Genomic DNA, 72,089 nt, shown 5'->3' on the forward strand with positions numbered 1-72,089 from the left:
CCCTATTCTGGAGGGAGCGTAGGTAGGAAAGAGGGAGTTTGAGAAAGAGGCTGTTGCAGTAGTCCAGCCTGCAGAGGACCAGATCTCTGGAGACATTGGCCCTCATTCCGAGCTAGGAGGTAAGTACCGGTACTTTCCGGCATTGCGGAAAGTACGACACCGGGCTGGCGTCAGACCGGCAATTGCGGCCCATTCCGAGCTCGCGGACACACGCTTTTCGTCATGCCAGAAAAGAACCGAGCGTCCTGCTGCAAAACGACCAGAAAAACCCCTACCGGTATGCTGCGACACGTAAATAACAACACCGTCTTGGAAGCTGTAGCGTCAGTACATAACGTAAATTACGGCCACCGCTAAAAAAAGGAACCGGAAATTACGTCATCGCACAGGAACGGGAAGGAGAGTGGCAGCCATCAATCCATTGACATACTCATCCGCCAGCACCCTTGTGAGCTAACTAAAGTCGGGAGCAGGACCAGACAACTCACAACATGCCCAAAGCACCAAAGAAGGCTGCGGATCGCATCCGCAAGAGGAGATTCTGCCCCGAGGAACTCCAGGCCATGGTTGACTTCCTGGCTGAGCATGCCGATGTCGTTTTCAGCAACGACATGCGGAGGGAGTCCATCCTCCGCAAGAACAACAACTGGGCCGAACTTGCACAGAGGGTGAGCGCCGTAGGCAACACCTCCTGCACCCCCAGGGACTGCCGCAAGCGGTGGGATGACCTGCGGGTGCGGGTACGGGGCCTCCTCTCCAGCAACCGCAGTCAGGCCATGCAGACGGGAGGCGGACCAAGTACCCCTGTCCAACTGGAGCCGTGGGCGGAGACCTGTGCGGCTCTCATTGGCACAGAATGTATCGAAGGCGTGGGGAACATGGAGTGCGGGGCAACGACTTCTGCCGAAGGAGGCGAGTGTCCACAGTGTACATTGGCAATGTCCATTGCATGATTCAAACTGACCCAAGGGCCATCGAAGGCACCCTCTCGTGTTGCCCTCCCCCCATCCAACTAATGCTGAGGCAAGTGCCACGCAATGAAGGTCCAAGTGCGAGTACATAACGCACATCAACCATAGTGCATTAACTTGCACAGTCCATCATGCACACTGTGCAGCCGGCTCGACATTGTACTAGCACATAACCAGGCCACGATGAGTCACTCCCAAACATGCGTACATGACATAACCATGCACATGTACCACTGCCATAGCTACCCCCAAAATGCCACAAACCTTAATTGACCGAAATGTGTATGCAGCCATGTATGCAAATAGGACATCGCACATTCACTCATGTTGTCCCTTTCTACTACTCCCACAGGCACTGACCATGACAGCGCAGAGCCCCAATCAAGCCGGCCAAGCACCTCCACGGGTAGTGGCAGGGTCAGGCGAATGCCAGCACCTAAAAGAACCACCCCCCCGGCTCCGGAAAGGCCACTGGATGCTGCCGAACCACAATCCATCCCAGCATCGGCGCCAACCACAATGCCAAACCCTAACTCGGCACAGTCGAGCATCTCTGGGGAGGCTGCTGCTACCGGCCCTGATGAGTGTGTGGACAGCCCGTTACCCATCTGTGGGGCGTCCGAGGAGAAGGGCCAAAACACAGTGCACACCCCGGAGCCCTGCATTGTACCCCTGGCCTCATGCAGTGACTGTGGGGATGCACCTACACCTGTCCACAGTCCTCAACTTGACCCGCAGGGGTATGAGGATGATCTCCCGAGTCCACCTGTACAGCCCTCTCCCGAGCATGCTGGGGCAAGTGGTTTTGCCGATGGTTTCCCATCATTTGGCACGCGTCGAGTGAATCAGTTGGCAGACCTCATTGCAGAATTCATGGAGGACAACCGCCAGGCCAGGGTTCAATGGCATTATGGAGTTAGAGAAATGCGGCAGTCCCTCACCAACTGCATCAACCAGTTGTGTGACACTCTGACAGACAGCACGACCCGTCTCTGTCATATCCTTGGCCGCATAGCGAATGCCCTTGAGGCAGGCCCTTCCAATACCCAGCCAGAGCAGGCAGACACGGCCGCATCCAGTGAGGCCATACAAGGCAGCCCAGAGAGACGCACTGGGCGTTCCATGCGTCGCAGGGATATGCCTCCCCCGGGTAAGGGGAGCAAGAAACAATAGACATTTCTGCCACATGTGGGCTTCACGTCCTACATGGGACCACTGCTGTGGAGTTGGGGTGTAGGGGGGTGGGGGATGTGGGTTTGTTGTGGAGTTGGGGTGTAGGGGGGGTGCTGGTTTGTTGTTGAGTTTGGGGGGAGGGTGGGCTGCTGATGATCTTTTCACTAAATCTTTTTTTTCACAATACACTATTGGTGTCGCAAAGTTCAACCGTTGTGGACATTCATCATTGAGCATGTGTTTATTGACGTCTGCCAGTGCATGGTGTACAAGTATACACACGTCCAGTGCCCTGTGTGCCCATGTCATGCCACCTTCTGCTGACTTGTGTCCTGGACATCTTGTCCACTGTTAGTTTGGCGCATTACATGTCCCTCAAGTGCACTGCCTCCATGATGCTTTCTTGCCACTTCCCCCTCCACCTTCACCGCATCGTCATGTGGTCGTAGCAGTACCATGTCAGGGGTGATAGACGCTAATCTAGGGATGCACTTTTTGTTCAGCTTCACATATAACATGGGCTTATTGGACACCAGATATCAGTGGATGGGTCACCCACCAGTCCTGCTTCGCCAACTCATATGTGCTTTACGCAAGCCAGGTGACTGCTTCATCTACACGCATGCACGGGTATGGCCATTGTTTGAGTGCTCCCTGAGCCTGTTCAGGGGGTTACTGACAGGGGTCATGTACCATGTTGTCAAGGGAGAGCTACCGACAGCTGCATGTCTAGCCAAATAAGGTGAGTGTTTGGACTGTCATGGTGGAGAACAGTACTTGGCTGTCATGGCAGGGTTTCATTGGTGGCCATATGCACATGTCCATGGATGCATTCCGCACGATCACGGACACAATATGTGTCCAATACAATGGAATGCTGTGGGGGGTTGCGTCTTCAAGATGGTCCGTGAACGATGGCATGGACATCTCGTGGTACATGTTTCGTTGTTGCATGCTGGGTCCTGCTTGCATGACGCAGTCAGACGACTCAACAGCCAGCCAGGCACGTCATCCTGCATGTTGGACCATGTGGCACGGTAGCGTGGTGAACTGCTGGCCCTTTGAGTCATGTGTAGTTCTTTGGTGTCGGGCCCACCCATTGTGCGGTTCTTGGTTGCGTTGCATTCCATCTGCACGTAGGGGGAGTGGTATTGTTTGCAGTTGCTATCCGCCGCCTGCATTCCATGTTGGTCCACATACGACCCGTGGGTGCTGTCAGGGGCACCATTGTCATTTGGCATGCCTCCATTTGCATGAGGTCCAGCTTTACTGTTGTGTATCTCCTGGGTGGTCCATGTTGGGGATTGGTAGGCCCTTGTGTGCTTGGGGAGGTGTAACAGCACTTGTTTATGTGGCCGTCTAATGGACGGTTGTGACATGCCATGCATGGGCACCACTGTGTGCTGGTAGGTGCCTGTGGCATGGGTGTGGGGCACAGGCAACACCGTCACTTGTGCCAGGTTAGCACTGTATATTTGTATGCTGCTCGCTTATCTCTTTGTGTCCCTGACGAAATATGGTGGTGACTGTGTCACAGTCAAGGTGGTCAGGGGTGTCTATCTGCTAAGGGTTTTCCTTGAGTGGCCGGACATGCTGCGTATGCATGGGGGCTGCTGGGGTGGTGACGGAGGCTGCACTGGTGCTGCATGCAGGGCCTGTCTCCCCCTCCTTCTACCCCTGTGTCTCCTCAGAGGAGGGGGTCTGGTGTTGTTGCAGATGTTTTTGTGGTTGTGGCCTTGGTGGTTCTATTGGTGTCATCTTGGTGTGGGAGGGGTGGTGGTTGTGTTGGTGTATTCCTTTTCTGCTGTGGCAGACTCCATAGCCTCCATCTGTGATGAATGTGTGCACCTGTGGCTCTGGGAACCACTGCTCAGGGTTTTTATGCCTGTATGTACTCCATGCCGGTAAGGTACTTTACGGCATTGGGGAGGCAGTTATTTACGTGTGCTCTTCACTTGCGATCAGCTCCCGTTTACACCATGCCGCTAATTTCGGCATGGTTGGGCGCGCACAAGACCGATAATTACGGCATTGTAGTTTACGGTGCCGTAATTAGCGGTCTGAGGGGGTCAGAAGGTGAGGAAAGAAAGAATGGCTGAGGATCACCTCACACAACCACATTGCTATTCAAAGATTAACCAAGAGTTTGTGAAAAGAACAATAATTGAATTCCAATAGCTAATTAACAAATGGCATCAAACACAGCTGCTCACAGATAAGGAATTCTTTGTATGAAAAACCTAAGATTCCCACAATATGTTTTCTCCTCAAGGCACACAAAGCATCGGAGAACTTGCCAGAGGTACGTCTTATTGTTAGTGGAAAAGGCTGGATCAAAGAGCATGTCGAAATTCATTAATATGTTGAGACCAGAAGTACTTGAATTAGATTCTTACGTTAAGGGCACCATGCAGGTGCTAGAAATGTTGAAAGGAATTGAATGGGACAAATGCTTTATTCTGGCTACAATGGATGTTAAAGCACTTTATACCTTCATTGACCACCAATTGGCATTACAAACTATAGACTATTTTTTTTTTAAAACAAATCAGCGTCTTTTTAGAAACAAAGCCAAATTATTCAAGAATTTGTGGCATTCACATTTTTCTTTTTAACACCCTATTTCAAACGGACCACTTTGGCAAACCTTTGTATGAGGGAGTTTGAGTACACACACATGCAAAGTTATCCGGATGTGACGTGGGTGAGGTAGATTGATGATATTTTGTTGATTTGGAAGGCGACTGAGGAAGAGCTTATGTCATTCAACCACTATTTGAATAGGATCAGATTTGGCATTGAATTGACCTTGGATTCAAACACATATCACATTACATTTTTAGACTTGCACATAGACCTTGAGAATGACAAGATATGTACCAGAACCTTCAGAAAAGATACAGAAGTAAATGCAGTTTTACATTCTACCAGCTGTTACAAAAAAGAGTTATTAGTAATCGTCCGAAAGGGGAATTCCCACAGGTTGATCGAAAATGTAGCAGAGAAACAAGTTTTGAGATTGAGAAGAATACCATCGAGAAGAGATTTTAAGGAAGAGGTTATTGGATAAAAAAACAGTTAAGGATGCAAAGAAAAGAACAGGTAGTATAGAAAAAAACAGCACGTCTTACTCCTAAAGTTAGATCACGAAAGGTGGACACTAATACTTGGACGATCACACAACTTTCTAGAACTAATAAAATCTAGAAGATCGTGCATTTGTGTTGGGTTCAAATACTGGAAGTTGAATTACAATAGCAAACTGTGGTTTGTTCAGGTTATGACTGTGATTGTCTGAGGGATTCATGGGAATGTGGGGCAGGGAGTTCCTTGACTAAACGGGAGTCCTTGTCCCCAAGAGGGAGTCTCTCCCTGTGAGGTCCTGCTTTCCACCACACCTCGGGGGAATATTGTTAGGCAGAAACCTGTGAAGTTCCCTTAGGGACCACTGCAAAAGGTTTAAGACCACAGGAGTAAGCAGTAAACCCAATTGGTAGCAGTCTGCACCACCCAGATTTACCTGGTAGCTGTGGCTGAACAATAAGACTTCTCTCAAGAAGAGTTAGGCAGTATATAGAGTATACACAATAGGGCTAACAATACAGTAGAACAAGCAAACACTGACCAGAGCTTTGGTATAAAAGTATATAATTATTTATTTAAAACCACACTTATAAAAATACACTGGCACTAACATATCAAGCAAGTTCAAACACAGTCACTATAAGTATATACACCTCCCTAGTTAATTATTCGACAAGTCTAGGTTAAGATACCACTTATTAGCAAAACAGAGGTGAGCGCGTAACCGTAGATGACACTTTAATAATTTCTTTAAAAAGGTAGAGAAAAGGCAGAATATGGAAATAACACAGTACCAACACTTTTAAGAAACCACAGCAAGTCAAGAAAGGCAGGGTCTACTGTAGAGCCAAAAGTTCATAGGCCAGGCCCGCTCTTGGAGAGAGCAAGGCGGAATGTGCCCAAGATCACACAGTGGAAATGCACTCAGTCTTTGCAGAAAAGTCAAAAAGAGGTTGGATCAGTTCAGAAAGGCAAAGTTAGCAGGTCTGAGGTCACCCCAGTTGGAAGGTCAAGGATTTACCGGACACCTTGGACAAGCCGTTGCAGGGGAGACCAGGCGGGACACAGTACCTGAAATGGTGAGAAAGCTCCAGCGGGGGCAGTTGTTCCTGGCAGCGGGTGCAAGTCATGCCTTCGACCAGAGGAAGAGATGATCTCGACGAGGAAGAAAGCTGGAGGTTGTTGCACTGCCAGGGAAGAAACCAGCCGCAGAGTTCCCGATTAAAAGGTACGACCCTTTTATTCGCGGTAGTGGTGAAGCGTGGCTATCCGGCCGCCGGGGTGCTTGGAACGGGCGCTTCAACCACGAGACGTTGAGGAAGGCGAAAAAGGCGAACTGGTTGGTCCCACCAGCTCAAAGGGAAGAAGACTCTCCTGGAAGAAGATCTCCTCTGTCGTCGGGGAAGTGGTGAGTTTGTACAGCAGGGCTCCACCGGTGGTGTCATTGTAGATGGCTCAGCTTCTCCCCTCTTCGGATTCTTTAGATCCTTTGGCGACTTCTGAAGTTCCAGTCCCCAAAGCCCTGCTTTTATGCAGAAAAACCCCCATTCAACAGCCTAGCTGTCACTCAAACATGCTAAGTAGTGAGCCGGGCGGCTCACCACTGGGCCAATCACACAAGAGTGCGACTTGAGTTGCCAAGGCAACTCAGTCCAGGGTGCCTAATCTCCCTCCCACACATCCTGTAGACCCCAGACAGAGTGGCACCATTTGGAGGGCTTATGTGCAGAAGCCCGCCAAAAAGTGGAACAAAGGGCTCGACTTGGGTTAAAGTGTCAGAGGCGAACACAAAAGCCATTTTAAAACCGAGTCCTGACAAAAAGACCCAACCGGGGAATAAATATTAAATAAATAACCCAGCGGTATCTTTAACATTGCACCAAAAAGTGGTGTGTTTAAAATCAATGGGAAAATCCCATAAGAAATATTCCGGAGGAATATTTCGCGTGGTATCCACTGCCACCAGCCAGAAACTCGACAAGGGGGGACTGGACAGTGCCCCCTTGGAAACAGACCCAGGGGCAATCGAATTATCCCTACCAGTACTTCCACAATATGATGGTTTCTACTGGTTCTGTTCAAAATTTGAGACTAGTAAAGCCAATGGTGACTTTACATGCCTTGGGAGACAGTAGTCGGTCCCAGGGTATGGAGTTTATGTTTGGAGGTCACTATGACACCCTTCTGTTACTGCACTGAGGGTGCTGTGTAACACACATACCAAAAACACATGAAGCCTTATGGAGTAAAAGACCCCAAAGCCCATAAAACACATTCACAGTCAAAGGACATACTCAAATCATGCCTAAGAGTGGGAGAAAAAGAGTCTCACTCTTAGCAGGAGAAAAAAATAAACCCCAAAAATCCAGCAAAGCTGTTGGGGGACTCACTAGGTTTGGGAAATTAGCCTTAACAGAGAATTCGCCCTAACAGCTATTGCATAGTGGACTCACCTCCCTAGCTTGACGGGGAAGTGCTCCCCTGTGGGGAGAAGTGACGGGATCCGGTGCATCACCACATAATGCAATGCTTTACCTAAGGAGGGAGGAGCCATAAAAATACTTTTCCACAAGAGGATGAAGAGCCAGCCCTATGCCCTGAATTTGCAAAAAAGACTTGGAGGGGGGGGGGGTTATAGTGGAGGGGATGGAATAAAAATGAGGGATTGGAGACATTTGTGGAGGTGAGATTCTGGGTCATTGTGGGCTGCCATGCTGAAGATCACCGAAATATCAGGCCCACGTATCTGGCTTGACCGTTATATCTGTGATGTATCAGTAGAGCAGCCCAATGCCAGTGTGTTCGGACACGCTCTCAGTGGTGATGGCACCTGCATCTCCCCAAAGCTGTTCCATTGTGCCTCACAATGGTGCCAGCCTTCTGAAGAGGGCCTAGGGAAATTCGTTCATCATGGAGCCCTGGGACATTTTCCATTGAGAAGGTAAGCAGCAAATGGCACCCCGGTCCCCAATCGTCAGTGTCAGCCAGCTCGCTCAGGCTTCCTGCAAAAGTGCTGGGGTGGAATATGGAAGTTGGGAGCCAAAGATAAGGGACAGGGAGATCTTGTGAGTCGATGTTGGTGAGGGCAATGGGCTTTGCATGACACCGGAACATAGTGGACACACACATATAAGTGGCTGGGACACAAACACAGAAGCGGCTGCCTCAGTTGACTGACGGCGAAGTTCCTGGGGGCTCTGCAAACGGGCCGCTCTTTTACAGCTTTTGGGCATTTTGAGGGACCTCTGGTAATGCCAGATTTGCCTCCTCCCGCGACCCAAGTTACAGTTGCCCCCGTCACTCTTCTCAGGGTTTCAGGTGCTCGTTCCAAGCGGCGCAGAAAAGCAAAGACTACCAGGTGCAGCGTAAGAAGGGTCCTGCCTCCTCAGCTGCTAAGGGATGGCAATCGAAGTCTCACGAATGACTGCCATGTGGGGAGTCAGGTTGGGGGCAGAGTGTTGCGACACGTCAACGAGTGGAATCTTATTACTACAGAGCGCTGGGTACTGGATATGGTACGTCTTGGCCACTCAGAGTTCCGACGCCTCAACTCCAAATTCCGCCTGTGCACGTGGTGCAGCCGTACCTGCCTGTCTTGCGGCAGGAGGTCGAACTCATGTTGGCGAAAGGGGCAATAGAACCAGTCCCAGTGTTGGAGCGGGGTCAGGGGTGTACTCCTGGTATTTTGGCATCCATATGCCCAATGGAAAAAGGAGCCCTATTCTAGATCCTCGGCCATTGAACAAGAATCTGCAACGCCTGAAGTTCAAGATGCTGATGCTGCAGGATGTGATCCAGGCACTGCAGCCGGGATAGTTCCAGGCATCGTTAGATTTGAAGGACGCTTACATCCACATCCCGATGCCGCCAAACCATTGCAAGTTCCTGCGCTTTCTGGTCGGGGACGACCACTACCAGTTCTGTGTCCTCCCTTATGGGCTGAAGTCTGCGCTCAGAACATTCACAAAATATCTGGCTCCGGTGGCTGCCTTTCACTGCAGCGAGGGGCATCATGTTTACCCATATCTGGACGACTGGCTGGTACGGGGGCTGTCGGCAGAAAGGGCGTGGGAGTCTCTCCAGGCGTCCATGACCCTGCTACAATGACTGGGCTTTGCTGTAAACTTCGCAAAATCCTTTCTGATGCCATCCAGGGAGTTGGTTTTTCTCTGTGCCCAGTTTCTCACACAGGTCAATCTGGTGAAGCCATTGGAGGAAAGAGTGGTGAAGCTGCAGTCCAGAGCGGCCGAATGGGGCTGAGTAAGAGTGGTCTCGGTCCACAGTTACATGTCCCTGCTGGGGTTCATGGCGTCCTGCATCCGGCTTATCCTGAACTGTCACTTGTTCATGCGACCAGTACAAGAATTTCTCGCAGACAGATGGTCGTAGAGTCAAGGGTTATGGTCGGACAAGATGGTCATCTCCAAGGGACTGGTGGAAGCCCTGTGATGGTGGGCATGCACAGACAATCTGGTACAGGGCATGCCCCTACTGGAGCCGGATTTTCAGTTCGCCATAGTGGCAGACACCTCCCACGTGAGTTGGGGGGCGCACCTCAACCAGTCGCAGGTCCAGGGCCTGTGGTCCTGGGAGGAGGCAGGATTGCACATCAACATACTGGAGTTGCGAGCGGTTCACTGGGCCCTGAGGTCCTGTCTCCCTGGCATGCAAGGCACGGTGGTTCGAGTGTTGATGGACAATACCAACACAATGTTCTATTTAAGGAAACAGGGGGGCACGCATTCTCGGCTCCTGCCCAGAGAGGCTCAGGAGGTGTGGCATTGGGCTATTTCTCGGGGAATTCACATTACGGTTTACCATCTGCCGGGGATCAAGAATGTGCAAGCAGACGCTCTCAGCCAAGACAGGGGGCAAGTGCACAAGTGGATGCTGAAGAAGGAGCAGGTGATGAAGATCTTCAGGAAGTGGGGGTTTCCCCCTCTCGACTTATTTGCCATGCCAAAGAACAAGCAGTGCCCATTGTTTGCCAGCAGAGTAGCTCATCCACGGTCAAAAGGGGACATGTTCTCGTTCCCCTGGACAGACCTCTTCGTGTATGCGTTTTCTCTGTTTCTGCTGCTTCGGCGGACGATACAGTTGGTGTTCAGATACCAGTGCAGACTATATCTGGCAAATACTTTTATTATAAAAGTAAGGATAAGGGAAAAGACCTATCTTGCCCTATTTCTCTAAGGAGTTGCCCCATTCTGGCCCAGACAGACGTGGTTCTCAGATCTCCTTCATCTAGCGGTGGAAGAGCCGGCTTTGTCTGGGGGCGCAAGAGGATCTACTGTCACAGGGCGAAGGGAGAGAGTGGCATCACAATCTGGCATCTCTGAGCCTGGCTGCCTGGCTCTTGACCACTCCGAGTTTGGTCATTTAGGTATTTCACAGGAGTGCCGTCGGATCCTGGAGATGGCAAGGGTGCCTTCCACTAATGTCTCTACAGTAGAAAATGGGCAACATTCTGTGCCTGGTGGGAACAGCAGTCAGTAATACGCTCATTGGAGGTTACTCCGGCCCAGGTTCTCCCATACCTGCTGCATCTGGTGCAGGGGGACCTGGCGTTGCCTTCAGTCAGGGTGCATTTAGCGGCCATTTCCATATTCACCAGATGGCATCATGCTACTCCTCTGTTTAGTGACAGACTGGTTAAGCATTTTCTGAAAGGACTTTTTTGGACATGTCCCTCGGAGAAAAGATTTGCTCTGGTATGGAGTCTCAATATGGTTCTCGCTGCTCTCATGAAACAGCCATTTGAGCCCATGTCGACGGCGTCCTTGAAGTTCCTCTCGTGCAAAGTTGTATTTCTAGTGGCAATCACATCTGCCAGGAGGATTTCAGAGCTTCAGGCGCTGGTCATTGACCCACCGTACCTGAGATTCATGAGGGACAAGGTTATCCAGTCTACTAAACCACACTTCATACCTAAAGTACCTTCGGAGTTTCACAAACACACTACAATTGCCTTGCTCTCGTTCTTCGCTAAGGCGACCACGCCGGCGGAAAACGTCCTGCATTCTCTGGACCTTAAGAGGGTGCTAAAGATTTATCTGGCCTGTACTCAAGATTTCAGGCAGTCGAAACAGCTGGTTGTGGCGTTTGGTCCCTCCGGCAAGGGACAATCCATTTCCAAGCAAGGTCTTTCCCATTTGGTCTCGTCCACACTATTGTTTTGTCACGAAAAGGCTGACAAGCCCTTGAGGGGCAATCCTAAGGCCCATTCTACAAGGTCCACGGCGTCGTCGGTGGCGCTCTGGGCTGGAATTCCACTCATTGACATTTGCCAGGCAGCTTCTTGGGCGGTGCCACATACCTTCACCAGACACTATTGTCTGTGTCAACAACATGTGGAAGATGTACAGGTGGGACAAGCGGTCCTTCACCGCCTGTTTCAATAAGGTAAGCCCCGCAGCTTCCAGGTTGTTTGTTTTACCCTATCACTTGCTGGTTCTGTTATCATGCATGTTTTTGGATGTTATTCGTTATGTTTGAGGTTATGGCCTGGGGGCATGGGGTCGGTTTGCCTGTCATGCACCTCCAAGTGTTCTTCGTACTGCTATATAATCTATTCACAGCATGTGAATCTATGAAAGATTCAATGCTGAAGAAGGGAGTAGTTTCTTACCTGTAACTACATTTCTCCAGCGTTGGTATCTTTCATGGATTCACATGCGCCCGCCGACCCCCCCCTGCAGGCAAACCATGATTCAGGTTTCCTCTACTTTGGAGGATAAATCTGAAGGGAAGCCGCGGGGGTGGGGCTATTTATACCGAACGTCCTATTGGTTAGCCTAAAGCACCCAAAAAGGACGTCGATAGGACACTAAGGTGTCGAAGTATTCCTTAGGAAAACGCTAGGTTTAAGTTACCGAGGTTTCCCACCCTGATGAAGGAAATATTTCCAGCATGTGAATCTATGAAAGATACCAACGCTGGAGAAATGGAGTTACAGGTAAGAAACTACTCCCTTTTCCAGCCTATTGCATAGAACTGTGTGGCTATCAACAAAGCCCCCTCTCCTTTTAGTGGGCTAATCCCACAGCTGGTAAGTTCTTGACTTTTTACTGCGCTGAACTTGCATTTTTACCACACATTCATCTTTATCCTCTTGTCACAAAAAGAAAAGAATACACTATTCTTGGTGAGATGAGAACGATGACGAGTCTTTGGACACTACAGGGAAGGTAACATGACCGATGGTGGCATCGTACACTGATGACTGGGGAAAATGGGTCCAAATGCTTGAGATATTCTCAAAAGCATCAGTGTTGATTGTCCCATCCTCGACACAGATAGAGACCGGTAGTCCAATGGGCCTGTGCAGATGGCCTGTGCATGCCAGCAGGGTACCTAAGAAGAGTGGCATCTGTTGACCTCAAGGCCCGACCCCATCCCGAAAATGGATCTTGTGACTTCAACACTGAAAACTGGGATCATGACTATGGGGCTTTTTGGGCTAACAACATCAAGACATGTCAGGCTGGATTTTCTTCCTCTACCTTCAGATATTCTAGCAGGATCCGGTCTCTAGGAGCAGATATTTTCAGAATATGCAAACTATGATGAAGAGGACGACCGGATCCAGTTCGGTATTGGGTTCCTAGGCCATACACTTGATCAAGGTGAAAAGGTCCCACACGACTTGAGTGACCCCATTCTTGGGGAACCTGCTCTGATTGACCTCGCTATGGACCTCAAGGATACGAGTGGCCTCGACACAACCCCTGATCTTGAGATTGTTGAGGCTTCTCTCTCTGATCAACCGAACGCAGCATTTCAGTACACGATACAAAAGGTTGTTGACGAATTGGGTCTCAAAGCCCCTTCGAAACAAATCAAACAATAAGATCTCACAGGCATTTTGGGCAGTAGACCTCAAAGGTAAATTCGTATCCCTTTCAACCGAGCAGTCGCCCACCCATCACATCTTTATGGCCGATTTGTTAGCCAATGACTGTCAACAGTGATTTCGCAAAGGAAATAATTGCTGTTGACATACCTGGCGTACCTAGCTTGACACCCCACCGCAGAGAACTTGGTGATTCAGGCTGCTACGGCCAGAACTAAAGGTTCAGTGTTCCCCTCCTTCCACAGGACAAGGAAAGCCAAAAATGGTATGCCCCTTGAAAAAAGTTATTTGGGGGTTGTAGTGTGGCACTCAAGGCCATAAATACCTCTTGTGCATTGGCTAAATCCTGCCATTGCCTTTGGAAGTTTATATCGGAGGCAGCAAATAATCTACCCAAAGCAGAGATCCGGGATGGATTCAGAGAACTGGTGCAGGATGACAGAGGCTGCATGCAAAGCTTTACGAACAGGATTGGACAAGGCCGATTTTGTGGCTAGAGCCATGGAGACGGTTGCAGTACTTTGGGGACGTGCATGGATGAGGAGTTCAGGTTTCACAACAGATGTCTGAGCAAAACTGCGCCAAATTCAGTTTCTGGAATTCAATTATTTGGATCAAAAGCAAATGAATCCTTGGTAGCAATTCAAGGAGCAGAAGGCCACGTCCAAATCATTGGGTTGGCACTGCAATAGCTGACTGTGTCTTTGGTTTGCTTCACCCGCATCTGCTTTCACTAGAAGACATGGGGCCTCATTACACGGACGGCGTAAAATACCGGCACCGCCTTGGAGGAAAGGGGAATTACCACCCTATTCCAAGGTTGGTGGGGCGGTAATTCCCCCTTCCCCCATTGCCCTTCCCCATTCCCATTTTTGCCCCATAGGGCATAATGGGAATGGGGAAGGTGCTAATTACGGCACCGCAAATTGCGGTACCGTAATTAGCTCCCTGGTCCCTTTGCGGGTTGTTTTTAACGCCTGCAAAAAGCAGGCGTTAAAGTCTCCAACCCGCAAAGGGACCTCGTAGTAAGGCGGTAAGGGTTAACGGTCACCGGTACCATCAACGGTGACCGTTAACCCTTACCGCCGTCCGTGTAATGAGGCCCATGGTGTTAGGCCTGGTCAACTGCACAAAGGGGAGGGTGTTGTTTTGCAGTAAATGGAATAGACAGAGGTGCCACTCCATCCCAAAATCAAAGGCCCATGTAATATAAGCAATGAAAGAGCAGATCCTGGACTCCAGAACCGGAAAGACAAGGAGGTGACTATTGACAGCAGAGGTGTACAAAAGTTGTTTGACCGGGAAAGCCCAGGAGGCGTGATCTTGGAGGAAGAAGGTCTGAGGAGCGACCGGGCGCCAGGCAAGATGGCGATGGCCTGAGTGGGAGTGCCGAGCAGGTGCCAGAACGATGATGAGGAATATGGGTTGCTGAGGGAGCCGCTGCGGTAGGTCGGATCAGCAGTAAGGGTCCAGAACAGGACCGGAGCAGGGAGCAATACTCGCTGAGTATAGGAGGTGGATGGCTTACACCCAGCCCCCTGCCCTTCCCATCCATACCCGGATTCCTGACAAAAAGGCCACAGAAAACTACAAAGGTTACCACACCGTACATGGTGCAGAACACTGAGGTGAAAAACCCCTCTACTAAATCAAAGGGCGGGAGAGGCAGGGCTTCAGAAAACATACAGAGGGAATTTCAAGTGTGCCAAACCCGAACGGCCTCTGACTACAGCATGGGGTACCCGGGTACAGCAACCTGTGGCTGGGGACTGAAGCAGGGCCCCAAGCAGCATATGAACAAAGGCTGTCTACCTGGCATGTCCAATAAGAAACATCCAAACTAGCAATAGTATAATATATATATTTTTTTATTTGTTTTTATTTGTAAATGGCTAAACAACAAGCCTTTACAAAATACATTCTCATAACTAAAAACTGTTTCATAACTCAATCACTATAAACACTATGTAAAAATCAAGAGACAAAGAACAACAATAAAACAAGAATCTGCTAAACACGGCACAATAAATTTACATTTGGGTGACATTAAATCACTAGCCCTTTTGTTTCAGAGTTTTAGAACACAAAACACTGCTGATGTCAACGCAGCACTCTGACCCGACACCAAACTATCCCAGAAATATTCTGCGATGAAGCTCTTCCTCATGTCGCAAGAATCTCCCAAATAGTGCAAGCCGTGTATTCCACGTGCCTTTGCACTCACTCAGTAAGTGCCTTAGTGATTGTTTTGCTTGGATAGCGCAGATTTTGCATAATTGTTTGGCTCTGTCTCCTTGGTTTCGTCTTGCTAACACTTCTCTACAGTGTACCATATTTAGCCTGATTCTTTGGAAATTGTTTTGTATCTCACTTTCCAGAAATTTCTTTAGGTAGTGGGAAAGACAGCCAAGTTTTTTCTCACCCTTAAGAAAGGGGTTATTAGGAGTGATCCTTCTGACTTTCTTGATTGTTTCTATCCAGTCAGTAGTTTCCAACTCCTTCTTGACCTTAAGTGGGTTAGTTATAAGGGTGTCTACGTCCAGATCGATCTTGGATAGAACCTCTCGCACTCTACTTTCCAGTTCCACCAAGATAACCGATCTAGGATGCACCATATGATGTCTTAAATCCCCGTAAAGAGTGGTCTTCTTTCCGACAATAATCTCCCTGTATAACGATAATAGCTTCCAATTTGCCATACATGCTAAAGATTTGAGACCCTAGTTCAAATCTTAGATTCTAGCTCGGGACAGAAGCGGGAAGACCCAATGTCCTCTTCCATAGCTGACCTTTGATGACACACCAGTTTATGGACCAAAGCCATGGTCTGGCCTCCGACCATATAAAATTACTGGAACAATTTTTGCCAGATAGTATCTGACCAGCGGCAGAATAGAGAACTTGCAAAATGTGTGCTTTAGCTTAAGCATTTGGGCTACACTCTGTGTTATCTTCACGGCGACCTCGGCCTCAACTTTGTAGAGGGCGGGGGAGGCATAGATGTTATACCCCAGATATTTCACTACCTCTACTTTTTTAATCTTTTGGCCATCTAGAAACCAATTCGAGTATTTTATCTTTTTTTGGGGATTTCTAAAAACCACAATTCTTGACTTAAGTGGATTTATTGACAATTTATTCCATTCTGCATATTCACCCAGTTTGGTTAATAATCGCTGAAGCCCAATAGCTGTTCTATCTAGTAGCACAATGTCGTCTGCATAGGCCAGTCAAAAGACCTTCTTTCGGTTTAACTCTGGGCTGACCAATTCAGATGGCTCCAAAGAGATACCCATGTCTGCCAGAAAGAGGGTAAAGAAGAGGGGAGTCCACAGGCACCCTTGTCTGACCCCCCTCTCCACCTCAATGAGCTCCGACAAATGTCCAAGTTCATCCAACCGGACTCTTAACTTAGTATCTCTATGCAATTCCACCAGCATTGCCAGTAGAGTTTCTGGCAATCGCCATTGCCTTAATTTGCTCCAGAGTAAAACTCTATTGACCTGGTCGAACGCTTTTGAAAGGTCGGCCCATGCTCCATACACGGGTAAGGACCCTTTCCTCATTGTCTGTTCACTTGCTAGATTAAGGACCAGACCGTTCAGGGCTGTTGACATTCCCTTTGAAAACCTGTTTGAAATCAGGATAGGATCTTTTGCCTGTCTGCCTATAAATTCACCTCACTTAACAAGAGCTTCACAAAGATCTTGCTTTCTATGTCGAGCAGGACGATCGGACGATAGTTTGCCACTGCTCAACGATCCCCGCTCTTGTGTAAGGGAATGACCAGGGTGATGTTCCATGATTTTGGAAAAGTTTGCTTTTTAAGAATCTCCCCGAGTAGACTGTAAAGCAGGTGTGACCACATTTTAGGTTTGTTTTAGGTACTAGCAAGTATATAAACCAGCAGGAGAGACAGATACAAGCACCCGTGCCATTGAGGGGGCTCGAAGGCTCAGCGTTGGAAGGTAACAGCCATAAGTGGAAGCAACAAGCAACAGGCTAACAAAGGAAGATAAAGCAAGGTTCCCAAGACCTGAACCACAGAACCGAAAAGGGGGACAGGGTGCAGAAAGAGGAAGCAAGCAAAGAGGAATGCTAGGCAAACTCCAACACCCCCTTGCGGTTAAACTGAGAAGCAAAGGGTGTGTAAGGGTGCAGAAGTACGAGTCTGACACAGTGGTGGCATGCTTGTTGGCAAATACTTTTATTATGAAAGTGAGGATAAGCAAAAAGACCTATCTTGCCCTAGTTCTCTAAGGAATTGCCCAACCTCAACAAAAACACTCAGGACTCTGTCAGGATGGCTTGTAATGTATAAAGTCCACTATCCTGTGTCCAAACCTATTTCCGTCTCTTACACTAAACTAAGGAAAAACAGGTGCCTTCTTGATCCAGAAGAAGGCTTCTCTTGTTCTGATGCAGACCTTTAAAGTTCAATTCGTAGTGTGAAAACACAATGATTGATTCTTTAAACACAGTTCCCAAATATCAAAGGTGAGGGATAGTCTATTCCCCTTGTTCTTGTCTTCAGCTCCCAAACGTAGGCTCACTATCCTGCCAGACTTAATTGTAGACCTTTTTTCTCACAAAACATAGTCTCCTTGTATTAAGGGGGTTAGAGGGTGTTGAGGGGGGTGGGTAGGTGATATGCCACTAGTTTTTGAAAAAGAAAAGTGGTGCAGCTTTTGGTGAGCCGGTCCTCCCAATAAAACATCCTTCAGAGTTGTGCACTCAGTTTCATCTTTCCCTGCATCCAGGTGCACTGCTACGTGTGGGACTAACGATTCAGGGGCAGTTTTTTGGAAGGCCGGAGGGGGGGGCTTCTTTCTGTGGGCCATGTTACGAAGGAGCTTCTCTTCTCCAGTATCGGGTCTTGCATTGAATCACATGCTCATGAATATTCCCTGTCAGGCTGGGAATCCTCGGTAAAAGAAAAATTTTCACTTTTGCTTTAACACTGTATTTCTACACCAATCACTGTCATCTGGGTCATACTGACCCCATCCAATGATAGTTCTCTCCCTAAGCTGCACCCCTGGATGCCATTGTCCGATTTTTACTGCACGCTTCATTGTTGGGAGTCCTCTTAGTGCTTTCCAAGCTATTTTCCTAATATTTTGAGTTTTGGGGTGAAATGTTAAAGTTTTTGACTGATTTCTGGTTTTATCGTTGGACCGGAGGTCGACTACCGGCAGCGGGGATCCGCTGTTGATGAAAATCTTGCTACTTTGATGATCTTTCATCGGATGAGAGAAGGGCCCAATCTTGGGCCTACTTTGTGCCTTTTTGCCATGACTGAGGAGAAGAGATGCCTCTTCAAACTCCATGCGAAATGTGGACTAGGGAACGTTTTCATGGAGGATCGACACCACAAATGTCTTTACTGCCTGCATCCGGACCATGATGAGGAGTGATGCGAGGTCTGGCATGGTTTTTCAAAAAAGACCAAGACAATCCCATATCGACAGCCTTCCCGCTCCACGACGCAAGAGGCATACAGAGATCGCTTGCAGGCATATGCAGCAGAGGACAGTGCCGGCGCCGCCCGCAGGGCAGCACACCGGCACCGAAACAGGCCAGAACCGGGCGTGGACTCAGGGCCCCACTTGTGCACCCCAGTGGGAGGCACACTGGTGAGGTTCGTCAGCACATGGAAGACCATCACCACTGACAGATGGGTGCTGGATGCTCTCAGACAGGAGAACACCTTGGAGTACCAAAGGAGGTATCTTCGTATTCCCCCTGTAGCTCAACAAGAGCAGCACATGGCACAGCTACTGCAGGAGGTCCATGCAATGTTAAAAGGGGGTGATTGAACCCATTCCCCAGTACCTCAGCCGCATACTCCAGGTACTTTCTTTTCCGAAAGAATACAGGAGGGTGGAGGCCGATCCGGGACCTGCGACAACTCAACAAGTACTTCAAGTAACAAAAGTTCAGGATGGTCACATTGAAGCACGTGCTCGGCTAACTGGAGGAAGGGGACCTCCTGGCATCTCTGGACCTGGAGGATGCATACTTCCATGTCCCCATTCATTGGAAGCACTGCAAGTTCCTGTGGTTTGTGGTCCAGGGGCGACACTATCAGTTCAATTCACTTCCCTTCGGCCTGAAATCGGCCCAGAGGGTCTTCATGAAATGCTTGGCTCCGGTGGTGGTGCATCTTTGTCTCGAGTACATCCACGTCTACCCTTACCTGGACGATTGGCTAGTTTGGTCCTGCTCCCGTGCTCTGGCGAGCAAGCACACAGCAAGGACTGTGCGTTTACTGACGGATCTGGGATTCTCCATAAATTATCCAAAGTCTTGCTTGGAGCCATTGCAGAATGCTCTGTTTCTGGGAGCCCAACTTAACACAGTGACTTGCCTGGCGTCTCCCTCGGGAGAGAGGCTGGTAGCCATCCCAGGGAGGGTGCAGCGCCTGTTGTTAACTCGGTTGGCTACTGTGTGAGCTCTCAAGTCGCTGTTGGGCTTGAGGTCCTCCTGCACCAACCTCATCCTCCTGTGCAAACTAGGCTTCTCCAGGAGCTTCTGGATGCGAGGTGGCTGCAAGTCTAGGGATCCTTGATAGACAAGACAGCCCTCAATGAGGAGTTCTGATGAGCGATACAGTGGTGGAGCCTGTGCTCTCATCTGACGCAAGGGGCTCCATTCCAAGTCCATCCTTACCAGGAGACAGTCTCCACAGATGCTTCTCTGGAAGGTTGGGGAGCTAACGCCGGACTGTTACACACCAGTGGCCTATGGCTGCCAGAAGAAAAGATACTTCACATCAACGTCCTGGAGCTCCGGCCCGTCTTCTGGGCCCTCAAGTCCTTCATGCCATCGCTGAGGGGCATGGTGGTGAGGATCTTCACGGACAACACCACCACCATGTTCTATGTCCGGAAGCAGGGCGGAATGCACTCTCCGGTGCACCTCAGGGGGCCCAGGATCTGTGGCACTGGGCCATTTGTCAGGACATGTTTCTCGTCCCCTTTCAACTGACGGGCACCAAGAACACCATTGCAGAGTCGCTCAGCAGGGAGCTACGTTCTTGCCACTAATGGGAGCTTCGCCAGGACCAGGTGGAACTTCTTTTCCACGAAGGGGGTCAACAGCAGATCGACCTTTTCACAATGGCAATAAATTCCAAGTGTCCGAAGTTCGCCAGCAAATTCCCACAGCCGATGATCTTGGGGATGCATTCTCGTTCCTGTGGGAGGGACTTATCCTATAAGCTTTTCTGCCACTCCCACTCATTCTATGAGCGATCAACACACTCAGACAGAGTCACTGCAGGATGATACTCGTTGCTCTGGCATGGCCGTGGAAAATCTGGTATCCAGACCTGCTACGTCTGTCAGCAGTTCCATCCATCAGGCTGCCACTACATCCGGACCTTCTCTCCAGAGAAGGAGGAGCGATTCTGCACTACGACCCAGCGTTGCTGAACCTCAGGGCCTGGCTCCTGCAACCCCAGATTTTGGACACTATTCTTTACCTGCTGAGTGTAAGGACATTCTATGCAAGGTCACTGCCATAAGTGGAAGCGTTTCTCGGTGTGGTACCGGGATCAGGAGATTACCCCTCTATGTTTCACAGCCCTGCAGCTCCTACCATACCTTCTTTCCTTGGCCAAGACTGGACTGGCTCATGCCTCTATCAAGGTGCTCCTGGCTGCCATATCCCGTTACACTAGGGCAGAGGGTAGGCCTTCTCTGTGGTCGTACAGACTTGGCAAGGAGTTCCTCAAAGGACTGTTCAGGACTTTTCCACATGTAAAGGATCCTGCCCTAGCTTGGGAGCTCAATATGGTTCTGATTAAGCTCATGGGAGCACCCTTTGAGCCGATGCATCAGCCTTGCTTAAGTTTGTATCGTGGAAGACAGTGTTCCTTGTGGCGATCACCTCGGCCAGGCGGGTCGTGGAGATTCAGGCCCTATGGTGCAAACAGCTGTACTTGTCCTTCCTCGCTTCAAGGGTGGTAATGCGTACACACCCCACCTTTATGCCGAACATTCGCTGGATGTTGCTCGTGCCTGGAGTTTTACAAGACACCCATGAAGAGCTTTCGGAAGACTTCTCACTGTTTGTCAGTTTTGGACCTGTGAATCACAAAAATGCCTTGTTGAAGGCTTTCATCTCCAGATGGCTCTCCGGCTTCATCATACACCGTCATCGACTGGCTAGCATGCCGCTGCCGTCCGAGAGCCCACTCCACCAGAGAGCCATTGCAGCAACAACAGCAGTTCTTTCTGGTGTGCCCCTGCTTGATATCTGCAGGTCTCCTACGCGGAAGTCCACTCACACCTTCACATGGTTGTACTGCGTCGACAGGAATTCCAGGGAGGAGTTCTGAGTCAGCCAATTGGTGCTACGCAACCTGTTCATTTGAGATGAGTCTGTTCCAGAGGTGAGTATTTATTGCTTCTGTTGAGCCTTGCCACCTTTCGTGGTTGTGTATATGTACTGCTGTGTAATCAATATTCATGAGTATGTGAGTCCATACCAGACCCCATGCTGGAGAAGTTTTAAGTAATTTACCTGTAACTATTGCGGTCTGGCATGGATTCACATGCAAACCCTCCCTCTGTCATGATGCCTACCCCCGGGCATCCGTACCCAGCCCAGCAGCCTCGGGAGCAGGCATCCAGACGTTTATTGAGACCCCATCAGCCCCGGCTGGGGGCTATCTGGGTTCAGTCCTGGTGCCTTAGGCAACAGGCTCATAATAGACATCTGTCCTGGCACCATAGGCGCCAGGCTCATAGACATTACTTACCTCCTGCAGACCATGCTGCAAATGAATCAAATCCCACGTGAGGCCTGGATGGGACTATTTTATTACAGGGACTATTTTTTTACTCGGGTGTGGTTCTGGGGAACTTCTTATCTGGGATTACTTTGCAGGCTATTTAAACCACGCCCGAACAGCAGCCCATGCTTCGCGTTATTCTGCTCTTCAGCAGAGTGACGGTCACCGTGCCTGCAGCATCCAGTCGTCAGCCACGTCCGCCTCGAACCTGGACACCAACCTAGAAGAAAGAGAAATAAGAACAAGAACTTACCTTTTAATCTTCATCTGTTCCCGAATTCGCCACACTTCAGAATTGGAAAAGACACGTCGGAAATAAAAGCATTGCATCGCTAGCAGGCGCGCCGCGCCATACTTACCAGTCTGCATCTCCCCGGTTCAGCGTTGCAGCCATCATTTCATCACGGCATCTGTGGAACCTGGAAGGGACAAAGAGACCAAGGTGAGCCGGGTGCCAACAAAGACAATCAAAGCAACCATATTATACTCACCAGAGTTCCCGCTCCCCTAGGCATCTTTCATCTGCGTTCCACCTCTTTAACGCCACACCTGTGGGAGGAAAGAACACTTGTTAAAGACGTTTATTTTGCTTTTACCGGACAACGCTGGGTAATACAGACTCTTACCCATGTGCAACCTGCAGCACTTCAGGTGAACTCTTCTCGGATTAAGCTACAATACAAAAGGGATAAAAAAGAGTGAATAACAGACAATTGAACTCTATAGACATTATACTTATGGCTCCTTGCCATTTACCACGGAGTCCAACACGTCTGGAACTCGCCCAAACTCTTCAAACCAGTGAAGCAACTGGGATTCTACGCGCCCCTGCGCTCGGTGCAGGATGGAGAGCTCATCATTACAAACAATAAGGTGAGACAACAAAAGGGGAATATAGGGGTGCTTAGAGGAAACAAATTAAACAAGTGTTTCCTTGCATCCACTGGGTGGCTAATTCCCCTCCTCCTGCTTTTAGGAAACTACTTTTACAAATCAAGCAGACGAAACTAGGAAGGCCGGTCCAGTCAGCCGTCTCTGCACTACGAATAACGCTGGTGGAGACCTTAGCAGTCCAGTTCCGATCGGCGCCCACGTGGGAATTAGGTGAGCGTTACACCCACTTTCCCATCTGTGGTTCTTCCTGGTTCATATTGCCACTTTATATGCTTACCAAATCAGAAGATGGCCGCCAGAGGTGGACCTTAGGGAAAGGACTGTCATTGTATAGGGACAGTATGACCAGTATGTTTGGTTTAGAGGAGGAATACAGTTTTAAAGTGAAAGTGAAACAGTTTTTTCTTTTACCAAGGATTCCCAGCCTGACAACGGGAATATTCATGAACATGTCAGTCCATGCCAGACCCATGCTGGAGAACAATAGTTAGAGGAAAATAACTTGAACCTTCTCCACAGTCCCCCCTATAGGGAGGCTGTACCTGAGATACAAAGAATGGATTCAATCCCAATTGCGAGCACTCCATCTGAACAGCTAAAGAAGCAAACCTATTTCGGGAGCCCACTAAAGGCGGACTTGGTGCTTCCCTACTAATTTGGGTCTCTTCCGTTTCCACATGAATATCATCCTGATGTGGGGCTGACTAAGTACCCTTTTCCATTTTATCATTTACGACTAATTGAATTTCGAGATTCTGCACTGTTACAACACTTTTTTCATTTCTTATATGGTGGTGGTGTTGCTGATTTCTAAGAACCGTCATTACCACGGGCTGATTTACCAGGGTTCGTAGACTGTTTATATGCCTTCTTCCTCAGGGGTGGGGGTTGGGGGTCATTATAAGGGGCTTCTACAGGTTGTTTTTTTGTGGCCGTTCTCCTTTTTACTGTGTGTTTTCTGGGCACTAGCATGGATGAGATGGTCTGGGGGCTCTCATCCTCCATTGCATTAGCTCAGGGGCCGGAATTAATGAGAACAACCAAGGAATGCAAGTCTATATTGTTCAACAATATAAGAGATTCAGGGTGGGTGATAGCTACTTTAAATTAGTTCAGGATCACTTTAGCAATGCTCTATGAATGATTGTCAGGTTGCAAACGAATTTCAGCAAAGGAAACAAAAGACAAATATTTTTACACGTGGCTGAAATGAAGCAAAATGGCAAATCGCTGCAATTTAGTCGCGTGCGTCAAGCCCAATTACGGAGGAAGTATAAGGAGTAGCAAGTCGGTTCAGAGCTTGTCGGTAAGCGTAGAATCTCAGCTTAAAAATAAAAGTTAAATCGCGCTTCTATCACAAACAGTTCAAGAGATACGGATGACTTTGTGGAGGTAGATTTTCAGAAATGAAATTTTAAAGTTTCAGAATGACAGATGACAGTTTTGCAGCTTTAAAGTCACAGAAGGACACACAATGCTATGGTGTAGTTCTAGATAGGTTAAAATAGTTTGAATTAGATTATTTTAAACTAAGAGATTGGTTTTGCAGAGTTCTGGCTGAGTACTCACACTATATTTTGGACAGGAATGCGACTTTGTCACGGATCGGGTCAGGATTGGCTGCGGTTCTCTCGCCACTGGGTACTGGTTCTGTGCACAGCGATTTGGGTCAGCTCTCAGCGATCTGATCTCTGGTCTCCCTGGATAATTCTGCCTTCTGAGTCAGCTACCGGTTCTGGCAAAAGTTCTTGGCAAAAAATTAAAACAGCTCGCCCGGCTGTTGAATAGTTTGCAAATGATTAGGAGGCCTGCTGAAAAAGGATTCAGCTTGTGGATTCAGGCCTCACTGCTACAAGTTCTGGAGTTAAGTTCTGGTCTCTGGAGATTGATGGATTTGAAGTCTGGAGTCTCCCGGCAGAGCGTCCCGCAAGAAAGAGGAAAGTGAATGTCCCTGCCTGGGTTCCTGTGGCTCTTTTTATGTCTTTTGAAAGTGGGTGTGTGCGTAGCATAACTGAGCCTGCCCCTCTCAACTTATCATTGGCCCAGTTCTCCTCTCTCCCTTGATTGGGGGAACTGAGTTGTGAGTCAGAGTGATGAGGTAGGTTTATGGTCAGGGGATCCTCCCCTTGTCAAATTGCACACACATCTATTTCTGATCCAAATACATATTTCCCAGATACACAAGTGGTTGACATTACATGTACATATTACAGATTACTTATGGTACATTATGTTCCAACTCTGATGTATCTATGAGCTTGCATTCAAAATGACAACTTATTTTCGTTTTTAGTTGGTTTACCAATATCAGACGTTTACCAAAAATGGCACACATGTACACCGCCTTTCTACACATATTCCAGTAACTTTTCATTTTTCTAGCGTGAACCCCGTGTCTGCAATCTCCATAATTCATGGGGTTTTGGCTCAGAACATGGTACAGAGTTCTAACACCTCTTAAAATGTGCACAGAAAAATCACAAGAATGATGATATAAGTCTGCACTATGAATTATCCATCTTTTTAAATTTATGCTCTGGCCCCGAGGGGTGTGGTTTTCCAAAGCACATGGTGGAAATTCTGGTTTATCCACTTCCCCCAAGCTCAGCTTGCTCACAGATGCAGTGCCCCTCCCCGTTTCCTTCCAAGAGGAAGCCATTTACGACCCCCCTAATTTAACATTTGCCTGGGCCAAGGACAGTGCTTTGTTTAGTTTCCTGTAGTCCCCAGGTGCCACTCCCCTAATTCAATCAGAGAGGTGTCATCTCTTTTTGGCACGGGCAGCAGAATGCAACCAGGCCTGGGAACACAGCTGCTGATCAAGTTTCAACTCCTGCCGGGGGTAGTTGCCGAGAAGAATTCACTCTCTTCAAATCAGGCTTCAGCCAAATGTCACTTTGGTTCCCAGTTTTCTACATTCAAACCAAGCTTGCAATTTTTACACATGCAGCTAGAACACTGATTCTAAGTTCAAAACTATGACATTTAACAGTTGCAATCTATGTGACACTCCACAGTAGGTCACTCATTTATTTTAAACATTTATATTTTAGCGTCTTTCAGTCCAATTTAACTTAGGCTGCTGACATCCACAGCTCAGCCAGTTTCATTATAAACATTATTTTAGGCTCTTTCTCTTTCCAGAGTTTGTATACACACAAGTCTACCTTCTGCCAAATGTCTGCTGGTGTTCAGTGATATTTTTGAATATCTTGTAATGTTTAAATAGGCATATTTCGCTTGCATTTCAGAGAAACAAAGCTTTCTGAGCTAACCGGCACTGCTGTTTTTCCTTTGGCCCACATTTCACCCATGGCACTCCTGGCCCATCATGCTCGCACTGGTGGGTGGCAGGTCAGGGGACCATTTTGTGTGCGCCAAAACTGTGCGGTTTTCCTGGATTCTGGCGCAATGTGGGCTTTTCCGCCATCTTGGATTTTCTAAGCCCACAGCACAAAATGTTGCAGCATAATAGCTCGAACACGGGTCAAAACCCCTGATAAGACCCTAGCCCGACTGCGCTTTGATTTCGAGTTGAGGGGGAGTCAGGTGCAAAGGATGTTTTGATCCACGCGCTGGTATGTCCGCATCATCTTCTTCCAATTCCGCAGATGGCACAGTTCAGCATCTTTTCCTCCAACTGGTTGGATCGATCGGTTCTCCTCGCCTGTCCTGATGGGAGTATTGGGTGGTACCCCTGGCCCGTTGGATCTTTGCTCCCGTTCCCCGGGTCGTTCTCCTTGGTCAGTCTCCATGGTTTCATCTGTCCTAGGATGATAAAGCAAAGCGGCAATACACATTCCTAGACATTTTTCCACCACTATTAATGGTGTGGTGAACATATACATTTTATACATCCGGTTACATTTTTCAGTCTTATTGTAAAAAACAAGATATAACAGGAAACATTTTAATACCAGAATCATGATATTTTAGAGACTATATGTGGGATATTTTAGGATTGGAACTGAATTACTCTGGAGCGGCCCCCTCTGGGATTCCAGAGGATTCCTCCAGTTGCTGCAGAGTGTGCCTGGGATGGCAACACTTTAGCTGATTTATGTGTACCCACTTGTCTTCCCCTTCCGCCAGACTACCATTGGGAATGCAGATCTTATAAGCTACTGGGGAGATCTTGTCTATCATTTCCAAAGTTCCCTTCCATGTAGGCAAAACTTTTCGCTGTTTGGCCTGGTTCCTTTGGTAATTGTATAGATAGACCCGGTCTCCCACATTATATTCCTTCCTGGTTGTCTTCAGGTCGTAATGGGTCTTCATGCTATCAGCTGATCTTTCTAGATTCCGCTGAGCATAGGCAAAAGCATGTTGGAGGTGTTTCCTCAAATTCTCCACATACTCATGAGTTGTGGAGGCATTGATCAACGTCTGCTCTTGGGTCCTGTAGAGCAAATGCTGGGGAAGCACCATCTTGCATCCAGTCATCAGCTCAAATGGTGACATTTTAGTTGCAGATGAAGGGGTAGATCTGATGGCCATTAGGACCAGAGGTAATCGGATATCCCAACCTGGCCCAGAATCTGCCACAAACGTTTTTAAAATGCTCACAATGGTTCTGTTGTATCTCTCCACTGCACCAGAAGAGGCTGGCCGGTAAGCAATGTGTAGCTTCCTTTTGACCCCCAGTATCTCCCACATCTTTGTCATCACTTCACTGGTGAAGTGGCGACCCCTGTCTGACTCAATCCTTTGAGGTAGACCAAAACGGGAAAAGATGTGGTTAATCATCAGGGCAGCTGCTGTTTCTGCCTTGTAGTTTGGGGCCAGGAGACATTCCACCCACTTGGTAAACAAGAATGTGACCGTCAACATGTACTCATTTCCCCGAGAGGAGCGAATCACAGGGCCTATGAAGTCGATTTGCAAATCTGACCATGGCAGTGTCATCCCCCTCTTTTGGAGAGGCGCACGGTATGTGAGGGACGTCGGCTGAAATTGTGCACACACAAGACACCCCTTCAAGTATTGGTAGAGGTCCTGCCCCCTGTGTGGCCAGTATGCAACCTCACTTAAGATTTCCAGTGTTGTGTGAAACCCCCTATGACCGGCTGTGGCCGCATCTTGGGCGTGACTTCACATCAGGCTTCGGAATGAGGTAGGAACCACCCACTGACCATGGCCAGTTTTGGATTTCCTTACCAATGGACCGTCTTGGATTCGAAACATTTTTGGACATTTCATCAACACTCTTAGGTCCTCTTTCCCAATGTAATCGGTATCCGTCAGGGGAAAGTTCTCAGGGTCCTCAAGGTGTTGGTAAAACTTACCAATGATTGGATCCCCCTTCTGAGCTGTAATTAAATCAGCATCAGGGGTCTTCTTACTCCATTGTGCAGTTGAAAGATCATTGTGAGCATTTGTCTGAGACCTAGTGATAGCATTGACCTGGATTTCCCCCAACAGGGACTCTGTTTCTATTAGATCCCCTTGGATGGCCCTGGTTTTGGCCAGCTGATCAGCTAAGTCATTTCCAGTTTTGTCTGGTCCCTCTACTTTGGAATGACCCTTGATCTTTTTCCAGTAGATGGTCATCCCATTCGAGGTGACCAGATCATCAATGTTTTGGATTAACGTCCCATGCTTCAAGGGTTTGTTATTAGCACATAACATGCCTCTGGTTTTCCAATTACCCAGGTGCTCCACGAACCCGTTCCGTACATAATCTGAATCTGTGATTGTGACCAGTTTGTGGAGTTGATGTTGGACATCAGTGGGGATGGCCTGATGCACAGCCATCAACTCTGCCACCTGACTACTTCGGTGACCAATTTTGTACCCAGCGGAGGGTTCTGGAAACTCCTTCACCCATGCATTCCCTACGCCGCCCACCAGTTCTTTCTCCCCATTGTTGTCAACATGGTAAGAGCATCCATCCACATAGACAGTGGGCATTCCCTCACACTTGTCTTCTTCAAAGACTTTGTGGGGGGAATTAAGGTGTGCCTCCATGTTGTCCTTGATTTTTAGACTTTCGTCCTTAAGACAGTTTTCTCTGGCACAATCATGCAAGTCAGCCAGACCTTGCGCGAGGGGACTCTCCTTGTTTTGGCCATATCTGACCTCCACAGAATAGCCTTGCATTGACAGAATCCCAGAAGTAATTCGGGAATTACTCACATTTCGGCCCGGATTCTGTCACTTTGGAGATATTGCAGAGGCTGGTGTGGAGTCTCCACTATGATGTGTTCTCCCTGGATGAATGGGCGGTAATTCTTCAATGCCCACACCATTGCCAGGAGTGCCTTCTCACAATCGTTGAATTTTTCCTCCACAGAGGATAAAGTTTTGCTTGCATAGGAGATTACTTTATTGGCCTTGTCATGCGAACTCCTTGTTTCTAACAGGGCAAGCTATGCAAGGCGCTTGTGAGAGGCTTCTTTTGAGCTGTCTTACTGCCTCGGATTGTTCTGGACCCCATTCCCATTTGATCCCCCCTTCAAAAGATGAATCAGGGGTCTAGTGATCTCTGCGTAGCCCTCAATGAACTTTCTGCTGTAATTAGTCAGTCCAAGGAGGCTCCTTAGTTCCCGCAGGGTTGTGAGGTCTTTTAGTTTCTGAAGTGCTTCCACTTTCTTTTCCTGGGGACAGAGACCCTGAGGAGTAATCTCATGCCCCAAGAAATTAACACGGGTTCTACACCACTGTGCTTTCTGAAAGGAAACATAACGGATTTCTGCTATGTGTTCCTCCACAGATGAACTTTTGATGAGGACATCATCTACATAAGCCAGGTTACCCTGCGCACCCAGGTGGGGCATGGCCTTGTGTAGGAAAATGTTGAATTCATTGCCGGAGTTGAGGTATCCGAAATGAGTCCGGGTCCATGTGTACTGCTGGCCCCCAAAGGTAAAAGCCAGTTTGTATTGGTCCTCCCTACTGACAGGCACGGTCCAGTATCCATTGGTCAGGTCTATTGCAGTGAATACCGGTGAACCCTGGATCTGGGCCAGCCCTTGGTCAATGTAGGGAAGATGCCATCGGGAAGTATGGACCCGTTTGTTGAGCTCCCTAAGGTCGGCGCAGAGTCTCCACTGGCCGTTTGGCTTCAATATTCCCAGCACCGGATTATTGAAAGTGCTGTGTACTGGACGGATTATTCCCCGGGACTCAAGGTTCTTAATTATTTCAGTAAGGGACTCCATGGATGCGAGAGGCAAGCAATATTGCTTCACAAACACTGGAGTCATGCCAGGGTCCGTGGGAATTGTTGTTGTGTGGATGTCGGTGCAACCACAGTCATATGAGTCTACCGCAAAGAGATCTTGGAAATCCAAGAAAACTTGTTTCAACTTTTGCTTCTGTTCCAGAGTCACACAGGCATCAGCTAGGTTGACTCTCTCTTCCACCATCTGCCTGAAGCCTGGAAAGACCTCTGGTTTTGCTATCTCAGCGGCCTCCTCCAGCTGGGTGGAGAAGTCCCAGGTCAGAGTGCTGATTTGGACAGGAGGCTTCAGGTGGGAAAGGCAGCCCTCATGGACCTGGAAAATCACCTCATCCCTTCTGAAGACACAAGTCACGTCTTCTTGCCATAAGGGCAGGAAGTGTACACCAGGAAGTTCCCCCCATGCCGGGTAAAGATCCTGTCTGGTGTTGTATTGTCATCACTGTCACTGTCAAAACAGTCCTTGGGGATTGGTCCTAACAGTTAATTTCCAAAATCAATGGAGAAATGTCGGTCATCAACCGCCATTCCAATAATGGTGCCTGTGGCTAGAGTAATACTCTTTAAGTCGTTGTTATCCACCTCTATTCGAATGGTGTCATGTTCTATGTTGACTAATGGTGTTGGATTTACCCCTAACCCTTGCTGTTGGAGGAAAGCATTTAGATGAATATAAGCATCAGGGTTTTTCAATTTTTGTCCTCTTTTAACTTTCACTTCCAGGGAGAATTGTCGGGTCCTTTCTGGGATGGTGACTTCCTCTTTAACCTGAATTTCAACTGCATAAGGTAGCAATTGAGCTGACCTAAATGCTTTTTCTTGATCATCAAAGCCCATGGGATTATCCGCTAATCGGGACCAAGCTTTGAAGTTTAATAGGTCCAAACTAATGGCAAAGCGATTGAGAATGTCACTGCCTGAGTAAAAGGCGGCAGTGAAGTCTTGCACGACCCAATAATTATGGACTATGCTCTTGTTGCCTATGGAGATTTTGAGCATACACCTGCTAGGCAGGAGATGTTTCGAATTGGGTGTTTCCAGATCCATTTCCCATTTGTCTATCAGTTTGAATGTGGGAATGGCTGGATCTTTTGGGAGTTGGCGGAACATGGCTTCGCTGATGAAGCTCTTACTGTTGTTCACACACACTCGAGTGAGAAGAGAGTCATTCCATCATTTAACTGAACAGGGATGAACAACTGCTCTTCAATCAGCTGAATATCAGCCAGGCTCTGAGCTGATTTCACATCTTTCTGGACTATAGGAGTGGGAATGTCTGATTGTGGATTAGTAAAGAATTTCAGAGTATTTCCCTCCAGTGTGGAATACCACCTCAAACTGGAAGGAAGGTTGATTTTCAGAAATAGAGAGGATCCCCCATCACCAGTCTGTTGTCCTACTGCTATTACTGTCACGTCTGGAATTTGGTTGTTCTGGAAGTGAAAATGGTCAGATTTTTGTTCAACCATGTGGCAGGTGCCGTTTAAACTAATATGGTTGACACTCTGTTTTAATTTTATTGGTCGGCTAGTCTGGGTCCAGAGGACCTTGTTTACGCAATCTATTAGGGGTGACAACCTTCTCAGGAGGTCATTCCCTAGTAAACAAGGGGTGCCCTCTGGAGTCACTACTATGACCGGGTGTTTCACCTTGTGTCGCCCAATTTTGATGTCCAAATCTGCAGTCCCCTCGACGGGAATTTCCTTCCCGTTCACCGTGAGGTGAGTGGAATTTGGTACTTCTACCCCCTACCTGAATTCACTTAATCGAAGGCCCTTCTGGACAGAAGGGTAGCTTGGGATCCAGTGTCTGCCAGTGCCAAAATTGTACCCTGCCCCTGTACTTGTACCGGGACATAGTATCTTCCCTCCTTCTCCTCAAGGGGGCACAGATAATGCACATTTCTGGACAACTGGTGGGCAAAACTTTTAGCTTTGGACATTGCTAGCGAAGAGATTTGGGCAGAATTCTGTGGAGAGTCATGGGAATCTGAAAGAAAAAGTTTGCAACTGGATATTGATGCGGTTTTTGGTTCCCCTGGTTCCGGTTCTGGGCCGCCCTCCCCTTTTTGGAGGCAGTCACCTGGATGGGTTTGAACCAGGGGTTTTCGGTCTTGTTGGTTCTGGGATAGAATGATGGGCGGCAACAGCTCAATCCCCACATCTACCCAGTCTAGGTTGGAATCCCTTGGGACCCATTTTTCCTTGGGAGGAGTTCCCCCATCTCTGGAGGAGAAGATACTTTTCCAAGGATCCTCTGAGGATCCCTCTCCCTCAAATTGGAAGACCTGTACCTCCTCCACAAAATGGGTCTGTTTGGGTCCTTTGTTTCTCCTACCTCCTCTTTGCTCCTTGGGTGGCAGACTTTCAGGGGTAGGAGATTTTGTTTCCGGTTCCTGGTTTTCCAGGGGTTGTTTACAAGTTGGGAAGGAAGCTTCCTCCAAGGCTTTACACCCCCCTTCCCCTTGTGCCTCCTCCCTGGGAACCGGTGGGTTATCGGGGTGCTGCCCCGTCATTGTTCTGGAGCACCAGGCCCAGAGTTTGGGGCATTCTGCGGTGACATACTCATCTGAGGGTTCTGTTGAGCCCTCAGTATGTGACCCAGATCCCAGGCCATATTTTGGACCTGGCGCTCAAGTTGGGAAACCCGCTCAGGCTGATAGGGGGTTCTGTTTTCTCCCCTGGGCTGATCCCGGGAAGGGTAGCTATCTGTAACACTCACCTGAATCCCTCGGAGGCGCAGGTCCGGGCTTGGAGATTTCAGTGTCTTCTAGGGTCACGCGCAGGCCTCTGGTAACACCCTGGATAGACCCTCTCCTCACCGTAATTTTGACCTGGAGGGTGAGGTGTCTGCAAGCAGGAGAACAAGGGGTTAATGTATGTCTGGTTGGCCAATCTGACCTTCCCCTTTTCTGGACTCCCCACGTTACTCGTAGGCTGAATATGCTCACCTTATATAGGTGAAAGCGGAGCTCTCCATCCTGCGTCTGTGCAGGGGTGCTGATGCCAGTTGCTTCACTGGTTAATTGCCCAGCCTCTTGATTGCAGAGGATGAAGTCAGGGAGCAAGGCCGTTGTTAGCTGCACGAACGGTGATTGCTTGAATATGGAGTTTTATTTATATGACCCCTTAAATGTCTCTCGCCATTGCAGGTCCGGTATGTAGATAAGGTAAGCGAGAAGAATGCCGGAGCCCGTGAAGGCACGTAAGTAAAAGAATGTTATTCGAAGTTAAATGCACTTCTTAATGTCTCTTTTCCCTTTCGAAGTTAAATGCACTTCTTAATGTCTCTTTTCCCTTTTTCAGGTAGCCGTAGCAGTCGGCGTGGAGATCGACGCCGAGGTACGTGCCGGAGAATGGGCAAGCCGATGACAGCTAGAAGGCACGTGAGTAGTGATGGCGTACTGTGCCCCTAATGATGTCCTTCTTGTTTTAGCAGGTGCGGACAAACAGCGCCTGACGAAGATCGAGGCGTACGTGGCACAGGTAAGCAGAATAATCACGGAGGTTCACTAACCAATGTCCTTTGTTTCCGCAGGATTTCCGGAGTATGAAGAGTGCGGCACGCGGCCTCAGGATGCTCCGATGGACGAGGTAAGTGCTGCGCTGGTTTTGTCTTGTCCTAACCTGGTGTCCTTGCTCTCTTTCAGACGCTGCTGAAGACTGAAGACTGATCTTCCGGGAGGTAAGACTGAAGATTTCTTATTCACAGATGCAGAAGCTGAAGATTCTCTGGAGCTGACACGGTGAGCGTCCTGCTGCTAGTGCAGAATAACGCGAAGCACGTTGCACTGATCGGGTGTGGTTTAAATAGGCCACTGGAGTGCTTAGGTGTCTCCTTCCACAGCCTCGCCCAGACAAGAAAGAAGTTCCAGCTTCCAGAACAGTTCCAGTATCCAGTCCCAGGGAGTGGTGCTGGCCACACCCAGAAGGTAAAGTAGTTCCAGCCAGGAATGGATGAGGATATCATCCTACAAGTAAGTGAGCAGCATGGTCTGCAGCAGGTAGGTCCACCCAAGCACCATTCCTCTCAATATGAGCCCGGCGCTTCCTGTGCCGGGACTGGGTTCCCTTATGAGCCTGGCGCCACTGGCGCCAGGACAAGGTCCAAAAGGCCCCTGTGGGGACCGGCTGGTGCCTGGAATGGAAGTTGTGACCCTGCTTCCAAGGATGTTGGGCTGGGTCTGACTCCTTGGAGACAGCGGTCATGACAGCACCCCCCTTCAAGGCCCCTCCCAAGCTTGTCTTCTCCGGAGGCTTTGGCTTGTTGGGAAAAGTTCGATGAAACTTCCTGACTAGACGAGGTGCATGGACATATTCTGAAGGATCCCAAGATCTCTCCTGGGGGCCAAATCCCTTCCAATCAATCAGGTAGTACAGTTTCGATTTGGAAATTTTGGAATCCAAGATGTTTCGAATTTCAAATTCGAGTTCTCCATCCACCTGGATTGGCTCTGGAGGATTAGTCAAACGGGTTCCGGGTTGCATAGGTTTAAGGAGAGAAACATGGAAAACGGGATGTATCTTCATCCGAGTAGGTAGCTCCAATTTCACAGCCACCGGATTTATCACAGCCGTGATCGTGTAGGGTCCTAAATATCTTGGGTTGAAGGTGCGTGGTCCTTTTAGGGATAAATGCTTCGTGGACAGCCAGACTTGATGATCTACTTGGTATTGAGGGGCCTCTTTTCGATGTTGATCCGCTCCTTTCTTATACATTTCCTTGGCTCGTTGAAGGTGAGCTGTGGCTTCCTTAAATGCTTGAGTTATTGTCGCATGCAGATGGTCTACAGCGGGCGTTCCGAGAGCTTGAGGTGGATCCAAATTAGAGGTTCGAGGATGACTTCCATACAGCAGAAAGAAAGGGTTTTTTCCAGTTCCTGAATGGATTGAATTGTTGTAGGCGTATTCAGCAATCCAAAGGACATCCTTCCAAGTGCCCTCCGATTGTTGCAACATACAGCGTAGATATTGTTCCAGAGTTTGGTTAGTCCTCTCAGTCTGCCCGTCAGTTTGGGGGTGATGGCTGGTGGAAAGTCATACATCAATTTGCGCTAAACGACAACAACTTCGCCAAAAATGGGAAATAAATTGGCTCCCCCGATCGGAGATTAACACTGAAGGGAACCCGTGCAACCGGACGATGTTTTCAAGGAATTCTCGGGCCAAAACGGGAGCTGTTGGTAAACCTTTCAGTAGAATAAAATGAGCCATTTTTGAAAAAAGGTCCACGATTACTAGAATTGTGTTGTATCCGGAGCAGGAGGGTAAATCCGTGATAAAATCCATTGAGAGAGTATGCCAAGGGCATGGTGGAATGTCTATTGGATGTAGCAGACCTGCTGGTCTTTCCTTTTGACTCTTGTTTTGTGCGCAGATGCCGCAAGAAGCCACAAAATCTTTAATGTCTTTTCTCCAAGTCGGCCACCAAAAATGTCTTTTGATTTTCTCTAGGGTTTTGCCCACCCCTGGATGTCCTTCTATTAGAGAATCATGGTAGCAGGTGATGACCTGCTTCTGTAAGTCAACACATGGCAAATATAGTCTTCCTTGGAAATACAATAGATTCTGATCTATCGTAAAATCTTTCCCTTTCAGTTGCCAATTCAATGAATCTTCAGGAGTTATTAGTTGACTGACTTTTGCTTCGATATCTTCAAGGGATAGCGTGTTGATTACTCCCAGTATCTTTTGTTCGGGGATTATTGGTACCGGCTCTGAATTAGCTGAGTGTTCGTCTACCCCTATTCGGGAAAGGGCATCTGCTTTTCCGTTCTTATTCCCTGGCCGATACGTGATCACAAAATCAAATTCCGCGAAGAATAATGCCCAGCGGAGTTGTCTCGAAGATTGGGCCTTGGCTGACTTCAGATACTGGAGGTTGCGATGATCAGTGATTACAGTGACTGTGTGCCGGGCTCCCAGGAGATAATGCCGCCAGGCCTTAAAGGCGGACTTAATTGCCAGAAGTTCTTTGTCCGTAATTGTATAGTTGATTTCGGGGGCCGAAAATTTGCGGGACCAAAATGCCACAGGGTGTAATTGGTGTGTTTCGGGATCTCTTTGTGATAGCACAGCCCCCATTGCGAGGCTGGATGCGTCTGTCTCGACGATATACGGAAGTTCTGGACGAGGATGCTTTAAGACTGGAGCGGAGACAAATTTAGCTTTCAATTCTTGGAAGGCTTGTTCGGCCTCTGGAGTCCACTCGAATTTTTTATTCTTTTTCAGAAGGGCCGTGATGGGTTGAACTACTCGGGAAAATTCTGGAATGAATCTCCGGTAAAAATTAGCGAAGCCCAACATGCTCTGTACTCCTTTCACGGAAGTTGGGGACGGCCATTTGGTGATAGCGTCCACCTTTCTTGAGTCCATGTGAACTCCATTGGGTGACAAGATGAACCCCAAGAATTCGACTTCCTTTACATGAAAAGTACACTTCTCCAATTTAGCAAACAAACGGTGTTGGCGAAGTCTCTGTAGAACCGCTGTGACATGTCTTCGGTGCTCAGCTTCTGAGGATGAGTATACCAGGATATCATCGATATAAACAATTACGCATACATCAAGAAGTTCTCGGAAAACGTCATTCATAAAGAACTGAAAGGCGGCCGGTGTGTTACATAGTCCAAAGGGCATTATTTGATACTCAAACAATCCGTATTTAGTGTGAAAGGCCGTCTTCCATTCGTCACCCTCCTTAATGCGTACCAAGTGGTAAGCTCCTCTGAGATCTAGCTTTGTGTATATGCAGGCTCCTTTAACTTGGTCCAATAATTCGGGAATCAGAGGCAAAGGATATCTATTTTTGACTGTAATCTGGTTCAGGGCGCGATAATCGATACATGTTCTCAGGTCACCTTCTTTTTTCGGAACGAAGAACAAAGCTGAAGAAACTGGCGATTTCGAGGGATGAATGAATCCGTTAGCCAGGTACTGGTCCAGGTATTGCCTGAGATGGAGATTTTCTGGCTCAGTGAGAGCATATATTCTACTGCACGGAGGAATAGATCCAGGTATTAGGTCTATCTGGCAGTCGTATGACCGATGCGGGGGCAAGGTATTGGCCTGATCTTTCTGGAAGACGTCGCGGAACTCTTGGTATTCTGGAGGCAATTGGGGGCTCTCGGAAGCGATGGCTGCTAGCCTGATATCGGGTCGAGGGTAGCAAGTTGGGGCGCATTCTGGAAACCGGATTACCTTGGCTCGCCAGTCTATCTGAGGATTGTGCTTTTCCAACCAAGGAATACCCAGGATTACTTGAAACTGCGGGGCCTTGATTACATCAAACACGATCTTCTCCCGATGTCCATCTTGGCATAGCAACATCACTTCCATGGTGGTGTAGGAAACCGGTCCGGAAGCTATTTCTGTACCATCCACTGTAGTGATTATGTCTTTAACCATCTTAGAACATAGAGGAAGATTCATCCTGGTTGCCATATCTTGATCTACATAGTTACCGATCGCTCCGCTATCAATGTATGCTTTAATTGCATGCATGCGATCTGGTCGATCTGGACTTATGAGGACCATAGGCATTACCAAATGCGAGGTCAAGGAACTGGTTTTAACGCTCGGCAAGCGGACCTCTACACTTGTCGGGCGAGGTCGTTTCCCGATTCTAGTTTTTCAGCATTCTTATCGGAAGCTCCTACAGCCTTCTTGACCGGTTTCACTGAACAATCACGAAGGAAATGTCCGGAATTCCCACAGTAGAGGCACAGCTGTAATTGTCTTCTCCTTTCCCGTTCCTTTTGGGTTAATGGTCCTTTAACAACCCCTATCTGCATGGGCTCCACGGAATCAGTTCCTTTAGCGGAGCTCTGAGGTCTAGAAAATTTTTGGGTTTCAAATCTGGAACGATCGTCTTCCTGTTCTGTAGCCGGTGATCTAATTGGACTACTAGGTCGATATAATCGGAACAATCTTGCGGGGGATTCACCTCCTGTGCTAAGACATCTTTAAGTTCTCCACGCAGCCCTCTGTAGAAAAGCGTGATTCTCTTATCCTCAGGCCACCTAGTCTCAACCACCATTCTGTTAAAAGATGCTATGTATGCTAGGAGATCCTGATTCCCTTGTCTTAGTGATAGGAGTTCATTGTCCAAGGCCTGCCCCTGTGAGTGTCTTGCGAACAACTTTTCCATACTGGTCTGGAAATCTTGAAAGTTATGGAGGATCGGATCATCTTGTGTCACAAGAGGAACGGACCAATCTGCAGCACTACCGCTAAGATAGGAAAGTACGAACGCTACTTTGGTTTGGTCAGTTGGGAATGCGGCAGGTCTACACAGAAAGTGCAAGCGGCATTGATTGATGAATACTGCAAACCGTTTTGGATCACCTGAAAAACATTCGGGCGGGGCCAAAGGCACATTCCCTGGCAGATTAATTTGCACCGGATTATTTGAGGTTGTAGGAGTGTAGCTCCCTCCCGAGGCAGGCAGAGGCGTCTGTCCCGCTTGTGTGTGTAACAACTGTCTGGCCAGATCATCCGTTCGTTCTTTTGAAACGATCAACTCCCTTCGTAAAGCATTTGTCTCTTGGCGGGATGCCTGTACTTCAGCTCTCAGTGCCCCAAGCAATTGGGCCAACTGATCTGTGTCCGAGGTTTCCATTGCGCCTGGGTGGGAATTTTGCGGTAGTCTTCGAGTTCTGTAATGCTCACCTGAATCCCTCGGAGGCGCAGGTCCGGGCTTGGAGATTTCAGTGTCTTCTAGGGTCAGGCGCAGGCCTCTGGTAACACCCTGGATAGACCCTCTCCTCACCGTAATTTTGACCTGGAGGGTGAGGTGTCTGCAAGCAGGAGAACAAGGGGTTAATGTATGTCTGGTTGGCCAATCTGACCTTCCCCTTTTCTGGACTCCCCACGTTACTCGTAGGCTGGATATGCTCACCTTATATAGGTGAAAGCGGAGCTCTCCATCCTGCATCTGTGCAGGGGTGCTGATGCCAGTTGCTTCACTGGTTAATTGCCCAGCCTCTTGATTGCAGAGGATGAAGTCAGGGAGCAAGGCCGTCGTTAGCTGCACGAACGGTGATTGCTTGAATATGGAGTTTTATTTATATGACCCCTTAAATGTCTCTCGCCATTGCAGGTCCGGTATGTAGATAAGGTAAGCGAGAAGAATGCCGGAGCTCGTGAAGGCACGTAAGTAAAAGAATGTTATTCGAAGTTAAATGCACTTCTTAATGTCTCTTTTCCCTTTCGAAGTTAAATGCACTTCTTAATGTCTCTTTTCCCTTTTTCAGGTAGCCGTAGCAGTCGGCGTGGAGATGGACGCCGAGGTACGTGCCGGAGAATGGGCAAGCCGATGACAGCTAGAAGGCACGTGAGTAGTGATGGCGTACTGTGCCCCTAATGATGTCCTTCTTGTTTTAGCAGGTGCGGACAAACAGCGCCTGACGAAGATCGAGGCGTACGTGGCACAGGTAAGCAGAATAATCACGGAGGTTCACTAACCAATGTCCTTTGTTTCCGCAGGATTGCCGGAGTATGAAGAGTGCGGCACGCGGCCTCAGGATGCTCCGATGGACGAGGTAAGTGCTGCGCTGGTTTTGTCTTGTCCTAACCTGGTGTCCTTGCTCTCTTTCAGACGCTGCTGAAGACTGAAGACTGATCTTCCGGGAGGTAAGACTGAAGATTTCTTATTCACAGATGCAGAAGCTGAAGATTCTCTGGAGCTGACACGGTGAGCGTCCTGCTGCTAGTGCAGAATAACGCGAAGCACGTTGCACTGATCGGGTGTGGTTTAAATAGGCCACTGGAGTGCTTAGGTGTCTCCTTCCACAGCCTCGCCCAGACAAGAAAGAAGTTCCAGCTTCCAGAACAGTTCCAGTATCCAGTCCCAGGGAGTGGTGCTGGCCACACCCAGAAGGTAAAGTAGTTCCAGCCAGGAATGGATGAGGATATCATCCTACAAGTAAGTGAGCAGCATGGTCTGCAGCAGGTAGGTCCACCCAAGCACCATTCCTCTCAATATGAGCCCGGCGCTTCCTGTGCCGGGACTGGGTTCCCTTATGAGCCTGGCGCCACTGGCGCCAGGACAAGGTCCAAAAGGCCCCTGTGGGGACCTGCTGGTGCCTTGAATGGAAGTTGTGACCCTGCTTCCAAGGATGTTGGGCTGGGTCTGACTTCTTGGAGACAGCGGTCATGACACTATCCCTTCTCTGGTAATAGGCTGGGTTGGGAAGATTTGGGTATCCCTCCACTCTTGGCCTCCCCTCTCCCGGATTCGGTTGTCTGGGCTCAGGGAATTGGGGAAAGAAGGATGGATGATTTTGGGGCTGGAAATTTGGTGGATACCTGGGAAAAATGTGCTGCCCAGTGTTTGGGAAATTTCTGCCCTCCTGTGGGACGTTAGGAGGAAAGTTCCCTGGGTCAGGTGCTTGGCTGGATCCCCCCCCCTTGGGCTGGAGGAGTCCACACATAACTCTGGATTGGTCTCTTTCCCTTGTAGCGGGGACTTACATAGTCAGGGGAGCGAGGGACCCCATTCGTGGGATTACCTCCTTGACTCCCTGTCTGTGACTGGCCCGAGGGTCTTCGGGGCTGTGAATTGTTCGGTGCAGGCAAGTTTTTAGGCCCCCCAATCTCCGAATCTAAAACGGGGGCAACCTTTACCTCTGCCACCTTAGCAGCAGCAGGGGTGCGGTTGGTTTTGGGGTTTTTGGGCTGATTCTTATTTTCCACCGGTTTCTGCACCTCATAGATGCGGGTGGCTTGCTCAATGACCCAGTCTAAAGATCTTTTCTCGTGAAAATCTCTCACAAGCTGGGTCATTATGTATTTGGGGAGAGCATGGAAAAATGTGTTGATGAATTCTCTGCTGTCCGTGCGCACCCTTCTGGTGGTCTGCGCAAAGGCACGCTTCAATTCTTGCACGAATTCTTGTAGGGCCTGATCCTCCCCACATTGCAAATTGTAGACTGCCTTGCGAGCCCCTTGGGGATTCCGGTGAACAGAATTTTTTTTCAAGATGGCCGCCCTACATGTGGACCATCTTGAATGATTTTGGTCCTCCAGCCCCGCAAAGAAACTGGAGTATTCTGGGGAGAATGTCCATTTGACATACTGAATGCAGCTACTGCTGTCCTTCAAATGGAAAGTCTCCATCATTTGCTCATAGAGCTCCAAGTGTTCCCAAACAAACTTGGCGTTCTTGTGATAAGGGGTGATGACACTCCTTATTGCCTTGATCTTCTTTAAGGGGTCCTTAAGCAAGGCCCTTTTTGCCTTATTGGCCTTTTTGGTTCGGGTAACCCTGGTCCACTCATCCTCTTACTCAGAAGCACTGCTCCCAGAGGTGCCCGTCTGATCTTCCAGGCTCTCCCGGATTCTGCGAGCCTGGGAATGGCTGGCAGAATGTGGGGACCTGGTCTCCTGTGTCCTGGGCCACTCAGAGGAGTCTTCAGATCCCTCCTTGCGGCCAGGATTTGATGGGTACCTCCCCACTGACCTAACTGGGCAGAGGTTTTCAGGATGCCCTTAGTGGGCCTACTCTCCTGGGGTTCCCCACTAAATTGCACTGTGCTTAGGTGCCCATGCCCGGATGCCCGCCCATCCATTCCTGGGAGGTACTGGCCTATGAACCCCATACTTTTGGCCGGATAGTAATCTGCCCTCCCTGTGGCCCTGTGCTCATGTGCTCATGTGCGCCAGGGGACATGGGGGTGGCAGAGTCCAAGGACTGGGAGAGATGAAGGCTTCTGGTACTAGGGCTCCTGAGGTTATGCTCAGGTGTTTCCCTTTCCCAGCAAACATCATCTCTATCAGCCCCTACTCCCTGTTGCAATGCAAGAGCCTGCGCTTTCAGTTCCTCAGTTAAGGCCTTACTAGACTCTATCAGTCTCTCCTGCATGGCTACCTGTTGCTGGAGCCTATCATTGTGCTGACAGAGAGCCTCATTCTCTCTCAGTGCCTCCTGATTGGTCCTGGAATACTGAGCCAGTCTTTGCTGCAGGAGGGTTACCTCCTGAGTCCCATCCCTACTGGCCTGCTCCTTTCTTGCCAGAGCACCTTCCACCCTCCTGGTGTGCTCTAACAAGTTCTGATGCTCTTTTTGGAGGTCGCCCAGCCTCTGGAGGGCCAGGTGATTTTCTTCCATTTTCCTTTTTAAGTGGCAGACTTCCTGGCCTAAGGTATCCCTTTCCTGCATCTGTGCCATCAGGTCGTCCCTCTGCCGCTGAAGGGCACCAGCTTTCTGGCGCTCTTCATCAAACTCTGCTGGGTATCCAGGTCTTTCAAAATCATTTTATTGCTTTCCTCTTTCTCTCTATCTAGTTGGATTTGCAGCGTGGCTACCTGCTCTGTGCATGCCCTGGTGAAATTGATCTGTTGCTCCAGCTTTTTCTGGCACTGCAGTTAGGAGTCCAAACTGTCTTGGTGCTCCTTCTGCAAAGCCAGAATTCTGGTATCCTGGTCAGCCTTTTCCTGTTGCAGGATATACATATCCTCCTTCATCTTAATGATGTATTGTCTACTCTCGTTTTCTGACTCCTGGCTTCTGTGCAGCCTCTGCTCAGAAGAGACCAGGTCAGATTGGGCCTTTTCTAATGCCATCTGTTTCCTATTTGCCAGATCTTGGCCTTCAGCACATTTGTCCTGCATGGCTCCCATATATAGATACAAATATGCTGCTATCCTGGCAATCTTATTGTGTTCATCTTTGGCCTTAGGAGTCATATATAGTTTACTCAGGGCCACATGTAAGGGACCCTGATCTCTCCAGATATCTGACCCAGTTGTAGTGACCTGTTGTGTGATCGTCTGCAACCATACATTTTAGTCCTGTTCAGACCATTCACCTCTCACAAACAGTTTATGTAAGAGGTGCTCCCTAGCTATCTTCATATCTACCAAGGTCATCATTCTGGAGATTGATTTCCTTCCTGACTTACAGACGTTTGTATTTTATTTTGCAAAACAGACCGTTTCCTTAGAGCGTTCCTTTGAGGAGTGCTTTACAGCGTAACACAGTGTGGTGATCTATCCGGATATGTATCTTGTCAGCTGGCACACTGTATTAATCTGCACAAGTGATAGATCTAATCCAGAATCCCCGGCTGCAAGCCCCCACTCTGTTAATGACTCCAATCAGGTATTTCCACTAAGTCAGTGTCTTGTCTGGGATTGCTCAAGGGAAGCCCTTATTTATATATTTTTATGACAAGTTATAATCTGGATGATGAGCCCTTGTATAACGCCCCTCTCTTAGAATCCCCCCTGACTCCACTGAGCCAAGAAGTAGGTTTGTTTTGCAAATTAAAAGATTTATTTGAGAAATTAAACAATAGATATATATATATCACACTTTTATAATAAATTAATATTTGATATCACACTTAGACATATGACAGTGATCAACAATGGATGATGTTATACTAGCACACTGGTTTAATTACTTAGGAGTAGTATAGAGGATACGATAGCTGAGAATGCTTTATATGGTACAAGGAAATGCAAGGTGGAAAAGAAGCAACACAGGAATAAACTTGATATGATTTCAGCAAAAGGTAATGGAATCACTTTTCCCCTTTTGGCAACTCACCCCCACTTATGCAATAGAAGATGGAAGGGAGAGCACACAGTTCTCAGGAATACAATCACAGTACAATACGAATTCAGTTCCCCCCTAGAAACTTAGAGAAACAGGGATGATTTTAAACACAGGCAAAGTACTTTAAAGGTGTTATGCAAAGAAAGGAAAAATATGCTAAAAATGATTTTAATTCCCTATAAGAGATTCAGTGTGGGTGATAGCTAGGATCACTTTAGCAATGCTCTATGAATGATTGTCAGGTTGCAAACGAATTTCAGCAAAGGAAACAAAAGACAAATATTTTTACACGTGGCTGAAATGAAGCAAAATGTCAAATCGCGGCAATTTAGTCGCGTGCGTCGAGCGCAATTACGGAGTATAAGGAGTAGCAACTTGGTTTAGAGGTTGTTGGAAAGCTTAGGATCTCAGCTTTAAATTAAAAGTTAAATCTTGCTTCTATCACAAACGGTTCCAGAGATACGGACGACTTTGTGCAGGTAGATTTTCAGAAATTAAATTTTAAAGTTTCAGAATGACAGATGACAGTTTTGCAGCTTTAAAGTCACAGAAGGACACACAATGCTATGGTGTAGTTCTAGATAGGTTAAAATAGTTTGAATTAGATTATTTTAAACTAAGGGATTGGTTTTGCACAGTTCTGGCTGTGTACTCACACTATATTTTGGACAGGAATGCGACTTCGTCACGGATCGGGTCAGGATTGGCTGCGGTTCTCTCGCCACTGGGTACTGGTTCTGTGCACAGCGATTTGGGTCAGCTCTCAGCGATCTGGTCTGGGTCTGGTCTCTCTGGATCTCTGGTCTCCCTGGATAATTCTGCCTTCTGGGTCAGCTACCGGTTCTGGCAAAAGTTCTTGGCAAAAAATTCAAACAGCTCGGCCGGCTGTTGAATAGTTTGCAAATGATTTGGAGGCCTGCTGAAAATGGATTCAGCTTGTGGATTCAGGCCTCTCTGCTACAAGTTCTGGAGTTAAGTTCTGGTCTCTGGAGATTGATGGATTTGAAGTCTGGAGTCTCCCGGCAGAGCGTCCCGCAAGAAAGAGGAAAGTGAATGTCCCTGCCTGGGTTCCTGTGGCTCTTTTTATGTCTTTTGAAAGTGGGTGTGTGCGTAGCATAATTGAGCCTGCCCCTCTCAACTTATCATTGGCCCAGTTCTCCTCTCTCACTTGATTGGGGGAACTGAGTTGTGAGTCAGAGTGGTGAGGTAGGTTTATGGTCAGAGGATCCTCCCCTTGTCAAATTGCACACAAATCTATTTCTGATCCAAATACATATTTCCCAGATACACAAGTGGATGACATTATATGTACATATTACAGATTACTTAGGGTACATTCTGTTCCAACTCTGATGTTTCTAAGAGCTTGCATTAAAAAATGACAACGTATTTTCATTTTTAGTTAGTTTACCAATATCGGACGTTTACCAAAAATGGTACACATGTACACCACCTTTGTACACATATTCTAGTAACTTTTCATTTTTCTAGCGTGAACCCCCTGTCTGCAATCTCCATAATCTCCATAATTCATGGGGTTTTGGCTCAGAACATGGTACAGAGTTCTAACACCTCTTAAAATGTGCACAGAAAAATCACAAGAATGATGATGTTATTTATATAATTTTTACAAGTCCGCACTATGAATTATCCATCTTTTTAAAATTATGCTCTGGCCCCGAGGGGTGTGGTTTTCCAAAGCACATGGTGGAATGTCTGGTTTATCCACTTCCCCCAAGCTCAGCTTGCAAACAGATGCAGTGCTCCTCCCCGTTTCCTTCCAAGGGGAAGCCTTTTACGACCCCCCTAATTTAACATTTGCCTGGGCCAAGGTCAGTGCTTTGTTTAGTTTCCTGCAGTCCCCAGGTGCCACTCCCCTAATTCAATCAGAGAGGTGTCATCTCCTTTTGGCAGGGGCAGCAGAATGCAGCCAGGCCTGGGAACACAGCTGCTGATAAAGTTTCAACTCCTGTCGGGGGTAGTTGCCGGGAAGAATTCACTCTCTTCAAGCCAGGCTTCAGCCAAATGTCACTTTGGTTCCCAGTTTTCTACATTCAAACCAAACTTGCAATTTTTACACATGCAGCTAGAACACTGATTCTAAGTTCAAAACTATGACATTTAACAGTTGCAAACTATGTGACACTCCACAGTAGGTCACTCCACTTATTTTAAACATTTATATTTTAGTGCCTTTCAGTCCAATTTAACTCAGGCTGCTGACATCCACAGCTCAGCCAGTTTTTGTAACGCTCACCTGACTCCCACGGAGGCGCTGGCCTGGTTTGCGCTGCTGTGACCTCTTCTAAGGTGATGCGCAGGGTTCGGAAGACGGACTGGACCGGGCCCCCAAATCTTGACTGTCTGCCTCGCAGAGGTACCCTTCTGTAGGCGAAAATAGGGATTAACTGTCTGCGGGGTAATGCAATCGGCCTCCCACTTTCCCCTCTCACCCTCCTCGAAACCCTTCTGTGATTCCCGGTAGCGTCTCACCTTAGGGTCTGGAAGGACGAGCTCTCCATCCTGCTTCTGATGCAGGGGCGCGTTGGTATCCAGTTACTTCACTGGATTTTCGGATTGGTGAGAACCAAACTTGCTTGGCTTCTATGTAAGTTTTTTTTTTGATGAGAGATTCCCCTTGTGTCCATGCATTAATGTGCTAATGCTAGTGTCTTTTTCCCCATAGGGGCCGGGGTACGGAATGCCGGGGAAAAGGCACCGACCCGAGATGAGAGGTGAAATCCTTGTAGAAATCAGGTAAGTCTTTAATGAGCGTTTTGGTAATGTCTTTCATTCGCTCATTAACGCTGATGTCTCTTTTTTCCCCTTAGGGGCCGGGTCCGGAAATGCCAGGATGCGGCGTGGACCCGAAATGAAGAGGGAATGAACCAAGTGGTAAGTCTTAACATGGAGATTTAGCTTTCCTTATTCCCTTCTCTCTCTCACCTTTTGTTCTTGTCTTTTTCTCCCTAGGCGCTGGGGCGTGACTGCGAATCCGGATGATCGCTGCTGAACATGGAGGCGCCCTGTAAAGGTGAGTGGAATGCGGCGCTGCAGCGATCGACGCGATGTGCTTTTAAATAAAAGTCTTCCTTTTCAGGATTGTCGGCGAGATGTCTCCGGGATGCGGCTTTTGCAGGTAAGGACTTTTCCTTCTTCTGTTCTCTTCTTCTCTTCCTTTGCAGGTGATCCAGGATGCTGGCAGGCGTGGCAGAAGTCAGGATGCAGGAGCAGACACGGTGAGCGTCCAGCTGCTAGATGCAGAACAACGCGAAGCACGTGTGGCTGTTCGGATGGGGTTTAAATAGCCTTGGAAGAAGTTCCAGGTATGTATCCTTCCCCGACCACACCCAGGTGGTAAACTAGTCCCACAGGTAAAGTAGTTCCATTCAGGCCTCAAGGAGGCCGGGATCCTGCAGCATGGTCTGCATCAGGTAAGTGCACCCAAGCACTCCCATAATGTGCCTGGCGCCTATGGCGCTTAGACTGATGTCTTTTATGAGCCTGGCGCCATAGGCGCCAGGACAATGTCCAAAGGGCCCCTATATGGGGTTGCTGGGTCCTTCTCTGGGGACTGGATGTCCGCTTTCGGGGACGCAGGGCCTGAACCGGCTCCCTGGGAGCGGGCATCATGACAGCACTCCCCCCCAAGGCCCCTCCCAAGGTTGTTCCCTCCAAGGGTTTTGGTTTGTCTGGGAAGAGTCGGTGGAATTTCCTGACTAATCGAGGTGCATGCACATGGTCACTGGGCTCCCACGACCTCTCATGAGGTCCGTACCCCTTCCAATCAATTAGGTAGAAAAGTTTTGACCTAAACATTTTTGAGTCTAAAATGTTCTTCACTTCGAATTCGGGCTCCCCATCTATTAGAATAGGTTCTGGAGGTTTGAGTAGTCGGGTTCTGGGTACCACTGGTTTCAGAAGTGACACATGAAAAACAGGGTGAATTCGCATATTAGCTGGTAAATCAAGTTTAACAGCCACTGGGTTAATTATTGCTGTGATAGAATAAGGTCCCAGATATTTTGCGTTAAAAGTTCGAGGCCCTTTGAGCGGTAAATGTCTGGTAGCTAACCACACTTGATCTCCAATCTGATACGGAGGTGCTTCACTCCGATGTAGGTCAGCATTCTCCTTGTATTTTCTCTTGGCTTGTTGTAAATGCGTAGTTGCCTCTTTGAAGGCTTGGGTAATTGTAGAATGCAGATGTTCTACTGCAGGCATTCTGAGGTTCTGAGGTGAGTCGAGGTTTGAGGTTCGAGGTTGATGCCCAAACAAAGTATAAAAAGGACTATGGCCAGTTCCGGAGTGTACCGAATTATTATATGCGTATTCGGCTATCCTAAGAATGTCTTTCCAGTTGCTTTCAGATTGCTGTAACATACACCGTAAGTACTGCTCAAGGGTCTGATTTGTCCTCTCGGTCTGACCATCAGTCTGAGGGTGGTGACTGGTCGATAATCTTACGCCGATCTGCGCCATTTGACAACATTTGCGCCAGAAGTGGGAAATGAATTGGCTTCCCCGGTCAGAGATTAGTATAGATGGGAATCCATGTAGCCGAACGATATTTTCGAGGAATTTTTTGGCTAGGACAGAAGCTGAAGGTAAACCTTTCAAAGGAATAAAGTGGGCCATTTTGGAAAACAAATCCACAATTACCAGAATAGTATTGTACCTTGAACAAGGAGGCAGGTCCGTAATAAAATCCATTGATAGGGTGTGCCAGGGTGCTGGCGGTATGTCTAGAGGTTGAAGGAGACCGGCTGGTTTTTTCTTTTGACCTTTATTTTGGACGCAAACACCACAGGACATCACAAAAGATTTAACATCTTTTCGCCAAGAGGGCCACCAGAATTGTCGTTTCACCTTTTCCTCTGTCTTGGCAATACCGGGGTGTCCCTCTATTAATGTATCATGATAACCGGAAATAACCAGTTCGTGTAACTCCTTATGTGGCAGGAATAAGCGTCCCTGGAAATAAGGCAAACCATTATCTATGATAAAGTCTGATCCCTTTTGTATCCAATCCTGTAAGGTTGTAGGGTCCAGGAGTTGTTTCACTCTGGCTTGAATGTCTTCAAGCGTCTGTAACGAAGTCATGCCGAGAATCCTCTGTTCGGGAATTATTGGTACTGGTTCTGAGTTTGTATCAGATTCTCCCATTCCAATTCGGGATAAAGCGTCTGCTTTGCCATTCTTGCAGCCAGGTCGATAGGTAATCACGAAATCAAATTCAGCGAAAAACAAAGCCCATCGGAGCTGCCGTGATGACTGAGCCTTGGCGGTTTTCAAATACTGTAAATTCCGGTGATCAGTGATCACTGTAATGGTATGTCGAGCGCCAAGCAGATAATGCCGCCAGGCTTTAAAAGCGGACTTAATGGCTAACAGTTCTTTGTAAGTGATCGCATAATTAACCTCGGGTGCCGAGAATTTTCTGGACCAAAATGCTACGGGATGCAGTTGGTTGGTTTCAGGATCTCTTTGAGACAGGACAGCTCCCATGGCTAAGCTGGATGCGTGAGTCTCGACGACATAAGGGAGATCTGGACGCGGGTGTTTCAATATAGGTGCGGAGGTAAACTTAGCTTTTAAATCCTGAAAGGCCTGCTCGGCTTCTTCAGACCATTCAAAACGTTTATTTTTCCTCAAGAGTGCAGTAATGGGTTGTACCACGCGTGAAAATTCCGGGATAAACCTGCAATAGAAATTGGCAAAGCCGAGCATGCTTTGAACCCCTTTTACAGAGCTAGGTGATGGCCATTTGAGGATGGCATCCACTTTTCTTGAGTCCATTCGGACTCCTTTGGGTGTCAGGATGAAACCTAGAAACTCGACTTCTGTGGTATGGAAAACACATTTCTCCAATTTAGCAAATAGTTTGTGTTGGCGCAGTTTTTCAAGAACTGCCCTGATATGTTTTCTGTGATCAGATTCCGAAGAGGAGTACACCAGAATGTCATCGATATATACGACTACACAAACATCGATGAGTTCCCGAAGGACATCATTCATGAAGTATTCGAAGGCAGCCGGCACGTTACACAATCCGAAAGGCATCACCTGGTACTCGAATAATCCGTATTTAGTACGGAAGGCAGTTTTCCATTCGTCGCCTTCTTTAACTCGTACCAGATGATAAGCCCCCCGGAGATCTAACTTGGTGTATATGCAAGCGTCCTTCACCTGGTCAAGGAGTTCAGGGATCAGAGGCAGAGGATAACGGTTTTTAACCGTTATCTGGTTCAATGCGCGGTAATCGATACAAGTTCTAAGGTCGTCTTCTTTTTTGGGCACAAAGAACAAAGCCGAGGATGCCGGGGACTTTGACGGGCGAATAAAACCATTAGCTAGGTATTGATCCAAATATTGTCTCAAATGCAGGTTCTCAGGTTCGGTAAGGGCATAAATCCTGCTACAAGGGGGTTGTGCACCGGGCACCAGATCGATTTGGCAATCGTACGATCTGTGAGGAGGTAACGTGTTGGCCTGTTCCTTTTGGAAGACGTCCTGAAAGTCTTGGTATTCAGGAGGTAGTTGCATGGAGGCAGAGGTTACAAATGCTAGATTAATCTTCAGGTTTTCTGGGTAGCAGGTTTGTGCACAATCCGGGAAGGTTATTCTCTTAGCTCGCCAATCAATTCGAGGATTATGTGTCTCTAACCAATGGATTCCAAGAATAACCTGAAACTGGGGAGCCTTGATTACATCAAACACAACTCCCTCCCGATGGCCGTCGGGACCAATAAGAGTCACCTCAGTAGTGGAATGTGTTACCGGTCCAGAGGCAATTTCAGTTCCATCGACTGTGGTGATGACATCTTTGCTGGTTTTAGGACGGAGAGGGAAGTTAATCCTAGAGACCAATTCACGATCCACATAGTTTCCAATAGCCCCACTATCGATGTATGCCTTTATTGCATGCAACCGCTTAGGCTGTTCTGGATCTACGAGAACCATTGGCACAATGAAATGCGAGGTCTGAAAGTTAGTTTTCAAGCTCGGCAAGCGGACCCCTACGCTTGTCGGGCAGAGTCGTTTCCCGAAACAGAGTCTTCATGGTTTTTAACAGCAGCTCCTACCGCTTTTCGGGGCGGTTTTGCCGGGCAATCTCGTAGACAGTGTCCGGAGTTCCCACAATAAAGACATAATTTTAACTGCCGCCTCCTTTCACGTTCCTTTTGAGTTAAAGGTCCTTTAACCCCTCCAATTTGCATAGGGTCAGAGACATCAACTCCCTTGGGGTTAGCGTGGGTCTTGACCAACACCCGGGTCTCAAACCTGGACAGATCTGCTTTTCTGTTTTGAAGTCTGTGATTCAATTGGACCACTAAGTCTATATACTCTGTGCATTCTTGGTGTGGATTTACAACTTGGGCCAAGACATCTTTAAGTTCTCCGCGTAGGCCTCGATAAAATAACGTGACTCTTTTATCCTCTGGCCACCCCGTTTCCACAATTAGTCTATTAAAGGTTGCAATATAGGATAGGAGGTCCTGGTTGCCCTGTCGCAGGGATAGAAGTTCGTCATCCAGAGCCTGCCCCTGAGAGTGTCGAGCAAATAACCTTTCCATGCTTGCTTGAAATCCTTGAAAATCACGGAGAATCGGGTCATCTTGAGTAACCAGTGGAACTGACCAATCGGCAGCACAGCCGCTGAGATATGACAATACAAAGGCTACTTTGGTCTGATCATTAGGGAAGGCCCCAGGTCTGCATAGGAAGTGTAAACGACACTGATTCATGAATATGGCGAATCGTTTGGGGTCCCCAGCAAAGCGTTCGGGTGGGGCCAGCGGCATGTTTCCAGGTAGATTAATCTGCACAGGGTTAGTGGAAACCACAGGAGCGGGGTTGCCTCCGGAACCGGGTAGAGGAGTTTGTCCAGCTTGACCTTGCAAAAGCTGTCGGGCCAGGTCATCAGTTCTTTCCTTTGATATTATTAATTCCCTCCTTAAGGCATTAGTCTCTTGACGAGCGGCCTGTACTTCGGCCCGTAATTCCCCCAGTAATTGGGCCAACTGATCAGTCTCAGAAGTTTCCATAGCGCCTGGTTGGCAATTTGTAGGAAGGCTTCGCGTTCTGTAACGCTCACCTGACTCCCACGGAGGCGCTGGCCTGGTTTACGCTGCTGTGACCTCTTCTAAGGTGATGCGCAGGGTTCGGAAGACGGACTGGACCGGGCCCCCAAATCTTGACTGTCTGGCTCGCAGAGGTACCCTTCTGTAGGCGAAAATAGGGGATTAACTGTCTGCGGGGTAATGCAATCGGCCTCCCACTTTCCCCTCTCACCCTCCTCGAAACCCTTCTGTGATTCCCCGTAGCGTCTCACCTTAGGGTCTGGAAGGACGAGCTCTCCATCCTGCTTCTGATGCAGGGGCGCGTTGGTATCCAGTTACTTCACTGGATTTTCGGATTGGTGAGAACCAAACTTGCTTGGCTTCTATGTAAGTTTTTTTTTGATGAGAGATTCCCCTTGTGTCCATGCATTAATGCGCTAATGCTAGCGTCTTTTTCCCCATAAGGGCCGGGGTACGGAATGCCGGGGAAAAGGCACCGACCCGAGATGAGAGGTGAAATCCTTGTAGAAATCAGGTAAGTCTTTAATGAGCGTTTTGGTAATGTCTTTCATTCGCTCATTAACGCTGATGTCTCTTTTTTCCCCTTAGGGGCCGGGGTCCGGAAATGCCAGGATGCAGCGCGGACCCGAAATGAAGAGGGAATGAACCAAGTGGTAAGTCTTAACATGGAGATTTAGCTTTCCTTATTCCCTTCTCTCTCTCACCTTTTGTTCTTGTCTTTTTCTCCCTAGGCGCTGGGGCGTGACTGCGAATCCGGATGATCGCTGCTGACCATGGAGGTGCCCTGTAAAGGTGAGTGGAATGCGGCGTTGCAGCGATCGACGCGATGTGCTTTTAGATAAAAGTCTTCCTTTTCAGGATTGTCGGCGAGATGTCTCCGGGATGCGGCTTTTGCAGGTAAGGACTTTTCCTTCTTCTGTTCTCTTCTTCTCTTCCTTTGCAGGTGATCCAGGATGCTGGCAGGCGTGGCAGAAGTCAGGATGCAGGAGCAGACACGGTGAGCGTCCAGCTGCTAGATGCAGAACAACGCGAAGCACGTGTGGCTGTTCGGGTGGGGTTTAAATAGCCTTGGAAGAAGTTCCAGGTATGTATCCTTCCTCCAATCAGGTATGTATCCTTCCCTGACCACGCCCAGGTGGTAAACTAGTCCCACAGGTAAAGTAGTTCCTTTCAGGCCTCAAGGAGGCCGGGATCCTGCAGCATGGTCTGCATCAGGTAAGTGCACCCAAGCACTCCCATAATGAGCCTGGCGCCTATGGCGCCTGGACTGATGTCTTTTATGAGCCTGGCGCCATAGGCGCCAGGACAATGTCCAAAGGGCCCCTATATGGGGTTGCTGGGTCCTTCTCTGGGGACTGGATGTCCGCTTTCGGGGACGCAGGGCCTGAACCGGCTCCCCGGGAGCGGGCATCATGACAGTTTTATTATGAACAATACTTTAGGCTCTTTCTCTTTCCAGATTTTGTATGCACACAAGTCTACCTTCTGCCAAATGTCTGCTGGTGTTCAGTGAGATTTTTGAATATCTTGCAATGTTTAAAATAGGCATTTTTAGCTTGCATTTCAGAGGAACAAAGGTGATTTCAAAGCGCTTTCTGAGCTAACCGGCACTGCTGTTTTTCCTTTGGCACACATTTCTCCCATGGCACTCCTGGCCCATCATGCTCGCACTGGTGGGTGGCAGGTCAGGGGACCATTTTGTGTGCGCCAAAACTGCGCGGTTTTCCTGGATTCTGGCGCAATGTGGGCTTTTCCGCCATCTTGGATTTTCTAAGCCCACAGCACAAAATGTTGCAGCATAATAGCTCGAACACGGGTCAAAACCCCTGACAAAGTGAAAACCCCCTCAACTAAAAGGGCGGGAGAGGCAGGGCTCCAGAAAACATACAGAGGGAATTCAGAGTGTGCCCAGCCCGAATGGCCTCCGACTACAGCATAGGGTACCCGGCCGCAGTGGCCTGTGATTGGGGACTGAAGTAGGGACTCAGGCAGCATATGGATAAACGCTGACTACCCGGCATATCCAATAATCATCATCCAAAACCGCAAGTATATAACCGCAGGGGCAGGGGAGACAGATAACGAGCACCTGTGCCATCGAGGGGGCTTAAAGGCTCAGTATTGGGAGGTAACTGACATAAGTGGAAGCAGTGAGCCACAGGCTAACAAAGGGAGATAAAGCCAGGATCCTAAGACCTGAGCCACAGAACCGAAAAGGAGGACACACAGCAGCAAAAGCAAAAGAGCAAAGGGGAATCCCAGACAAACCCATGCCCCCTCCTAGGGGCTGAACTGAGAAGCAAAGGGTGTGTAAGGGTGCAGAAGTACGAGTAGGACACAATGGTGGCGTGTTTGTTGCCAAATATTTTTATTACAAAAGGAAAGAAAAGGGAAATAAACCTTTCCATATTTCTATGAGGAGCTGCCCTATCTCAACAAAACACTCAGGACTCTGTCAGGATGTCTTGCAAAGTATAAAGTCCACCGTCCTGTGTCCAAACCTATTTCTGTCACTTACACTAAACTAACTAAGGAAAAACTGGATGCCTTCTTGATGCAGAAGGAGGCTTCTATTGTTCTGGATGCAGACCTTCAAAGTTCAGTTTGTAGTGTGAAAACACAATGATCGATTCTTTAAGCCCAGTTCCCAAATGTCAAAGGTGATGGGGAGTCTGTTCCCCTTGTTCTTGTCTTCAACTTCCAAATGTAGCCCTAAGTCTGATTCACTATCCTGCCAGACTTAATTGTAGACCTTTTTTCTCACAAAACATTTTCTCCTTGTATATAGGGATTAAGGGGGAGAGTCTCTTCCAACTCAAAACTGTAGCACCAAGTCTGGTGCACTATCCTGCCAGACTTGACTACAGAACTCAGAATTCCAGAAAATGTCCCATTCTCTTTCACAGGGGTCCCAGATCACTCTGGGTTGTTTCTGGATTGCCCTGACTTGTTTTGCAACTCCTTTCATTTCTGTTTGGGTCCCAGACCCCTTTATAATCTCTCTGGTTCTCCCTGACTTTCTCTGGGTTTCAGTCCCTTGATTATATGTTTCTTGATATGATATAAGTCATTTTTAACATGCTTGTACACAAGTTTTTCTAGGCGTGACAAGACGAGGGCAGAATGAAGACAAAACAACGATCTTACCAGGCCTTGTGTCATTCAGATTGTGCATGTGCATGGGGGAGAAGTGGGAGGGCAGAGTGCAAAGTAACTAGTAAGTGCAGCCGGGAGGTGGCTCATAAGTGCAGAAATTCAGGGGACTGTAGGATTGCAGATACAGTCCCTTAAGTGGCTGGGATGCCCGGAGGCAGTGCAAGGGTAACCGGTCGTGCAGCAGATGGGAATATCAGCAAGGGAGAGTGAAATCAGAAGCAAAAAAGAAGGTCTTGAGTTGCTTCCAGAACCTTAGGTGGTCCTGCTCAAATTTGAGAGAAGCAGGAAGGCTGTTCAAGAGGGAAGCCCCAGCCGAGGACAAAGATCTACCCCCCACTCTCTGCCTGGAGAAGCGTCTGACTATCAAAGAGTTGGAGGTGGATGAGCAGAGGGCTCGAGAAGGAAGATGCTTAGGAAGAGAAAGTTGGATGTAGTGTGGTCCCCGGCCCCAGAAAGCCTTGTGGATGATGCAGAGGGTTTTCCCGTTTGTATGGGTCCCTGACCCTTGTGCTTTGCTCTTCGGGGTCTCGCCCAAATCCATGTGTGTCCCAGACCATAGTGTGATGCTTTCACAAGCTCTGCACCTTACCTTCACTCAATGTCCATCTGAACAGACCTGTTGTACTTGCATGCCGGGTACTGTTCCACATATGATATTTGATACAGTTTGTTTCAGTCTCTCTTCTTGATTTTCTCAGGGTCCCAGACACTCTTATTTCAGCTTTGCCGTTCTATTTCTATTGGGTCCCCGACACATTTACTTTTGTTGTGCCTCTGTGGTTCACTTGGGTCCCTGACCCCTTTGTATTGGCTTTCCAGGACACTTTGTTTACTATCCTGCCAAGTGTCTACTGATGTGTCCTTTGTCTGTGTCCTCATATTCCTCTTAGGCTCCTTGACCCATTTATTATCAGCTTTCATTTGTATCTGGCCCCGATCCTCCTTAGGCACCCCTCGTTCGGTTCCCAGCCCCTCTCATGGACCCAGGCAGCACCTGTACCATGTTTTCGGGGTACCTGCTGCTCAGGCTTCTCCGACTCTCTGGGTGAGCTTCCGATCCGTCTCCCTCTGCTCCCGCTGTGGTCCGCCTCCCAGCTTCAATGTGTCGGACTGTGCGACTTCACTCCAGGAGGTGTCCCAAGTCTTCCACGTACTTGGTTTTGCGTGGCTTGCCGGTTATTAGCGCAGTTAGAGACAGCGGCCCGTCCCGGTCTGCAGCTTCTTCCTGTGTCTCTCCGTCTGCGGCATTGAAACTCAGTTCCTTGGGGCAGGCTTGACAAATGGCTTAGTCCTTCTAATTTGTACTTTGGGTAACCAATAGGCACAATCCCACAACTAGACTGCGTATGCTGGATCCCATAGGTATTCCTCGTTGCTTCATCATTCCTCCTTGTCACAGTACTGATCTGATGATCATCAGAGTTCAGTGGCACTCTTCTTCGTCTCAGTATTCTTCTGGGACTTGGTTTCCTCAACTTTACATAGATAGATGGAATTGTGGGGGACTGAGTGGGGTGAAAGGAAGGAGGAGAGTGAAATGAAGGAGGAGAATACCGTGTTCTCCAAGGTGATAGTCACTGGTCCCAGGGAGGGTTTCCCTCCCCAGGATATCCAAACCTTCAAGCACCGCCCCCATGGTGACCATCGGGTAACGGCCTCACCTCCCTGGCCTCATTGGTAGGGGATTTCCCATGGAAGCATTGACAATACCCTGGGATTCATCAAAGGTGACATACAGGGGAGTGGCGGGAAATAAATACCCCTGGTGGGGCAACAGAATGGTGCAGGGAGTGTGAGGACAAGGAGGTGAACAGCACAGTGAAGACTGTTGAGCAGAATACTTGGAGAGAGGTCACCTGTGGTATAGTCAGCCATGACCAGGGACAATGAAAAGGGGAAGAAACAGATTCATCAATCCAAGATAGATGCATTCACAACAGACAGAGCCAGACCAATGCCAGCATCAGAATCAACAGGGCACTGAGGCCCTGGCTACACAAGAACTATTGTGTGCTTATCCAAGAGGCCATGATAAAGCTGGAGCAAAGGATAGAAACAGTGGGTCTGCACATTGGTCTCCTGATATACAAAAAAGCGTGCCACCATCTAGCAGCAGTGGTTTGACCCAGGAGTGACACACCAGGGGGGTCAAAAGACATATGTGTTTACAACAAAGCAAAGTCCTGGTGTATCTAAGGTTGGCCCGTATGGGGTGTGAATAAATTAAAGTTATTCATCCGGTCCCAAAACCTTTATATCTAGTATAATTCATAGATATTGCATGCAGTCAGAAATTAAAGTCATTCCTTCAAAATGAGACATAAACATTATGGAAATTGCAAATTAAAAGCTTTATATCAAAGAAACAGAAAATGATGTACAAAAGTAAGGTCTAACATGTAACAGCATGTAAAAACAATGGTTTAAATGGTACATACACGAATTAGGTGTAGAATCATTAAAAAATTGAGAATACGTGATGAAAAAAACTTTTTTAACATAAGTTAGTTAACAGTCACAGTTGGTTGACAAATGAACTCTTAACAAGTGAAAGTATGAAATTGAAGAAAATGAAATAAAAAAAAAAACAGTAATATTCATCGTAAGCTGTAACCTTATTGAGGAAAACACGTGCCCCTTGTTGTGGGGCAATTGTGAAGAGACAAATAAGTTAATTATTTTTCGTATCCCAAAATCGAAAATTATTATGTATTGGGATTGGGTCTGCCTACGCATCAGGGGGACAAAGTAAAGGAGACAATGCAAAAAAGGGGAGAGAGCTAATGGGTAAGGTGTCCTTGTCCTTTGGTTAATTGTTTCAGAAAGGAAGGGATCCTAAATGTTGCACTGTAATGTGATGAACCTTGTGTCCCCTCTGGTTAGCACTGCGTTTCGGCGGTACAGACTCCAAAGAATAATGATCTTCGTATCTGAAAAGAATACTCCGCCTTCATCAGGGCAATAAGTAACAGGACCCACACGAGGCTGCCATCGAGTGAGAGTGAAGCCAAGGTGGCTATTTAGTATGATGCAGTATCTTTGTAGAGTCCGTGAAGATAGTTATTTGTTTTGAATCACGAGGAAAGGTGTTATTGGAAAAATTCGCGATGTTCGTAGGTTCTCGTCATCGGACCGGTGAACCGGCTGAGACCTGCCAACCACAGTATGGGTCTGTTGCATTTCCCAGGCACTCAATCGAAGTGAATTCAGGTATCGCTGAAATAGTCACCTCAACGCTTCCGAGCAACAAGTTGGAGGAACCCGCAGTTGTGCCTCAGCGGTCGCCTAACCACTTAGGCGCTTGGATAATGACAGACCGCTGTCATTATGGTCTCCTGAGGCATGACCTCCATAAAGTGTCTGCCCGTGTAGGAGAGGCAGAAGAGTGGATTCCAGCAGTAGATGATGTGGCGACCCGGTAAAGGTAGAATATGCAAGCCATGCACAACAAAAAGCAACAGATGTAAGAAATAATCGAAGAAGCGGAAGGGAGGTCGAGGCGAAATAACTTGCGCCTGAGCAGGCTGCCGGAGAGAAGAGAGGGCCCATCTATGGAGCTGTTCCTGGAGGACTCTATACCAAAAGGGCTGTCAATTCTTTTCCATTGAAAGGACACATAGGGTACCACGCAAAGAACCCCTGCCTGGAGCCCCAACAAGACAAATAATTGGCAAACTGTGAAATTACCAGGATCGGGATGTAATTTTGCAAGCTACAAGGAAAAAAGGTATGTTGGAATACAATGGGGGTAGGATTGCAATGTACCCTGACTTCACCAGAGCAGTTAATAAAGTGCATCAATCCTTTGATGCTGTGCACAGGAAACTAAGGAACAAAGAACTTAAATACAGTGCAATTTATCCAGCTACGTACAGTGTCTGTGGCCCAAAGGCAGTGCCATTCTTCACGAGCCCCACAGAGGCATGGGACTTAGCAGAGTCAATCAGCCGGCAGCAATGTTTGAAGCGGAAGGGCCCAGACAGAAATGTGGGAAAAGTATCGACCACCAGGAGACCAAGATAGATGCTGTGGGGATAGAGGTCAATTTATTGAGACAGGACATAAGGGCATTGGCGGACCGGACGAGTGGCCTAGAAAGCGCTGTCAAAACCAACACTGATGTTAGCACAACCAATGCGAAAGAAGTCCATATCGTGAAGCAACAAATGTCCAACCTGGAAAACATAGCTGAGGAGGCAGAAGGGAGGGCGAGACGCAATAACATACGCGGGGTAGGCCTGCCGGAGGGAAAAGAAGGCCAGGACCCCACAGACTATGTGGAAAACATGCTCATACAAGAAATAGGGGCAGCCAAGCTCTCCCAGGGGTTCGCGATTGAACGAGCGCACAGGGCCCTGATGAGGAGACCGCAACCTGGGTGTAACGCTCACCTGTTTCCCACGGAGGCGCAGGTCTGGCTTCGAGTGCTGATGCTTCTTCAATGGTGAAGCGCAGGACTCTGAAGATGGACAGGAAGGGCCCTCAACTCTGGCTTCTCCGGCTCGCAGGAATATTCCCCTGTGCGTGAAAAGGGAGTATTACCTACTGACTGAGTTATGATCAAGCCTCCCACTCTCTTCCAACCCTCCACGATACCCTTCCACGATTCCCCGTGAAGTCTCACCTTAGGGTCAGGAAGGATGAGCTCTCCATCCTGCTTCTGATGCAGGGGCGCGTTGAAACCCAGTTACTTCACTGGATTGAGGATTGATGGGAGTTCAGGTAAACTTGACTATTCAGGTAAGGCTCTGTAAAAGTTCTGTTGCAAGTTCAAAAGTCCAAGCTTAATAATAATGTTCATTGTCTTTTTGTAGCAAGCGCTAATGTTTATGTCCTTTTTTCCCCTTAGGGGCCGGGGTTCGGATTGCCGGAGATATGGCACCGACCCGAAGTGAAACGTGCAGTTCCAGTTCCAGTAAATGGCAGGTTAGTTCTGGATGAGCGCTCGGGAACTGACTTTGCATACGCTCATCAATGTCTTTGTCTTTTTCCCCATAGGGGCGGGGTCCGGAAAATGCCTGGAAGCAGCAAGACCCGAAATGAAATGAGGTAAGTCTTATTCCCTTCCTTCTCTAACCTCTTATTCTTGTCTTTTTCTCTAAGCTCTGGGAAGTGGCTGTGCATCCAGATGATCGCTGCTGAATATGGGGGAACCCAGGAAAGGTGAGTGAAATGCAGCGCTGCAGCGATCGTAACGAAATGCCTTTAAAAATAATGTCTTCCCTTTCAGGATCGTCGGTGATGTCTCCGTGGTGCAGTTTTTAGCTGGTAAGGTCTCTTGTCTCCCTTTGCAGGTGACCCAGGATGCTGACAGGCGTGGCTGAAGTCCAGAAGCAGGAGCTGACACGGTGAGCGTCCAGCTGCGAGGAGCAGAACAACGCGAAGCGTGAGTTGCTGATCGGGTGTGGTTTAAATAGCTTTGGAAGAAGTCCCAAGTGTGTATCCTTCCTCCGATCAGGTATGTATCCTTTCCCGACCACACCCGGGTGTAAAGTAGTCCCACAGGTAAAGTAGTTCCATTCAGGCCTCAAGAGGGCCTGGATGTGGCAGCATGGTCTGCATCAGGTAAGTGCACATGAAAACACTTGCACACATGTATAGCTTTATGAGCCTGGCGCCTAAGGCGCCAGGACAGAGGTCCAACATGAGCCTGGCGCCTAAGGTGCCAGGACTGCGTCCAAAGGGCCCCAGCTTGGGTCCACTGGCACTCCCCTGGGGGAAATGATGCCTGCCTCTGGGGTCGCTGGGTCGGACCTGGCTCCTTGGAGGTAGGCATCATGACACTGGGCCCCTCCCTGAGCTATAATCGCCAAGATACTAAACTACAGAGACAGGAAAACGATCTTGGAATTTTTTCAGAAAGGTGGAACAATAATGTACCCGGATTATACCATGCTGGTACAGAGACAACGGTACAGCTACGTCGCAGTGAAAAGAAGATTGAGGACGGCCAGGTTCAAATACTGCTGCTGGATCGCGAGGGACAGGATAAGTGATACAGGGCTATGTTTGATGTTGCAGGAGGTGGGGGAGAATTTATTGTGGTGCCAGTAATAGGTGTAACCCGTGAGCTGAGACACGCGGCCGTGAACTAATGGCACTCAGAGGGCAGAAATGTTGGACTGGAATATAGTATTGTATAAGGTAGCTATAAGCACATATGCGCTGCGGAAAATTGTCAATGTGGGAGACACAGAACGGGGACGACCTATGCCCGATAGATAAAGTTGTTGAGATGCCAGTAGGGCGTCATCTACCTGCTGCACCCCGAGTACTGGCGACAGCCAAGAAATGGGCAAGATGCGGGGGTGCCTGAGAACCAGGGATGGAGCTGGGCAACAGTCGGCATGGGGGAGGGAAAATGGGGAGTTGAGGATAGAGTTGGGGCAGGGAAGGGAGGGGGGAGGATTGGAAGTTGGGGATGTAGCTAAAATAAAGGGAAGGGATAGTTTGAAGTGGGGGACCGAGCCTGCATATGTGAGTGAGGGCCTACAAGCTGAACTGGAACACTTGCAAAGGAAGGAGCGGGATGCAATTCTGAATAGAGACTGGGTTTGCTGGATGGGAGTGGGATACTATTAGGCAAGGGGGGACCTTAAAGTTATTACGTGGAAGAGGGCTCAACAGTTACCTGAAGAGGAATAAGGTTATGCTGTATTTGCGCAGACAAAAAAAAGACATAGCCTTGATACAAGAGACTCACCTTATGCAAGAAAAGTTAGAGGTGATCCGTAAGAAATGGAAAGGGACAGTTGTAGGCGTGGGATATTCAGCTTATGCTAGAGGAGTGAATACCTGGGTTGCACCGCATGTCCCGTTCCAGCTACTACAATCCACAGTGGAAGCAGATGGGAGGATGGTTATGATAAGAGGGCTGGTGGAAAATAAAGAAGTGAGCATTGTTAATACATATGCCCCAAACCAAGACAGGGTGGCATACTTCAGGACCCTCTACAGTAAACTGGCCAGGTGCCTGGGGGGGGGGGTGGTGATCTAGGGTGGAGACTTCAACTGTGTACTAAATCCGAAACTTGATAGATCAGATAGCAAAATAGACAGGCCCACTCCTGCGGCTAGAGCGTTGCAGACACTACTGACGGACTTCGGGTTCGAGGATGCATGGAGGATGCACCACCTGCAGGAGAGATAATACTCACATTACTCGACCCCACAAAATCTGCATACTAGGCTGGATTATATGTTTGTCACACAAGAGTTGATGATGGAGATAGCGCAAATGGAATATAAAGCGAGGGTCCTATCGGACCACTCGCTGCTGGTTTTGGAATGGCAATACCGACCCCCAAGAGCAAAGATACCAACTTGGCACCTCAGAGCTGAGGTGTTGAAAGATACAATTTTCATGGAAGATTTGAGAGACAAAATAATAAGTTACTTTGAAATCAATACTGGTAGTGTTGAGCTGGTACACTATGGGAAGCCTTTAAAGTAGCGGTAAGGGGGATAGCCATAGCCAAGTCCAAGGGACTACAAGGAGGGATATTAACTGACCTACATGAAGCAGAAACAGAACTAGAATCAGCGTTAAGAAGGGGAGGCACCACCAATGAAGATAATGAAGAGATACTTAGGTTGCAACAAAGATGTGTGGGTTACTGGGAGAGATTGTGTAATCTAAACTATAGAAAGTATATAGAGAGACAGCATGCTGGCGGTGATAAGACAGGAAGAACCTTGGCATGATTATATAAGAGCGAGACTCCTAGACCCGCGATCAGAACAATAATGAAGGAAGACGGATGCATAGCGGACACTCAAGAAGGAGTCAATCGTGAGTTTGTAGAGTATTACCAAATCCTGTATGGAGATACGGAGGGAAGTGATTGCAGGAAAATAAATGAAACCCTGGAAGATATAGGCTTGCCGCAGATTAGTGCTGAAGAGCGAGAGGAGCTAGATGCCCAGATTACCCTAGAAGAACTAGAGGAGGTAATAGTGCAACTACCCACCAGCAAGACCCCAGGGGCCGATGGACTCCTGAGCAAATTCTATAAAATGTACAGGGATGAGGTTCTCCCCCCGCTTTTAGTGATGCTAAATGAGGCGTATGAAATAGGAAAGGCTGCCAGAGACTCTAAGAGAGGCGATAATCATACCACTCCCGAAACCCAACAAGCTTGGCAGGGATGTGGGTCATTCCGACCACTGTCCATGCTAAATCAAGATAGCAAAATACTTACAGCGGTCCTGGCAAACAGGATGCAAAAAGTCATTACCAAATTAATACACCCCGATCAGACCGGGTATCTCCCGAATAGGAACGTAACCAACAATCATAGAAGACTCCACCGAGTTATTGAACACACAAATGGGGAGGCAGGCGAAATGGCAATTGTATCATTAGATGCTACAAAGGCCTTTGACTCGGTCAAATGGCTCTGGCTGATTGCAGCCCTGACCAATTACGGGATGGGCCTGGGTATCTCAAATGGGTCCAATTGTTATATAGCGCACCTCTGGCTAGGGTTAAAACGGGGGCAATAATATCAGAGAGATGGCAACCTACTAGGGGTACTAGACAGGGATGCCCGTGGTCTCCTATGCTGTATATCTTGGCCCTAGAGCCCCTGGCTATATACTTAAGGCAGCAGTACAACGTAATACGGATCACCATAAAAGGGGAACCGCATTTAATCTCCCTGTATGCCGACGATATGCTGTTGTATCTAACTTACCCCGAAGAAAACCTCCAATATGTGCTAGAGGTGATGGAGCAATATGCGTTGCTGTCTGTCATAGCAGAATATACATGACATCCCAAAAAGTCATGTATATTCCCGCTGGGCAGATACAAGGGGATCCCGCTAGAACAGTTACCCGTCTTACAGATACCTTGGGAGGTTGACACGTTTAGATATCTTAGGATAAATATCTATCCTACAGTGGAGGCAGAGCACCTGCATAATACTGAGAAAGCTATTAAGAGCATTGAAAATAGCATGAAGTTTTGGGTAAAGCTTCCTTTGGCGATGATAGGGAGAGGGGCAATGCTAAAAATGGTGGTCCTGTCCAGGCTACTACACTATTTTAGCAACATACCGTACCTGATACCAAGGCGATTCTTTGCTCGATTACATAGCATATGTAGGGATTTCCTATGGTGTGAGATGAAGAAAAGAATCGCCCTCTGGAAGCTACAAAATTCACATGATAAAGGGGGGATTAAACTGCCAAATTACGAAATCTACTATCTGGCTAGCCAACTACAATATGTGGCCAAATGGCTATCAGAAGATCCAACCCCAGAATCTAGGCTATTTAGGCCGGAATGTGCCCCTTTCTTCCTACAAGAAATGATGTGGCTGCCCAAAGCGGATATGAAGGAGCGTCCGAAGATGATGATATTGGGATGGGAGATATGGCATAGGGCCTGCAGGTAATGGAGAACACATTCCTGTGTTCTCCGCAAGTGCCACTAGTTGCACTGGCAGGAAAAGAAAGACAGCTAAGGATGATGATCAGGAAGCATTGGGAACCAGTAGGGGTGGCAAGCATGGGAGATATCTAGCAAGAGGGGACGATACTAGAATTTGAGAAGCTGGTGGAGGAAACGGGGTTACACACGGGACAGTATAATCATATATCATGGGTTGGTGCGGCGGATTAAAGAGACATGGGGCCTCATTACAACCCTGGCGTTAAGGGGTTAACGGCGCCGTAAAATGCTGCGGTGCCGTTAAACCCTTAACGCCAGATTCACACTTTAACGCCTGCTTTAGGGACCTTGGTGCTAATTACGGCACCGTAATTTACATAGAATGTGAATTCCATGATAGACACAATCAAAAGGGGGCTGGTGTCCAAATACCTGACGAAACAAAAAGCACATAATATTATTGCAAGAAACCGATACTACAGGGGTTCTAGAGAGGTAGCGGTAATAATCAGTCGGAACATCCCATTCCAGCTGGGAAGAGTGGAGAGAGACAGAGAAGGACGATATCTGGTCGTCACCCAAGAGTTATGGGGGGGAATCGATCACCATACTGAACATATATGCTCCACCACCGCTTCAAGCAGACTTACTCAATAGGATACAAATGATATTGACAAAGTATGGAGCAGACTTAACAATAGTGGGAGGCGACCTAAATGACGTAATGTAGGGAGGAGTAGAATGATGCCATAAGAGGAGGAGAAAGCCCAGTGACACTTGCACTAAGTTGGTAACATTTGCAGAGGCTAAAGGACTAAAGTATGTCTGGAGAGGTTTACATCCTGGGAAAATATATTTCTCATATTACTCGGGAACTCATGGCTCGATATCCCGCCTACACTCTTTTGTGATTGCATGCTCCCTCACAGGGAGGGTTGTAGAGGCAGAAGATCTGACGAGAGGGATATCCGATCATGCCCCACTGTATATTAAAAAAGTACTTTGGCACCTACCTCCACCTCTACACAAGATCCTCTTCTATTCAGTACTAGAGCATGCAGACCTGTTGTGGGGGTGGGGAGATGAGCAGGAGGGGGAAGGTCTCTGGGGTTTTTGAACGCTTGATAAGACATTGCTTCGGTTCTTGCAGCGGGTGGCTTCCGGGTATTGTCTCCCATTTTGGCCCGAACGCCTCTATATCGCCCAGCCATGGGGTGGGTGTGAAATCTAGATCTGGCCCTTTTGAAGGTGATTCCGATCCGTCTTTAGAAGGCAGCAATAGTGCCGGTCACTAAGGTGAAGTGGGGAAAGGGATGGTACTCTCCTTACTTTTTGGTACAAAGAAAGTCCCATCTTGGAATAAAAGCTTCTCAACACGTTTCTGAGAAAGAACAAGTTCAGGATGGTGAAGTTGATTGAGATTCTACAAACCCTGGAGATCCAAGACTGGCTGATGTCCCTAAACCGCCGGGACACTTACTTTCATGTGCCTAATCATCGAAAGCAAAGGAAGTTGGTGGCAGCCCATTTGGCCAGGAAGGAGAATGTGATGGCAGATGCTCTCAGCCGGCAGTGCATGATCTCCCACAAGTTTGAGTTGTGCCAGGAGATTATTGCAGAAATCTTCAACCTTCAGGTAGATTGGTTTGTCACCATTTCCAACAGGAAGTGCGAGCAGTACTTCAGATTGTTGACTTTAAAGACATTTTTCTTAATGGCAATAACATCAGCCAGGAGAGTTAGAGAACTCGAGCCCTGTCAGTGAAGCCTCCTTATCTCATTGTTTCTGCAACAAGTTACCTTCAAGTGTGCCCCTTCTTCTTACCAAGGTAGGTTTCTGATGGGGGCGTGGCTAAGAGGCCATGTAATAGGATGTGTCTCCTGTGGAGCTCCTGCCTATCCGCAATGATCCTGCGACAATACAGAGTTAAAATAGAATGTTCGGGCTAACAACTGGAATGCCTAATGCATGAAAGAGCGGTGCACACATGAGAGCAGACTGGAGGATGCAAGTGTTGGAGATACATTGATGAAATATAACAGCAAAACTGTATCCAACAACGAGACGAAAATCCAAATGGCCCGGGCTGCTGAACAAAGGGCAGTGCTGGAGCGGTGAGCAGCAAGGACAGTCTGCACGGCACAGCTGGGGAAAGGGGGTGCCACATGTACGAGTTGTGTACACATGAGGACTGCAGACGGGTGTCTGACAGGGTTGCCCCAGCCACTGAAAACGCATGAGCGCTGGTGCGAATAGTTGGAGCCCTACGACCCTGAGCGAAAGAGCGGAGAGAGGGATAGGACCGGATATTAGCAGGCGGCGACGTGCAGCGCGGCTCCCGAACAACAGGCCGAGCTGGAAAGGCATTTTTTGACTGTGTTTCTCAGCCATGCACAATAAATGAGTAAAAGACTTCACTTGCATCAGCGGACAGACCAGAATGAGTGGAGGTTCAAGGGCAGAAAATAAAAAAAAGAACTCAGCGCCCCAGCTGTGTGTGGGAAAGAAGGTGGTCTGGGGACTGCCTCGATAATACATAGAACAAACCTGAGAAAATTAGTCTAATTTACAACTTTATATTTATCTTGTAGATGAAGAGAGGAAAGTACTGATATCATCACCTGAAGAAGGGCAGGCAGTTGGCCCCGATACGCTTAGTGGAATACATAGGTCAAAATCCTAGAGGCTCATCTCATGAGCATTAAGTGAAACATCACATTAAAGATATCAGCACAATTTGAGATGAAAAATGTTCAAACATGAATATGTTATACATGATTAGAAATCAATCATACTTATGTGAAAAATAAGATTTTTTTGATTATGATAATTTGAATGTACATAGGACAAATTATAATATGCTCTGTGATGTAAAGCTTTTGCTTGAATTATGTTTCCTTATATCAACTTTATGAATTAACAAACACACATAAAAATATTTATTTTGAATTCATATGAAACGTTTAATTTATTGAAACTATCTGACTGTACATTTACACAGTATATAAGTGTGCTTGTGTTATGTCAACCGTTTGTAACGGTTGACCATCCTTTGTTTTGCTATTAAGATTGGAGTCTGGTAGCACATACTCAACACACAGCACCTAATAGGGTCAACATCATCAGTGAACACACTAAAGATAAGAATTATATAAGAAGTGAGTGCACCTTTTCGCCCATTCTTCGACTGCCTCAATAATAACGGACGGTACTCCTTGCTGGTGAAGCCTCGCATTGAGGTACTCGCTATCTCCCTCAGTAAATTGCTCTTCTCACTGTTTTGTTGATTGATTCATATTGTAATGTTGCTTCTACCGTTATATTGTTTATGTTTTCATGTATTAAGTTGTTCAATTGTACAGCGCTTTGGTGTAAAGCGCTTTATAAATCAATAAATACAAATACAAATACAAAATACAAATACTGTCACAGGCTTTCATTTCTCTGGCAAGGACATGGAAGAGCCAACGAAGGATACTACATAGTAGCAGGCAGAGAGCGGGCCACAAAATGGAGGCACAGGTACAGCGCCAGCTAAAACACATTGGGATTATATGTGAATAAGTCCACAATGCGAGATGATTCCTGGATGCTAAGAGCGCAAAAGCCCTTAAACCGCAGTCACATTGCTGCAAACAAGCAGGTGAGAAACACAAGGTTGGAGGCCTGTACCCCACATGTGAGAGGGGTGCATATAAAAGGGTGACAACACTGATACCCAGGAAAGAGGCCCCTGTCTGGTGGGCTGAAGCAGGGTCAGACAGCACTGGAGACAAACATATGAACACATGTGAAGCCACCCACAATCGAGTGCAGGTCACCACAAAGTGCCTGTGGGGGGGGGGCACACTGCAAACGTGTCAGGCACCTGGATCAGCAAAGTGCAGGAAGGTACCCTGAAGAGAGCAGTGAGAAGCGGCCCGAACCGCATGCAGTGAAATAGTGGCAAGCAGTGGAATTGATACTCCTGGGATACATAAACGCTGGTACGACAGCAGAGATAAGAGGAGGCGATCAGCCATGGCATACAAGCATCATAAAAGCAAAGGGAAACAACTTACCCTGGAGGCATGCACCAAGACTGTGCCCTCAACGGAGAGTCCCCCCAAGGCAACTGTAACACCTCGAAAGGAGCAGAAGCTTGTGGAAGGAGACCAGCAGATCCTTGTGGCCACAACATCGTTGAGAGTCTCTAGAAGCGAAAATAGATGCCATCAGCATTGACGTGTCGTTGCTCAGACAAGATGTGAGGGCCCTCGCGAAACATACAGGAACGCTTCAAAATTCAGTGCTGTAGAACACAAGTGGCCTAAAAGACACCACGGAAGAAGTCAGGGTTCTGCGCCAATAAGTGCATAATCTAGAGGACAGAGCGGAGGATGCTGAGGGGAGGGCCAGACTCCCAGTATGCTTTATTGGATCGCTGAAGGAGAAAAAGGTGCAAATCAGACAGAGGACATCGAAACACAGCTGCAGCAAGAAATCGGCCCAGGGGCCCTCAGTCAAGGCTTCACTGTTGAAAGGGCGCATAGGGCACTGACAAGGAGGCCGCTGCCAGGCACCCTGCCGTGGCCAATAGTAGCCCAGATTTTGAACTACCTTGATAGGGAAAGGATCCTTGAGCACTTTCGAAAAGGGGGGACAATCCAACGGGAATCGGCCACAATAACAGTGTACCTGGACTATACCCTGCAGGTTCAGAAGCACCGAATGAGCTACATAGCGGTCAAGAGGAGACTGAGGGAGGCTATTCGAAAAATATCTGCTGTCATACCCGGCCAAGGTGAAGGTGATCCATAAGGGCCACGCACTGTTTTTTGACAATCCAGAGGACGCACATAAATGCACATGCAGAACTTATCAACGGGATAAGAAGCTGATGCAGGTAGTCAGGAGTAACCGCAAGTAGAATACCACAACCTGCACAGGACTGCAGAGGCATGCCATTATGAACCTCATTTACAAAATGTTGCTAAAATCAGGAGCTACCAGCGTGTTGCTTACCCTAGTTCACAATAAGTAGGAGCGTACTATACCCCAAGTTGAATTCGACTGCACGGATACTAGCAGTTACGTATCCACCCACCGGGCCTTACGCACCAGGACATGATCCAGGGATGCAGGCGAGAAGTGGGAAGGCATGAGCACGAGAAACCGAGCTGGGCTGTTGTTGGAGGGGGACGTGGGGGAGTTGGGAGAGTTAACGAGGAAAATGGGGCCTACAATTGCATTCATGGTGGTTACAGGAGTCACAACAAGTGGAGAGTATGGGAGGATCAACATCTTGAAGTGACATGGGGGAGCTTAAAATAGCGTCCTGGAATGTCAGGGGCTTGAACAGTTATATAAAACGCAACCGAGTAATGGCTTATTTGAAACACCAGAAGATAGAAATCGCCCTATTGCAAGAAACGCACCTCACCAAAGAAAAGCTGAATACCTTGACATGGAAGTGGAATGGGATGACGGTTGGCTCGTCATACTCAGCATACGACAGGGGAGTCCTGATATGGGTGGTGCCGAAGGTCCCATGTAGAATCCTTAAAACCTCCCTAGACGAGGAGGGTAGAATGGTAGTGCTACAGGGGTTGGTGAAAAACGTGGAGATTTGTGTTATAAATACGTATGCACCGAATCAGGACACAGCAGCATACTTCCGATCATTGTATTCCAGAATCGACCCCTACAGAGATTGACCCAACAGAGATTGTACATTGATATGTGGAGGGTATTTTAACTGTGTACGTAACCGGGCGGTGGATAGATCAGATGTTAAATACACTCATCCTGCTCCGGCGGCTAAAGCCCTGACCTCGCTCGCTACTACAGGCATTTAAGTTCTCTGATGTATGGAGAGCAATGCATCCTCAGGAGAGAGTATACTCCCATTACACTGTTCCCAAGAATCTCTACACAAGGTTGGATAATGTGTTTGTTGGTGAGGAAACATTGGGACAGTTCACAAGAGCAAAATATAAGGGGGAGTGCTTTAGTGGTTATGTGGCAGCTTCTGTACACCCCCCCCCCCCCCCCCAGGGCTAAAATCCCTACATGAGACTTAAGGTTGAGGTGCTCAAAGATACAGGATTTCGGGAGAATCTGAGGGGGAGGTGAAGGAATATTTTATACATAACACGGGTAGTGTGGAGTCAGCAGGTACATTGTGGAGGCCTTTAAAGTGGTGGTGTGAGGGGAGGCTATGGCAAAGTCGAATGGGATGCAAGATGTGTTTGAGGGAGACCTGAGTAAAGCAGAAGCTAAAAGCTAAACTGGAAGCCACCGAGTTGGCGGGGATAGGTCCCGAGACAAGGCACAAGAGATAGCCCGTCTGCAGAATGAATGCTTGGAACACTGGGACAGGCTAAGTAAGCTGAGCTACAGGAAATATATGGAACGACAACACGCAGAAGGAGACAGGCGCCTGGCTTTACAAGAGTGAGACTAAGAGTGAAACAATTAGGGCATTAATGGGGAGTAATGGGTAATAGGTAATGAGTAATGGGTAGTAAAGGGGCTCCCGGCTAGGCCCTGATTTGCCCAGGTGGGTATACACTTGTAAATTAACACATCAAACAGGGTGAGAGATAGCACACACTTTCCTATTTAAACACCTACAAAAGCACGAACAAATTAATCTATTTTTTTGGGGGTCAAAGAAGAGAGAAATCGGTCTCAACCCAATCATTTTTTATCAATATTGGTTTATCAAAGTGTAGAAAAACCCATGGACACTTGTCAATTCACAATTTTGAACAGCGTGTGAATCGATACAGTCCAGTCACTTTGACTGGATAAATAGTGGAATTTATGACATGTTTTTCCTTTTTGATCGACAGAGGTACAATTTAACAAATAACATGTGAGCACAGATACATGTTTGGAGTGAACAAATGACAGTGTTAACAGTGGACACTGAGGTGGTGAAAAGGTCACGCTATTCAAAATTGTGAATTGACAAGTGTCCATTGGTTTTTCCCATCCACAGGAAGCACAGGCGATTCCTCAGGTTTGCCATCGGGGACGCACATTACCAATTCAAAGTGCTCCCTTTTTGCTTGACCTCCGCCCCCAAGGTTCTTCCCAAATTGATGGCAGTAGTAGCAGCCCACCTCAGAAGAGCAGGCATCTTGGTGTTTCCATACTTGGACGACTGACTGATCCAAGCACGGTCACTAGAGCAGGTTTCGAGGCATCTCAAGGACACCTATTCACTAAGGTATGAGTTGGGTTTCTCCCTGAACTTAAAGAAATCACAAACTTCACCAGCGCACATGCTCCAATTCATCGGGGCAGTCTTGGACCCCCGGGAATGGAAGGCCTTTCCTCCTGAGGAGAGAGTCACCAATGTGGCATTCTGTTCCAGACCTCCTGCAGTCTCCAGTCATCTGCTTTCTTATGCCTGCTTGGCCTCATGGCATCATGTAGTTTCTTGGTGCCACACACAAGACGTAGGATGAGATTCCTTCAGTGGCTTCTGAAGAGGCAGTAGTAGCAGTTCTTCAGCGAGATGTCGTATGTGCCCCAGGTGTCGATGTCTGTAGAGAAAAACCTGACATGGTGGAGCAACAGGACGAACATGTTGGCGGCTGAACCTTTCTGGGCACCATGGCCAGAGGAATGGCTAGTCACAGACGTCTCGCTGAAGGGCTGGGGGGCCATTGCGTCTCTTGCCAGATCAGCAGTCATTGGTCTCAGAGGAGAAAGGTTACCACTTCAATCTGCTGGAGATGCAGGCAGTCAGGTCTAGCTCTGACAGTTTATGTGCCCACCTTACAGGCGAAACATGGCCTGGTGTTAACAGACAACACAGTGACCATGCACTAACACAACAAGCAGGGAGGCTTGAGGTCACTACCCCTGTGGAGGGAGTCCATGCAGCTATGGTTATAGATGATGTAGAACAACATCTCAGCATCTGCAGTTTATCTGGCTGGGGA

The sequence above is a fragment of the Ambystoma mexicanum genome, chromosome 5q (genome assembly GCF_040938575.1).
Source record: "Ambystoma mexicanum isolate Mex_15411 chromosome 5q, UKY_AmexF1_1, whole genome shotgun sequence".
In the NCBI taxonomy this organism is placed as follows: domain Eukaryota; kingdom Metazoa; phylum Chordata; class Amphibia; order Caudata; family Ambystomatidae; genus Ambystoma; species Ambystoma mexicanum.